This window comes from Colletotrichum spaethianum (genome assembly GCF_022836535.1).
Source record: "Colletotrichum spaethianum MAFF 239500 DNA, contig54, whole genome shotgun sequence".
In the NCBI taxonomy this organism is placed as follows: Eukaryota; Fungi; Ascomycota; class Sordariomycetes; order Glomerellales; family Glomerellaceae; genus Colletotrichum; species Colletotrichum spaethianum.
Window position 1 is genome coordinate 537 of NW_026054824.1, and position 72,089 is coordinate 72,625.

General features: G+C 32.5%; 4 protein-coding genes across 4 annotated transcripts; 1 reads left to right on the forward strand and 3 right to left on the reverse strand.

The window, feature by feature from the left end:
* Positions 1-845: 845 nt before the first annotated feature.
* Positions 846-2,409, forward strand: ColSpa_11959 (high-affinity glucose transporter; the record flags this gene model as incomplete). The annotated part of the gene is made up of 2 exons (XM_049278171.1): positions 846-904; positions 981-2,409. 2 exons carry the CDS (start codon positions 846-848, stop codon positions 2,407-2,409), a joined length of 1,488 nt encoding a protein of 495 aa, XP_049134128.1.
* Positions 2,410-26,921: 24,512 nt separating this feature from the next.
* Positions 26,922-27,917, reverse strand: ColSpa_11960 (uncharacterized protein; the record flags this gene model as incomplete). Its single annotated transcript, XM_049278172.1, has 1 exon — positions 26,922-27,917. One exon carries the CDS (start codon positions 27,915-27,917, stop codon positions 26,922-26,924), a length of 996 nt encoding a protein of 331 aa, XP_049134129.1.
* Positions 27,918-36,188: 8,271 nt separating this feature from the next.
* On the reverse strand, positions 36,189-37,855 carry ColSpa_11961 (putative transporter; the record flags this gene model as incomplete). Its single annotated transcript, XM_049278173.1, has 3 exons — positions 36,189-37,370; positions 37,459-37,559; positions 37,621-37,855. The coding sequence occupies 3 exons, from the start codon at positions 37,853-37,855 to the stop codon at positions 36,189-36,191; spliced, it is 1,518 nt and encodes a 505-aa protein (XP_049134130.1).
* A 2,512-nt stretch (positions 37,856-40,367) lies between these two features.
* ColSpa_11962 (maltose permease MAL31) lies at positions 40,368-42,148 on the reverse strand (the record flags this gene model as incomplete). The annotated part of the gene is made up of 2 exons (XM_049278174.1): positions 40,368-40,465; positions 40,564-42,148. 2 exons carry the CDS (start codon positions 42,146-42,148, stop codon positions 40,368-40,370), a joined length of 1,683 nt encoding a protein of 560 aa, XP_049134131.1.
* Positions 42,149-72,089: the final 29,941 nt, after the last annotated feature.

The following is a 72,089-nucleotide window of genomic DNA, read 5'->3' on the forward strand; positions in this document are numbered from 1 at the left end:
GTCATACCTCTGCATTAACTTGGATAATTAATACTATGCCCGATGGTATAACCACACTCTGTCTGTTCCCCTTAGAATACCTTGAGGGTCAAGCGCTCACTGGCTGATCACCGTTTCCGAGTTGAATCTATATGTCTGATTTGATTCTCATCAAGGCAGGTCGTTCGACGATATCCAGAGATGGCAATTGATCCACATTGGTCTGTATGGTTAGACGCTGGAAATCAAAACATGCAGTCGGCAGTATTTCTTAAGCTTACTCAAGTGTCGATGAGACTTTCAGCGAGATTTCGGCCTTTCCACGTTAGTGTTGAAGGTAGGTAGCGCAGGATTGTTAGAGCCAAGTAACGCTTCCATCTGGAAATTTTGCCGACCATGCAATCACCTCAAACTGGGTCCTGATTGGCTTCTGATGCTAATTTGATCGACTAAGCCGGATTGGGCAACCCCGACATGTGGAGCTTATTCACTCATTTATGGAGCGGCTCTGGATATGGTAACTTAGCCGATCAGCCATCACTCGCATGGCCCAATATGGAATGAGGCTGAACAAAAACTCCAACGCATCACCCTCTGAGTGTGGTTTCCGTGGTTTTTGTGGAACGTGATCGGATTTCCCTCTTGCGGATGGCCGTTCACCTGTGTACCTCATGAGCTGGGGAACGCAAGCCTAATTACTCGATTTGCAGTGCCACTACAAACACTGGGCTAAGATTGCAGAAGTCTAGCATGCTTTAAATATCCCCATCTGCGCACGACAATTTCCGACTGTGCCTCTGGTCGCATAATTTTGCGAATTAATCAGACACTGAAAAACAGTGAGCCACTATAATACGACCTTCAGAATGCCGCCGGTTTATGTGGAGGCTTGCATCGCTACTGGTGCTGTTGTGTCACTTTGGGGGTAAGCCTTCTAGTGCAAATCTACTGCATTCCAAAGTTAGAGAATAACGTAATATTAACTTGTTGTCTATTTGCAGCCTCGACACCGGTAGCATCGGGTCAATCACGGCCATGGCGACGTTCAAAGAATCTTTTGGCGAGTTTTCATCGACCGTTCACGGTGCTATTGTGTCGACACTATTGATAACCGGGGCTATGAGCGCCTTGCTTGCGGGCGCTTTGGCAGACCAACACGGACGAGTTGTCATAATATCGACTGGTGCTGCAGTATTTGGAATCGGCGCAGCTATCGAGTGCGGATCTGTACATCTTGCCATGTTCATCACTGGTCGAGCCGTAAAGGGTCTCGGGACGGGACTATTCGCCAGCACTGTTGCTGTCCAAATCTGCGAAATAACACCAGCAAAGGTACGCGGCTTCTGGGTTGCTTTCTCGCAATTCATGATCACCGTTGGTCTCGCAACGGGTTATTTCACATGCTATGGCACAGGGCGCATCGCGAAATCCTCGGCGTCTTGGCGTGTTCCTCTGGCTATTCAATCGATTTTTGCCTTCGGCCTTGCTGCAACAACAACATTCGTCCCGCAGTCTCCCCGCTGGCTGGTTGCAAAGGGCCAGTTCAACAAAGCTCATTTGGTGGTCTCTCAACTTGGCATCAGCAACGAAGAGCAACAAGAGATGCTGGCACAAACAGGGCAAGCTCCTGTGCACTGCTCAAATATAAGGATGCGCGACAATATTCTAGAGACGTTCAAAGACTTCAGGAGAGCTTTTTCATCTCCATTCTGTTCTCGGACCGCTTTTGGATGTTTTCTCATGGCCTCACAACAACTCTCTGGTATTGATGGCGTGTTGTACTATGCCCCGTTGTTATTTCGGCAGGCTGGCGTTGCCTCGGAAGAAGCTACGTTCTTGGCGTCCGGAGTCTCCGCGTTAGTTATCATGGCTGTAACCGTCCCGGCTACCATATTTGCGGACAGCTGGGGTCGTCGAACCGCTACATTGATTGGCGGCGCTGGAATCATCTTTATAATGTTTCTGATTGGATCTATGTACGCCGCTAACCAGGTACATCCGGACACAGGGGCTGGACGATGGGTTGTGATCGTCTCCATCTATATTTTCACTGTCATTTTCAACATGACGTGGGCTATATGCATCAAGGCGTTCTTGGTGGAAAGCCTGCCCCGCGAAGTGAGATCTAGCGGTGCCGCACTAGGGCAGAGCGCCAACTGGATAACCAATTTTGTTGTGGCCTTAACAACACCTCCCTTCCTGGACGCGTCCACTTACGGTCCGTACTTTTTCTTCGGTAGCTGCACGTTGATTTCTGTTTTGGTCGGCGTGGTTTGTATGTCCGAAACGAGGAACCAGAGTCTCGAAGCCATTGAGACAGCCTTTCTCGAAGGGAAAGCGAGACAGACGACCATTGGCTTAAAGTGGTTGACGGCACTGAAGGGTTCGAATGTCTCCGAGGACAGAGCAGTTATTCAACAAATCAATTAGAGCATATTATCCAAGTAAGTCAAGTCATCCCCTTCTGGGCACCCTACCCTTGTGTGCACCCCTTTCACACCAAAACTACTCTTTTTCACCATAGCTTTATCTTAAGTCAGCTTATTAACTAAAAGTCTAAGAAAATTATAGCGTATATAAAATGACTTATATTTTATATATATAGTCTCTACATCTAGGTGTTATGCTATGTTACTCTAAAATTAGAGCTTAAACCTAAAAGTTTAGAACTGTTAAGGTTTACACGTATTTTACTGTTACGGTCAGATATCTGACAGTGGTGTTTTCTGCTAATAGATAGCTAAGGTCGATACTTAGTAACAGTAAGTGTGGTTTATGGGTAATCTGGCTAGGTCGTAGGCGTTATTACGACCTAAATCCGGTTGGTGACTAGTGCAGCCTGAAGCGAACCCCTGGAGGGGCCAACAGGGTAGCCAGACATTCAAGTATGCAGGCCAACGGCACGAACTGGGCTTAGAACGGAAGAACTAGGGAAGGTTATGTGACGGATCAGTTGGATCACTAGTAATCTAATGTGATCCTCTAGTAAGGATTACTAACTAGTAAGACTAATCCTTTACCTAGGATTATAAGTAGTAAAAATAATTTAAAAAAGAGAGTTAAGATATAAGGATATTTATTTTAAGAAGATAAAAACCTTTTATAACTCTTTAGTAATTAACTTTATAATTTACTCTTTTATAAATAACTCTTAGATTATTTTTTTGTTATAAAGCTATAAGCTACTTACACTTAGATATACTTAACTAATTACTAGATATTAATAGACTAGTAAGATTATTAATAAGACTTACTTTACTGTTATTAAGTATTAACTTTAGTTACCTATTAGTAAAAAACACTACTGTTAAATATTTAACTATAATAGGTATTTAGTAATTAATTAGGTATATAAGGTATAAGTAGGTTATATAGCTTTATAATAGAAGAATAATCTAAGAGTTACTTATAGTAAAGTAAATTATAAAGTTAATTATTAAAAAGCTATAAAACTTTGTTTTAAAGCTTATCTAAGCTATTTTATATATAAGTCTAGTTTTATATAACTACTATTATTTTGATTTTATTAACTTATTAGTAGTAATTATTTACTTAGATTTATTAATTAATTACTAGTAACATACTTATATAGTAAGTAAGCTAACACAATAAGTAAACTACTTTTCTTTACCCTTTTATCTTTTATATAAGTTAATTAAACTATAATATATAAAATTAATTAAAACAACTTCTTATTTTTTATTATTACTATCCTAAATATTATGGTTAGATATTTAACAGTGGTGTTTTCTGCTAATAGGTAGCTAAGGTTAATACTTAGTAATAGTAAAGTAAGTCTTATTAGTAATCTTGCTGGTTTATTGGTGTCTAGTGATTAGTCAGGTATATCTAGGTATAGATAGCTTCATAGCTTTAGAATAGAAGGATAATCTAAGAGTTACTTATAAGAGAGTGAATTATAGAGTTAATTACTAAAGAGCTATAAAAGATATTTAGTTTAGTTAGAATAATTATTCTTATATCCTATTGTTGCTTTATTAGGATTAATCTCTTAAAGTTAGTCTTTAATAAAGACTAATCTTTAGTATATTAGTCTTAGGTTATAGATTACTTATTTATTATTAGTTTTTTTTATTTTTATATAATTTTTTTAGTTTTTTTATTTTAAAAAGAAAATTAATATATTTTTATATTATTTTATATATAACTTTATTTTATAACTATTAAGTACTTATAAGGTAACTTTAGTTATATTATACTTATTAAGTTATAATATTAGGTTTTTTCTTTAAAGGTTTTATTTTTAAGACTTTATAAATAAATTATTCTTTTTAAGTTAAGGAATTATTAAATTTATTTCTTTATTTATTTATAATACTAATATTATATTAAGTTATGTAAAAAAATTAAAACTAAAAATAAAATCTTAAAAAATAAAAATAAAAAATTATAAGCGTTTTATACTTTTAGAGTTTATTAAAGCTTATTTTATTATTACTAATATACTTTATATTTATTATTTTTATATAAAAGCTATTTATTATTTTAATAAAAGTTTTATTATTATTAAAGTTATATTAAAGCTAAAAAGCTTTATAATAGTATTTTAATAGCTTTTATTTATATATATCTTTTAATTAGGTATAATCTTTTTTATTTAACTTTTATTTATAGTATAAAAATTAAATATTTAATAAAAAAAGTAAAATAACAAAAAAGAGGTAATAAGTAAAAAGCTTTTAAGGCTTTATAAAAAGCTTACTTAATTATAGTCTTTAATAACTATTATAACTAGCTACTTATTTAAAATTTAGAAAACTTAGAAACTTATTTATAAGTATTAAGCTAAAACTTTTTATTATAATATATAAGAAATTAATAAGTTTAATGCCTTAAAGTTAACTTTAGATACTTATAAATAAGGAATAATAAAAAAGTTATAGTTTATATAGGTACTTAATAATATAAACTAGTTCTTATATAAGCTTAGTAATAAGTTCTTAGACTTAAGGCTATTAGTATAAGCGTCTAGTTCTAAAGTATCTATAAGTTATAATAGTTTTAAAGTAGCTATTAAGAGTATTAAAGGTTCTTAATTAGTTCTTATAAGTTATTCTTATATTTATATCTTTTTTATTTAATAAAATACTATATTTTTTTATTTTTTATTTATTTACTAGTAATTAATTTAATTTTATATTTTAGTTTATTTAGTTTTATAATAATATAGTTATACTAAGAATTAAGAAGTAAAATTCTTATAACTCTTATATATAAATCTCTTTATAACTCTATAACTAAAAGTCTTATAAATACATAGTTATTTTTTCTAGATTCTTCTTAAAAAATAACCTATAAAAGTATATATTACTATATATAACTATACTAATACACACTACTGTAAACTAATTTAGTCTACTATATATAAACGTATATACTTCTAAGCATTATATATACCGGCGCTTATACCTATCTATAGGCATATATAAGCATATATATACATACATAAGAAACATATAAGTACCTCTTAGCGCTTAGATATACGCTTAGATATACGCTTAGATACTATACGTATCTAAGGGAATTAAACTTAGTAGACTTATAGCTATTATAGCTATTAAGGATTAAGAGCTACTTAATACCCTTTATATAAGACTTTATGTATTTTTTAAAATACTATAACTAATCTAGGCTAATCTTATTTATAGTTTATTTATTTTTACTAAAGTGGACATGCTATTAAGGTAAGAATTAGCTATTAGTATACTAAGAGAAGAGGTAATATTTGCCTTTAATAATAATATACAAAGGTAACACCTAGTTATCTATATATATGCCCTGAATAATAGAAACCTATTTGTAATTACTAGGCTACTTTATATAAGGCCTTTTCTTATAGTTAGAAGTTGTAACAACTTTTGTGTATAATAGTATTCCTATTAAGAAGCCTGTCTTATTAAAATTATAAATATTATTATTATAGATTTTATACTTTATAATTATATTTTATATAAAAGTAAACTAGGCTTATATAATTATAAGATCCTTAGCTAATACCCTTTAATAGTTAATTTTATATTAAAAATATGTCTTAAGTTATAGTTAGCGTTATATAAAGTTCTTTACTTATTAGGGTCTAATACATATTATGTTGCGTTTATTAAAGAGGTAATTAGCTATATCTTATATATTATTAAGTTATAGTAGAAATCTTTAATTAATTAAATTAATAACTTATTTAAGAATCACTATTTCTTCTAGCTTAGTTATCTTTATTAATTTTAATTATGTTTCTTGTTATAGTAGTTATCTAATGCGTTAATTGTAAAGTATTATTTTTAGGACGTTATAGATAAAAGTAGTCTTTTATATCGATAATTTTAGGTCTTTTTTAATAGCTTAGAGCAAAAAGAGAATATGGCTTTTATTTAAAGTAAAACTCATTATTGTATATAGAGTAAAGCTAAGAGGAAAAGGGAAGGTGTAGAAGGAAGGGGAAGTAGGTAACTTACTATGATAGGCGACTCACTATGTATGTACGTTATAATATATATATAAAAAAAGAATTTAGTCTATATAAACTATATAAATAATTATAACTACTACTAGTACTACTAGAAGCCTAGTACTTAATCTCTTTAAACTTTATTATTAAACTCTCTAAGTTAAAAAAACTACTTATAAAAACCTATTATAATAATATATTAGTTATTATTAATTAACTTATAAAATATATATACTTTATCTTATACTTAAAGTTAAATATAATAAAAGACTTAATATATACGTTTTTAAAATATATTATTAATAACTATAGATTACTTAAAGAAATTATATCTAATAAAAACAAACTATTTATATCTAAGTTTTAAAAATCTCTGATTTTATAACTAAAAGCTAATTATAAGCTATTAACTACTTTTTACCTATAAACTAACAAATAAACTAAAAAAATTAACCAAATACTTAAGTGTTACGACCCAACAAGCATAACATAACCAGGGTTACCCCACAGGCACCTAGCGGTTATAAGACAAGGTTATATATAGAATAACACAGGAACACATTAATCTCCCCTTAGAACAAAAGAACTAAGGAAAGTTATATAAAGATAAGAAGGACTAACAATAGATAAGCAGTTTATAACCTAGGACTAATATACTAAGGATTAGTCCTCATCAAGGACTAACTTCAGGAGATCAGTCCTAACAAGGCAATAATAGGATATAAAGACAATTATTCTAACTAGACTAGATACCTTCTATAGCTCTTTAGTAATCAACTTCATAATTCACTCTCTTATAAGTAACTCTTAGATTATTTTTCTGTTATAAAGCTATAAAGCTATCTACGCCTAGACGTACCTAACTAATTACTAGACACTAATAGACCAACAAGATTACTAACAAGACTTACTTTACTGTTACTAAGTATTAACCTTAGCTACCTATTAGCAAAAAACACTACTATTAGATATCTAACTATAATACTTTAATTACTCTTGTTTAGTAAATTAACCTTAATACTTACTAAACAGTAATAATATCCTCTAAGGCTACCTTAACTTTATCTTCTAGTAAATCTAAAAAAAAGGTAATTATACCCCTTAAACCTATAAGTTTAAACTAAAAAATAAAGAGCACTAAATCCTCTAGTAATAAGAATAATAATACTAAAATAACTAAATAACTCAAGAAGGCCTATAAGGATATTATAGATATATAATAGATGTTTAATAATAATATAGTACTTCTTAATTAACTTCAGGCTAAGGTCTAGTAAACTAATAACCTTAGAGAAGAAGTTTATACTCTTTAAGCTACTACTAACATTATCTTAACCTTAGTAAATAAAAAAGAGAAACTTAAGCTTAACTCTCTTATTACCTATAACAAAACCCTTAAAACGCTTAAAGGATTCTTAATATAAGTTAAGACCTACTAGACGTTTTACTCTAGTAACTTCTATACAGAGACAAAGAGAATTATCTATATAGGTACCTTCTTCAAAGAACAAGTCCTCTCTTAGTTTAAACCTTACCTAAAAGACTACTTAGATAGTAAGACGCTAAAACACTATAACCTAGAGACCTAGTAAATCTTTAGGAGTTTTATAGAATTTAAGTATACCTTAAAATCCTTGTTCTAAGATCTAGATAAAAAGTAATAAGCTAAATAAGATTTATTAAACCTTAAATAAACTAAGTTAATTACTAATTATGTTATAGAATTTTAAAGAATCTATATATAACTTAACTATACTAATAATACTAAGATATTTATGTTTTATTAAGGACTTAAGAAAGACGTGAAGGATAAGCTATTTAAGCTTAACTAACTTAATAATTTCTTATAATATATAGAAATTATAGTTAGAATTAATACTAGATTATATAAATAATAGAAAGAAAAAGGAGAAATATGCTGCTTTTAGCTAAATACTAGTAAGAAGTATATACTATAAGGACTTAGGAATTTATAGCTTAACTTATACTAGTAAAATAACTAATAACATAGTAAGCTAAGTACCTCTTATAAGTAACATAATAGACTTATAGACGTTAGTGTTATAACTAGGAAGCCTTACTAGAACCACTAGGATCTAAAGGACTTTAAATACTATAACTATAAGAAGCTTAGCTATATAGCTAAGAACTATAAATAGCCTAAACGACTTTAGAACTAACTTATACTTAAAGGCATTAAAAAAGTTAATATAATAAAAAAAAAAGCTTTTTATAAATAAAGGAACTAGATTACTTACTTTAATAATAACTGTTTAGTTTATTAAGAACAAAAAGAATAAGCAAAATAGTACTTATAATAGCCTAAACATAGAACTATAGTAATCTCTTAATAAACCTAGAAAAGAGGCTACCTAGAATAAACTATAGTTTAATAACTAGAGTAACAAAACTAATAGCTAATTACTAAGCTTATTTAAGCTAAGAAAGCTATATAAAGTAAAGAAGATAACCCCTGTATACTTAATACCTTGAAAGTTATTAAGGAATAACTTTAACTATATATATAAGCCTAAAAGAACTTCCAGAAATAATAGGTACTTAAGGAGGACTTTAAGAACACTTTTAAGGAAAAAAGAAGTATTAAACCTAGGAAGCCTACTAAGATAGTAGCTATAGAATAGAAATAACTATAATAACCTAGATTTTCTCTTTTAAGACTTAGGTTTAAAGAACTTATACCTTAGGAATTAATTAAAGTACTTAGTAAAAAAATAAGCTCTAAAGAAGAATATAAGGAATTACTTAATAAGTTTAAACCCTTAAGTAAGCTTAGAAAAAAGGCTACTAAGTAACTTATAGATCTTAAAAGATTAAGCTAAACCTCTATATAATTAATATCTTATAAAGATATTAAAAAAAAAACTAAAATAATTATATTTATATTATTCTTAGAAAAAAAAGAATCCTTTAATAAATTAAACACTAGATAAAAAGTCTTTTATAAAAAAGAAATATAGCTTTATAAAGCTAACTAAAGCTTAACTTATTATAACCTAAATAAACTAATAGTTATATAAATAAATATTAACTTTAGTAATAACTTAATAGTTAAAAAGGCTTAGCTTACTAAGAAGAATTACTTTAAGTACTAACTATAATATAAAAAGGATAAGGATAATTAAGAAGTCTAGTTTTATAGAATAAATGATACTGGAATTAATAAGAAACTAGTAGTATTTATCCTAGAGGAACCTATATTTAGAGACTACAAGTACCTTAACTAAAAATATATACACTACACTAAAGTGTTTTAGGCTAACTATATTTATAATAAATACTAGTTCTACCTCTAGAATAAAGAACTTAATAACTTTTTTCCTTAACAAAGGAAGTAGTAGCTAATCCCTATAATCTACCTTTATTACTAACTTAGCATATAGATAGTCAAGGAATTTAAAGTAAACTAATTATATATATAACTTAGTCTAGAACACCTAGTTTTATACTATAATAGACTAATTAGACATTAGTCTAAATGTATATATAACGAATATATAATGTATTATATAGGTAAAGTAAAGGCCTAGAGAACCTAAATCAGAGAATAAATACCCCTTGAGATAAAACTAGTAGACATAAAGGGAAAGTAAGCCTATTAATACTACTTAAAAAACTAGGGACGCTAATTATATAGAGACAGTAGAAGGTAATACTAAGGAAGTCTTTATACCTTGCTATAACAACAGACGCCTTACACCTTGTCCTAAGCGTCTATATTAAAGGATAGCCTACTTAGGTTATAATTAATAGTGGAGTATAAGCAAACTTGATGTTACTTTAACTAGTGAATTAATAAAGAATCACATAGAGATTCAAGAAGAATCTCTATACCTTATAAAACGTAGAAGAAGAAACAGTTAAGTATAGTAGAGGCACTATTAATAGAGAAACCACGTAACTCTCTATAATTACCTATGACTATTAAGAACATCTAATCTTTAATATAATATAAATTAGAGATATAGATATTATTCTTAGAATCCTATAGTTATAATAATATAACCTAAGTATAGATTAGAGAATAAGCTAACTCTAATAGAGAGATTTAACTATAAGGTAGCGTTATAAGCTATAACCCCTAAGTGAATTAAAGTAACATAGATATGTTATATATATTAAAAGAATTAAACCTATAAAAAATAAATAATTTAAATAATTTATTAATAATTAATAAGAAAAGAAATGCTTCTCTCTAATCCTAGAATAATACTATAAGTACACTAAACTTTTTACTAAAGAATTAGAGACTAGCTTACTTAAACATAGCTTATATAATCAAAAGATCCCGCTTAAAGAAAGAGTATACCTGAAATTTCATAAAATCTATAGACTTAATAAAACAAAACATAAAATACTTAATAAATACCTTAAAGAAAACTTATATAAAGGTTATATTTAACTATTAATATCCCTTACAAAATATCTAATATTATTTATACTAAAAAAAAATAATAAACTATAACTCTATATAAATTACTAATAACTTAATAACATTATAATTAAGAACTATTACCTATTACCTCTTATCTTAGAATTATAAGACCAGCTATACCACACAAAATAGTTTATAACTATTAACCTTAAAGGAGCCTATAACCTAATCAAGATAAAGAAAAACAAGGAATAGAAGACGTATTTCTACACTAAGAAAAGCAACTTTAAGTACTTAGTTATACCTTTTAGACTCACTAATATACCTACTACCTTCTAAACAATAATTAACTATGTCCTAAGAGAGTTTCTAGATATATTTATTATTATTTACCTAAATAATATACTTATTTATTCTTATATCCTTAAGGAACACAAAAAGCATATTTATACTATACTTTAATAACTATAAAAAGCTAAATTACTAGTTAAACCTAAAAAGAGCATATTTTATAGTTAATAAGTTAACTTCTTAGGATTTATTATTACACTAAAAGAGATCTAAATAAAAAATAGAAAAATCATAGCCATTAAGGACTAGCCTTAACCTTAAAATATTAAAAACATTTAATCCTTTTTAGGATTTATTAACTTTTATTAATAATTCCTTAAAAAATATTCTAGTAAAATTAACCCCCTTATTAAGCTTATTAAAAAGGATATACCCTTTAAATAGACTAAAGAACAAAAAAAAGCCTTTAAAAAAGTTAAGTAATAAGTTTATTTTAAACTAGTTCTGGTTATCCTAGACTTAAGAAAACCTTTTAAACTAGAAACTAATACTTTAAATTATACTATTAGTAGACAACTTAATTAACGCAATAACAAAGGAAAGCTATACCTTTACGCTTTCTTTTCTTAGAAGCTTAGTAAAACTAAGCTTAATTACTAAATCTATAACAAAAAACTTATAGTAATTATTAAAGCTTTCTAAGAATAAAAACCTTAGTTATTTAGAACTAAACATAAAGTCAAGGTCTACACTAACTATAAGAACCTTATTTACTTTACTACCTCTAAAGTCTTTAATAAATAATAAATTAAATAATTTAAATTCTTATTAGAATTTAACTTTAAGATTATTTACGTTAAAGGATCTAAAAACAGAAAAGCTAATACCTTAAGCTAAAGACTAGACTATAAAACCCTAGTACTAGAAGAAATTTAAGTTATCCTTAAAAAGAATAATAATAATAACCTTATTTTAGTACAAAAACTTATTATAATTAGTACCTATATTAATATTAGTATAACTAGTAAAATAACACTTAAACAAATCATAGAGATTTATAGTACTAAGGCCTATAAACACTAAGAAGTTACTAAGACATTTAAATAAATTTAATAATATTATAATACCTAAGTTACTTAAACAAAAGTAGCTTTAGCTATTAAGAATTATAATATATATAAAAAAATAAAAATAGTCTATATAAACTATATAAACAATTATAACTATTACCAGTACTACTAGAAGCCTAGCACTTAATCTCTTTAGACTTTATTATTAAACTCCTTAAGTTAAGAGAATTATTTATAAAAACCTACTATAATAGTATATTAGTTATTATTAATTAACTTACAAAATACATATACTTTATCTTATACTTAGAGTTAAGTATAATAGAAGACCTAGTGTATACGTTTTTAAAATATATTATTAGTAACTATAGATTACCTAAGGAAATCGTATCTAATAAAGATAAACTATTTATATCTAAGTTTTAAAAATCCCTGATTTTGTAACTAGGAGCTAATTATAAGCTATTAACCGCTTTTTACCTACAAACTAATAAACAAACTAAACAAATTAACTAAATACTAGAATAGTATTTATAATATTATATTAACTATAACTAAGATAATTAGGTACTATTACTACTAATAACCTAATTCGCTTACAACAGCGCTATAAAAGAAAGTATACTAAACTCCTTATTCTACCTGAATTACAGATTTAAACCTATAGTATATAAAGAACCTTAATAAGGACTATAAGCACTAAAAGCTATAATAAATTACAACAAATTACAAGAAATCCAAGAGAATATTACTAAAGATCTTAAATTTATTAAAGTATAAATAAAGAAATACGTTAACATATTAAGGGTTAAGGGACTAACCTTTAAAAAGAGAAATAGTATATATCTTTTATAACGTAATATTAAAACAAAATAACTAAGTAATAAATTAGACTATAAAAAACTTAGATTTTTTAAAATTATTCAGAAAATCTTAAATGTTAACTTTAAATTTAATTTACTAAATATAATAAAGATCTATTTAGTTTTTTATATTATACTACTTAAACTAGTACTATAAGAATTAAATACTAATAATTATATTATTATAGAACTAAATAAACTAGAATATAAAGTCAAATAAATTATTAATAAATAAAAAGAAAATAAAAAAGTATAATATCTTATTAAATAGAAAAGGTATAAATATAAGAACAACTTATAAGAACCAATTAAGAACCTCTAGCACTCTTAACAGCTACTCTAGGACTATTATAACTTACAGACACTTTAGAACCAGACGCCTATACTAATAGCCTTAAGTCCAAGAACTTATCACTAAGCTTATACAAGAACTAGTCCACGTCATTAGGCATCTACATAAATTACAACTCCTCTACTATTCCTTGTTCATAAGCATCTAATACTAACTCCAAGGCATTAGACTCATTAATTTCTTATATATTATAATAAAAGGTTTTAGCTTAACGCTCACAAACAAGTTTCTGAGTTTTCTAAATCCTAGACAAATAGCTAGCTATAGTAATTATTAAAAACTATAATTAAGTAAGCTCTTTATAAAGCCTTAAAAGCTCTTTACTTACTACCTCCTTTTTCTTATTCTACTTTTTTTATTAAGTATTTAATTTTTATACTATAAACAAAAGTTAAATAAAAAGAACTATATTTAATTAAAAGATACTTATAAGTAAAAGCTACTAAAATACTATTACAAGGCTTCTTAGCCTTAATATAGCTTTAATAATAAAAAGAACCTTTACTAAAACAATAAATAGTCTTTATATAAAAACAATAAGTATAAAGTATATTAGTAATAATAAAATAAGCTTTAATAAACTCTAAAAGCATAAGATACAGTAAGAATAACAGGGGGTTATTCATAAATAGTTACAAGGAAAAGTAGAGAAGAATAAAGGTAGACAGAAAAGGTATATATATATATTAACCGTTAAGGTATCGTTTTTTCTCGTTGTTATTAAAAACTGTCTAAGTAGAGGGGATATCTCTTAGTTATATAGAAAGTCCCTTAGATACGTATAGTATCTAAGTGTATATCTAAGCGTATATCTAAGTGCCGAGAGGTACTTATAGTTTCTTGTATATGTATATATATGCCTGTATATGCCCGTAGATAAGCATAAGCGCCGGCATATGTAATGCTTAGAAGTATATGCGTTTATATGCAGTAGACTGCATTAGTTTGCAGTAGTTTGTATTAGTATAGTTATATATAGTAATATATACTTTTATAGGTTATTTTTCAAGAAGAATCTAGAAAAAATAACTATATATTTATAGGACTTTTAGTTATAAAGTTATAAAGAGATTTATATATAAGAATTATAAGAATTTTACTTCTTAATTCTTAGTTTTCTCCTTAAGTTATATCTAAGTTATAGATATAACTTATTTTATATAAAAACTTATAAAAACCTTATATAAGGAAAATTTTAAGAAAAATAGTTATAGTTATAGTTATAGTTAAAAACCCTTAAAGGAAAAAAAAAAAAATTTATAAAGGGGAAACCTTAGTATTTAAGCTGTATTACTTTCTTTTTAGAAAGTATTTCTTTATTATCTATAGTTTCTTTAGGTAAAAACCCCTTTTTATTAAGATTTATAGTCTCTATAAAGTATTTAAATACTTCTTTATTAACAGATTTAGTAAATATATCTGCTATATTATTTTTTGTATAGATATGGTATAAAGAGACTTGATTATTATAGATAGCTTGTCTAGAAAAGTGATATTTTATATCTATATGTTTAGATTTCTTATTAAGCTCTGGGTTTTCTGTTATACGTTGTGTTGCCTCATTATCTATTAAAATAATAGGCTTATTTAACGTTATATTTAACCTTAAGTTATTATATATATAGGAAAAAGAGTTATATAGGTATATAGATTCCTTTATAGCTTTACATAAAGCCATATATTTAGCTTTACAAGTAGATAAAGTAATAGTCTTCTGTTTTATACTATTTTAGCTTATTATATTATAGTACCCTAGGGTACTTATATATCCAGTAGTAGACATTCTATCGTCTAAGTCTCTAGCCTAATTAGAGTCTGAAAATATAACTAACTGTAAATTAATATTATAGTTATATATTAATCTTAGATTAGGATATTTATTTATATATCCCTATATTCTATTAAGCGCAATAAAATACTCTTTAGATGGGTTACTTATATAACAAGCATATATATTAACTAGATATGTTATATCTGGCCTAGTCTTAAGACTTAAGAAGAGTAGAGATCCTATCTCTTGTTGATATTGAGTTATTTCTTCTTTTGTTGCTTGCCCTGTATTTTTCCTAAGCTTAATAGCAGGATTTATAGGCGTATTATAAGGATAAGTATCCTTTTTATTATACTTTTCTAGTATTTTATTTGTATATTTGGTTTGATGGATATATAAGATCTTATTTGCTTTATCTATATATATTTCGTTCCCTAAAAACGTATGTGGAATTCCTAAGTCTTGTATCTGTAAATCTTTATTTATATTATTATAGAAATATTCTATATCTTTATTTATAGGAGCTACTATTATTATATCGTCTATGTAACAGGCTATTATAGCTCTTATATTATTATTATTAGCTATAAAGATACCTTTATTATAAGGGGATTCTTTAAAGCCTAGTTTTATAATTATAGATCTTAACTACTTATATGTTACGGTCAGATATCCGACAGTGGTGTTTTCTGCTAATAGGCAGCTGAGGTCGATACTCGGTAACAGTAAGGTAAGTCTTGTTGGTAATCTTGCTGGTCTGTTGGTGTCTGGTGATCAGTCAGGCACGTCTAGGCGTAGATAGCTTTATAGCTTCACAACAGAAGGATAATCTAAGAGTCACTTATGAGAGAGTGAATCACGAAGTTGATTGCTGAAGAGCTATGGAAGGTATCTAGTCTGGTTGGAACGATTGTCCTTATATCCTATTGTTGCCCTGTCGGGACCGATCTCCTGAAGTCGGTCCTCGATGAGGACCGATCCTTGGCATGTCGGTCCTGGGTCATGGACCGCTTATCTGTTGTCGGTCCTTCTTATCTTCACGTGACCTTCCTTAGTTCTTCTGTTCCGAGAGGGGATTGACGTGTTCCCGTGCCATCCCGCATATAACCTTGTCTCGTAACCGCTAGGCGCCCGTGGGGCGACCCTGGTTATGTTATGCTTGTTGGGTCGTAACATTATACTAGAGTCTAGGGCTCTGTTTTAGACCATATAGGGCCTTTTTAAGCTTATAATATAAAGCTTTTTCTGTTAGATTATCTGTATATTCTAGGGTATTTGTTTTATAGTTATAAGAGAAACCTGTAGGTAATTTTACCTATATTTCTTTATCTATATCAGCATAGCAAAAGGCATTAGAGATATCAAATTGCCTAAAAAAACCAGCCTAGCTTTATTCCTATTATAAATATAGCTCTATAATTCTCAGGTTTATAGGTAGTACTAAAGGTTTCTAGATAATCAATACCTATATATTGATTAAAACCCTGTACTACCTACCTAGCTTTATATTTTAACGGATTATTATTTATATCCGTTTTTAATTTATATACCTATCTTCTTTCTAAGGGCTTAATTCCTTTAGGTAGAGGAAGTATTATCTAAGTATGTATATTATGTAAGTTATTAACCTCTAAAACCATTGCTTGAATCTATTTATCTCTAGAAGTAGAGATTATAGCCTTTTTATAGGTAGTAGGGTCTTTATCTGTTGTTATAGTAAGGATATATATAGCTTTATTAAACCTATTTATTTTGTTATTTTGATTATTTATAGTGGAAAGTATTAGTTTAATTATAGGGTAGTCTTTTATAGTATATAAAGCGCTTTCTTGGTCTGCTACCTATTTATAGTCTTTAAGCTTATTATTATTTTGCTTAGGAATTTCTACTATTATCTTGGATTTATTATTATTATTATAATTATTACAATTATGATTATTACAATTATTACAATTGTAATTATTATAATTATTATTATTTGTTATATTATTATTATTTATTGGCTTTATATTTATACCTCTAGGATTTAAGTCTTCCCTTTTACTTTTATAGTCACGTAGAGATATCTTATTATTACTACTATTTTCTTTATTATTTATATTTATATTATTATTTATATTTATATTATTATTATTAATAGTAGGAGGTATAAACTGATTTTCTAGAATAACTATATCTTTAGTCTAAAAGGAAGTTTTCTTTTGAAAATTATATACTTTATATATATTATTTTTATAGTTAAGTATTATAGCTTTTATAGCCTTATTATTTAGCTTTTTTATCTTAGGATCCTTATTCTTATAGTAATATATAGATTTAAAAGTTACTATATTATTAATATTAGGCTTTATATTATTATTACTTATTTCATAAGGGGTCTTATAGTTAAGAGCTTTATAAGGGGTTATATTATATAGATCTACTGCTGTTAAAGCAGCTTCTCCCTATAAATATAAAGGTAAATTTGCCTATAAAAGCATAGCTCTTATTTTATTAGTTATAGTCCTTATTACTCTTTTTATTATACTGTTAGGCTTGTGAGTATAAGGTACTTTTATATTATGATTTATCCCTTTAATTATATAGGTATAATTTATAGTATTATTATTAAATTCTAGACCGTTATCTGTATTGAAGTCTTTTATTTTATTCTTATTTATATTATTCTTATTTATATATTCTAGAATAGCAGTATTAACTTCTTTTGCTTCTTTAGTTCTAAGTAGTTTTATAGATATAAGTCTAGATTTTCTTTTTAAGAAGATAATAAATTATTGATATTTATTATAGGTAGAAGGTGTTATAGGTCTATAGAGATCAAAAGAGACTTTTTCTATATATTTATAATCCTTATTATAGTTATTAGAATACTTATTAACTTTAGTAGTAAAGTTTGCTTTTATATAGGTATTATAGGTATAGTCTTCTTCTATTATATTATTAGTTATATTTGTATTATCTTTAAGTTGTATTAAGACTTTTCTATTTATGTGTCCTAGTCTATTATGCTACTTTTTATAATTATTAATTTCTTTATTATATATAACTTTTTTATATTTATAAGGTTTTCTTTTTATATTTATAGTATTTATATATTCTTTATAGTTATTAAGATCTTTTTTATTTAAAACTTTTATATTTAGGTAATATAGATTATCTTTTATTTCCTTTTTATAAAAAGTTCTTTTATTATTTATATTTATTAAAGATACTTTTATATCCTAGAAAAGGGAGGCTATTTTAAGTCTTTTTAGTCTATTTTGACTTAGAAGATTAATACCTATTTTAGGCATATAATAACAGTCTTTAAGGATATATATATTATTATTATCAGAAAAAGAAATTACTATATTTCCTTGTAGAGAGACTTTCTTTCTTTTTGTATCTCTTTAGTTAATATACCTGTTTATATAGGTAGTCTTTATAAATAAGGATTTATTACTTATAATATTAATAGTAGTAGCAGTATCTAGGCAGAACGTAATATATTTATTATTCCTAGTTATATATATAGGTTTATTTATATTACCTATTTTATTATTAGTTATAGTTGTTATAAAGGAGGTTATATAACTTATATCTTTAAAATCTAAGTCTATTTTACTCTTTTTCTTTTGTTAAAAGTTATCTATAACTATATTGCCTATAACTGTAATATGCGCATTTTCTGCGTCTGATTTATCTGATTCTTCCGAATCTTCTTCCTTTATTATAGCTTTTTTAGCTATTAAGGCCTTTTAGGCCCTATAGAGCTTATTTCTCTTTATATTAGTCCTTTGTTGCCTTAGGACTTCTTCCTTAGTATTATCCTTATTTTTCTAGCCTTTAGGGGCCTTAATAGGATGTAGGAAGTTACAGTCTTTAACCATATGGTTTTTTAACTTGTAGTATGTACAGTAAATACCCTTTGTCTTTTTCTAAGGCTTTTTAATTCCTTTTTTAAAGGTAGAAGTATATAATACTATAAAAGAACCTTTTCTTTTTGCTTTATCTATAAGATTTGCAAAAAGGGATTTTATAGTATAGGAATTTGTATCCTTTCTAAGGGCTTAGGTTATGTTAGTTATAAAACCTTTATAACTATTATCTAGACTATTTAATACCTAAGCTATAATAACTTGTTTTGGTAAAGCTATATCTTTAGAAGATAAGTTGTCTGTAAGCTCTTTTACCTTATTAAGGTATTTTTCTATAGATCTAAAGGATTCTAAGGAGGTATTAAAGAACTCTTTATAAGTAAGATATTTATTAGTAAAACTAGTAGATTTATATAGATCCTTTAGTTTCTTCTAGGCTTTATATCCTGTTATAAAGTCTTTTATAACCCTTAAAGGGGAATCCTTATAAAATAGCTTTATAAAAGCTAATACTTTTGTATTACTTTTCTGTTGAGAAGGTGTAGTTAGAGGGGTTATAAGACTAGAGTTGATATCTTTACTAATAAGTAAAGCCTTAAATCTAGTTACCTAAACATTATAGTTAAGGCTGTTAGAAAGGCGTGGTATATAGATTTTTTTTATAGTATTGATTAGGTTTGAATTTGATTGGAATATAAGGATTTTAGTTGATTTTGGCTGATTGGAGAGAGATATTGGTATTCTGATAGTATTGTTGAATTTGTCTTGAAAAATGGGCCTTAAAAGTGGTTGGGTTGTTATTAATAGTATGGTGTTGTGTGGTTGCCTTGGGTTATAGATATATATGGGCCTTTAATTGAAGAAGCTTTCACCAGACGGCAGAGTAGTTAGTCTAGTGGTTTAGCTATCCTCTAGATTAACTAATTGAATTGGCAACTTAATTAGAGCTCTTGGGTTTAATTCCAGCTTGAGGTATATAGTCTTTGTTGGATATAGACTAGAAATAACCTTTAACTGGTAGGGTAGGATTGTGATTTGCTTAGAGCTGTAGTGGCGTAAAATATAGCGATAGGTGTAGTGCTTGCCTGGTAAGCCGGTCCCTCTATTCTGCTGAATATGGACTGCTGGGTGTGAGGTGTAGCTGCCTTAGAGCTGTATTCCTTAAAATTCCCTTAGCTAATGTGGTATGTCCTTTGGCAAGGTTGAATTTTTGTTGTATAAAATAAGGGTATAAGTATAAAGGAAGTTAAAGGTATAAAGGAAGGTAAAGGTATAAAGGTTGCCTTTTCTACTGAGCTGGGCTTATAACTAGTAAGAATAATAGGGGGTTATTTATAAATAGTTATAAGGAAAAGTAGAGAAGAATAAAGGTAGACAGAAAAGGTATATATATATATTAACCGTTAAGGTATTGTTTTTTCTTGTTGTTATTAAAAACTGTTTAAGTAGAGGGGATATCTCTTAGTTATATAGAAAGTCCCTTAGATATATATAGTATCTAAGTGTATATCTAAGCGTATATCTAAGCGCTAAGAGGTACTTATAGTTTCTTATATATATATATATATGCCTGTATATACTTATAGATAAGTATAAGTGCTAGTATATGTAATACTTAGAAGTATATGTGTTTATATACAGTAGACTGCATTAGTTTATAGTAGTTTGTATTAGTATAGTTATATATAGTAATATATACTTTTATAGGTTATTTTTCAAGAAGAATCTAGAAAAAATAACTATATATTTATAGGACTTTTAGTTATAAAGTTATAAAGAGATTTATATATAAGAATTATAAGAATTTTACTTCTTAATTCTTAGTAATACTTATAATCTTTTATCTTTATCTTCTAAGATTTTACTTTTAGTTTTAATTTTTCTATATAACTTAATATAGTATTAGTATTATAAATAAACAAGAAAGCAAATTTAATAACTCCTTAACCTAAGAGGAATAACCTACTTATAAGGTCTTAAGAGCAAGACCTTTAGAGAAGAGACCTAATGTTATAACCCAACAAGCATAACATAACCAGGGTTACCCTATAGGCGCCTAGCAGTTACAAGACAAGGTTATATACAGAATAACATAAGAACACGTTAATTCCCCCTTAGAATAGAAGAACTAAGGAAAATTACATAAAAATAAGAAGGACTAACAATAGATAAGCAGTCCATGACCTAGGACTAACATACCAAGGATTAGTCCTTATCAAGGACTAACTTCAGGAGATCAGTCCTAATAAGGCAATAATAAGATATAAGAACAATCGTTCCAACTAGACTAGATACCTTCCATAGCTCTTTAGCAATCAACTTTATAATTCACTCTCTTATAAGTAACTCTTAGATTATTTTTCTGTTATAAAGCTATAAAGCTATCTATGCCTAGACGTGCCTAACTAATTACCAGATACTAATAGACTAGCAAGATTACCAACAAGACTTACCTTACTATTACCAAGTATTAACCTTAGCTGCTTATTAGCAGAAAACACTACTGTTAGATATCTGACTGTAACATTAAGTAATATCTATAATATTATATTAACTATAACTAAAATAATTAAATACTACTATTACTAATAGCCTAATTTACTTATAATAATACTATAAAAGAAAACACACTAAACTTCTTATTCTGCTTAAATTATAGATTTAAGCCTATAGTATATAAAGAACCTTAATAAAAACTATAAGTACTAAAGGCTATAGTAAATTATAATAAATTATAATAAATCTAAGAGAATACTACTAAAGATCTTGAATTTATTAAAGTATAAATAAAGAAATATACTAATATATTAAAAGTTAAAAGACTAACTTTTAAAGAGAAAGATAATATATATTTTCTATAATATAACATTAAAATAAAATAACTAAGTAATAAATTAAACTATAAAAAACTTAAACCTTTTAAAATTATTAAAAAAATCTTAAATGTTAACTTTAAACTTAATTTACTAGATATAATAAAGATCTATTTAGTTTTTTATATTATACTACTTAAACTAATACTATAAGAGTTAAATACTAATAACTATATTATTATAAAACTAAATAAACTAAAATATAAAATTAAATAAATTATTAATAAAAAAATAAAAAAATAAAAAAATATAATATCTTATTAAATAAAAAGGGTATAAATATAAAAATAACTTATAAGAACTAATTAAAAACCTCTAGTACTCCTAATAGCTACTCTAAGACTATTATAACTTATAAATACTTTAGAACTAAACGCCTATACTAATAGCTCTAAGTCTAAGAACTTATTACTAAGCTTATATAAAAACTAGTCTATATTATTAAGCACTTATATAAACTATAACTCTTTTACTATTTCTTATTTATAAGTATCTAATATTAACTTTAAAGCATTAAACTTATTAAATTTTTATATATTATAATAAAAAGTTTTAGCTTAACTAATACTTATAAATAAGCTTTTAAGTTTTTTAAATTTTAGATAAGTAGTTAACTATAATAGCTATTAAAGATTATAATTAAATAAACTCTTTATAAAGCCTTAAAAGCTTCTTATTTATTACTTTTTTTTTCTTATTTTACTTTTTTTACTAAGTATTTAATTTTTATACTATAAATAAAAGTTAAATAAAAAAAAACTATACTTAATTAAAAGATATTTATAAGTAGAAGCTATTAAAATACTATTATAAGGCTTTTTAGTCTTAATATAGCTTTAATAATAATAAAAGCTTTTACTAAAATAATAAATAGTCTTTATATAAAAATAATAACTATAAAGTATACTAGTAATAATAAAATAAGCTTTAATAAACTTTAAAAATATAAAATACTTATAATAATTTTATTTTTATTTTTTAAGATTTTACTTTTAGTTTTAATTTTTTTATATAACTTAATATAATATTAGTATTATAAATAAATAAATAAAATAAGTTTAATAACTCTTTAACTTAAAAAAAATAATTTATTTATAAAGTCTTAAAAGTAAAACCTTTAAAAAAGAAACCTAATATTATAACTTAATAAGTATAATATAACTAAGGTTATTTTATAAGTACTTAGTAGTTATAAAATAAAGTTATATATAAAATAATATAAGAATATATTAATCTCTTTTTAAAATAAAAGAACTAAAGAAAATTATATAAAAATAAAAAAACTAATAATAAATAAGTAGTCTATAACCTAGGACTAATATACTAAAGATTAGTCTTTATTAAAGACTAACTTTAAGAAATTAATTTTAATAAAGTAATAATAAAATATAAAGATAATTATTTTAACTAGACTAAATACTTTCTATAGCTCTTTAGTAATTAACTTTATAATTCACTCTCTTATAAGTAACTCTTAGATTATTCTTCTATTATAAAGCTATAAAGCTATCTATACCTAGATATACCTAACTAATCACTAGACACCAACAGACCAGCAAGATTACCAACAAGACTTACCTTACTATTACTAAGTATCAACCTTAGTTACCTATTAGCAGAAAAACACCACTGTTAGATATCTAACTGTAACAATACACCTATAGACTAACGATTCCTAGAAAATCTAATAGTTAAGTCTTTGCTGATAAATATATAAATACCTCTTTAGGTTAGAAAAAAAAGTCAATCCTAAAACTACTTATATAAGCGCTAGAATTCATCTATACATTCAACAGTTCTTAGTGCTACTATAATATCTGCATAATTCCTGGGATCGGTAAGTTACTAACCAATCACACTTTTTGCCTTAGTCTGTATTTCTAACATAAACCAGTAGGCATGCAGTTAAATCACTACATTAGCCATATAGCAATCACCTTTGCGAGTTTTCGTGGTGTTGCTGCGGGCGATTGTGTATGGACCGATCATGGAATTGGCAACAATCCATTGAATTGCCCATCATATCCAGCTCCTACTCACAACGGACAAACCGTTGTGAGTAAGTATAGCGTTCTGAGCGTCCAACAGAAGGCTGAAAATTGGTACACACTTCAAAATGCAGGAGGTGTAACGCATTATGCCATTCAATTTTGGGAACCGTTTTCTAAAGTAAATTACTGGATTGCGGGTATACTACAAGCAGGCGAAGTTTGCGACTGGAAATTACCCGGGCAGATGGAAAATTTCAAGCTTACGTGCTAACTATGGCCCGTATTATAACAATGTGCACTGGGAGGCATCGCTAGATATTACTAAATACTCTCAGAGGTTAGTAAGAATAAAGTCATTTTATATATGCCTAGTTAGGCCCTCTAACCCTGCCTCCTAATGGCTTATCTTTAAGGACTGGGATTTGTAGCAGCAGCAGACATCTTGCCTAATAACCCGGCATTGGTTACTAAAGCAGGGAGCTGTGACTTTAGGTAATGCCTCAATGGTCAGAAACGGTCGATGGATGCGAGTGAAGAGGGATTTGGCTCGGCTGGGTGATGAAAATTACAGTGAGAGAATGGAGAGCTAGGTTTTGATCACGTCCTGTTTGGGCAGCCAGTCGGTCGATTTTGGGACCATCAATCCTAAGATTGTTCACCTATAAGAGGATATCTATCCTCTTCTACTACGTCAAGTCACTTTGCCTGTCTCACCCTTCCAGGCACCTGCATTAGACTCGCCCTTCATAAGGTCAAACATCACCATTTTGCGTAGTGTCGGGTCCACAAAACCCAGAGAAGCTTGATGCGACCTCATAAGATCGTTCAGTTAAAGGCGCTGCCTACTCTATGAAGCCAATAGTGCTTACATTGGCACAAGTCACAACAATGGTGGTACAAGCCGGGAAATAGTCCTTGCTGTGAATTATGGTCGGGTTTATCGCGACCAGATAGTCGGAGGTAGTACCAAAGTCCGCTGCAATAGAGAACCCGATGCGGGCTGTAAGAGCAAAGATGACAACTGAGTGTATTATGAAATATTTATAATTCTTAGGTTATGGAATAGATAATTTGACAAGCGATGCACTATAGTTGATAATCGAAATGGTTGACCGTAATGACTTAACAGTGATGCTTAAAACGTGCCTGTAAAGTACCACCCACATGCAACTGTAATGGTTAGTAGGCCACCGGCAAACCCGGGTTCTGTAATGAGGCCATTACCGGGTCCAAAGCGCTTGCAGATGAACGCAGCAACGTTGCTGCGGATCCAATACCACTCCTTGCCCGGCCCAACGTTGGATTGTCTGCCCGAGTTTCGGTTCTCGTTCTCAGTCTAGTGGAAAGCGCCGTCGCAGTTAATGCTATTCAAGTGGTGGCCGCATCCACAACAAACAGTGGCCCCTTGCCCAAAAGCTCTGCAGCCCACGAGGAATGCCGCATTCAGGAGATGCCCGGCTTAGGCTACATGAAAGCCGTTAGTTGCGCCTTCCGGGGGCTTTGAACGCTGCTAAGGAGGCGGAAAGAGCAGAAAGAAGGTAGAGGGGGACGCATTGCAATACATGTGCTAAAATGCTTTGCACTAGGTTGTTTGTTATTAGATGGAGAAGAACTGAGTGTGAGTGAAGTCCTGTACAAGTGGATGATGAGCCCTCTGTCTGTTCGAAACTTGGTGTCTCGTCGTGTACTTACGTATTGACCTAATAATAAAAAGTAATAACTAAGTAGTTTTAATCAATTTTATATATTATAGTATAATTAACTTAACTATATAAAAGGTATTAAGGTAAAATAATAACTATATATTACTTACTATAATATGTTACCTACTTTATAGGTATATTACACCTTTTTAGTAATTAACTTCGTAATTTAATTTAATTTATGTAACTCTTAGATTATCCCTTTATTATAAAGCTATAAGCTACCTATGCCTAGAGACGCCTAACTAATTACTAGACGCCAACAGACCAGCAAGATTACTAATAAGATTTATGCTACTGTTATTAAGTATTAACCTTAGCTATCTATTAGTAGAAAATACTACTGTCGGATATCTGAGCGTAACAAAGGATACCCTTCTAGACCTTAGATGTCTAGTCAGGCCTAAGAAAACAAAACAACAGTTACTTATTACACGTCTTGTTTCAATATCAAAGTGAGGAATTCGTCTGTGTCTGTCTAAGTGCCTGTCTAAAGATATCAAGCTTGTCTGTCTTCTTAATGATAGAATGCCGTTGCCTCCCTTCTGTGATAGTATGTGACTAGAGTCCCCCTTTTGTACTTAGAAGGGTCCTGCTTAGTCACGTCTGATCAGGCCTGTGAATGTGTCTGTAAGCTGATAAAAGAAAAAATGAAAACGCGAAACCCTGCCCCTTTCCAGTATCTGAATAGGAAACTTGTATAGTCAGTGTACGCTCCGTTTTAACCAATGAAAACCAGATCCTGACCCGGATCTCCGGTCCTAACGTTAGAATCCTAATAGTTAGGCATTACAGTTATCACGATGTTATTCAAACGATAATAGTTAATGATCTACATGTTTAGACTACACGTTAAGAGCCCGCAAGAAACAAGGCAAGTCCTGGCAAAAGAGTCAAAAGGAGCGAGTCGGGAAGGCTCACGAATCCTTCCCACGATCAGCGTCAGCGATCATTGTAGCTGCATGCTTGAGTCTGTGATGAGCCGAGCTGATTCTCATGGTTGTTGCGTATGTTGTGCCTCTGATGCAAGAGGTTTCGTATCTCACCCAAAGTCAGCTCCCGAGGATCTGTGATGCAACGTTCGACTTGAACAGTGTCAAACCAGCAAAAGCAAGCACTAGCGATCGGTGTTCATGCCAAATTGCTGCTTCGTTGGGCAGATTGGCAAGATCAGAAAAAAGTAATTATATTTAGGCGGCCAAGTATCTCTCAATGACCGAGACAATAGCAAATAACTATCGCAAGCTACCCCTGCTAGCATTTTGGTAAACTCGACGAGAAGATAGATTTCCCACCCTCAAACACTTCGCTCTTAGAGCCACATCACCAATCCTAAACCAAGTGAAAAAGCCAGTGCCATAACTCCATTGTGTAGTCGGCCGTGGGCGCCGCTCTCGAACGGACCCTCGCGAAATTCTCCATCTCGTTGAAGAGTCTTCATACAGGAAAACTGAATCCCTCGGTCTTGGGTAGTGTCCTCCGGAAATACCACAGTGACGACTGGCGTGAACCCGGCGCGGCCTCCGAACAAGTCACTATAGAAGTCCGATCCCGAATCGGGAGCGTCCGCAAAAGTGAAAGATCGCATCTCAGCAACCTTATACATCCGATACGACTGTGGAAGGACAGGCCTGCACTCCTCATCACCGAGCCTGTCATTGCTGGCAATCTCCGAGCTTCCAGAGGGCAAACCACCCCCTGTCACATTGAAGAAGTTGGCGATCCATGTTCCCTCGCCACCACACGTCCCCGGGTTATCCTGCAGCTTCGAGCTTACATGCTGCGTCAAAATTTTGCATCGGTCTGTTTCGCCATCGTAGGCGTTGAAACTCTGAATCATCTCTACGATGGCCGACTGACAAAAGATATCAATGACGCCGTCGCACGAGGTCGTATTCTGGCTGCTCTCTGATCTCACTCCTTCCTCAGGGAGCGCCTCAAGCGGGAAGGTCTGTCCTTGATACTGCATCATCAGGACGCAGCCTGAAGGGTAGTCTTCTTCGTTCAGACTCGGGTCTACCCCGACGAACAGTTGTTGATCCGAGAACTCATGTGCATCGCTCCCGATACCGGTAAAGCCATTTTCACTCAGGCCGTCGATAAGGGTGAGGGATAAGTTGGTGGGAAGGGTGATGACAACTTCAGCGGCGATACCAACACCCGCCTCAGGTCCAGGCGAGATCTCCGTTGAGCAGATGCTGCCGTTGCGGGAGCTGCACGAGAGGGCTTGGCACGATGAGATGTTGACGGCGGGATTGAAAGCCTGAACCAGGTCTTGCTGTGAAGCGACTGCAGTCGCAAAGGCCATAATGCTGAGTCGTTGGCTTGTACTGAGTATGTTCGCCTGTTGCAAGAGTTTGGGCCTGGGGGATGTTGATTTAGAAAGGCAACGATAGCCAACTTTGATGGAATCGATACGGAATAAATGCGTCGTCTCCTGTCTGCTTTGGTGGTATCTACTTGCCAGTGGGGAAATGCTTATGCATCAGACAGACATACAGTATTATATGTATTTATCTTGTCAGAAGGCCTTCGGAGACAGGATCTCATCAAACACAAACGAACAGCTTGATGGACACCGATGCTACCTCAAATGGCTCCCTCTCGGCCGATATGTCTGGCTTGGCGCCTTTTTCGGCGGCCTCGAATTTTCACGGCGCACGTCATCCGCCGTTGGCTGCTCTGACATGCTAACATTTTAGGCGCGGGATCGACATTAGCCAAGACCTACACCACCGCCAATATTACTTCCCGGTCCTTTGCGGTTGCGGGTCACGCCAACCACCGCCTTCGCCGTGCCGGTGCCGGTGACGGTGACGGTGACGGTGACGGTAACGGTGACGAACCGCACTTCCGCCCGATCGGTATGAGTTCAGCCAAGTGTAGGGTTTCCAAAGTCCCTCGTTATTCAACGGTCCCACATATCTGTTGACGCGGTATTTACCGTAAGAGGAAGCCAGTGGAGAAAGAATCATCAGGGAGGCATGTTCCATGCCAACTCCGATTTTGTTGCATTCAATGACCTCTTGGCGGTTGCAAATGTCAGAAGCCAGTTCCTTGTTATTTTGTCCTCCCAGTCTGCTGAATTCGGGCTTTGTCGGATCGTATCGGCCTTTACCATGGGTTGCTCAACGACAGAAGACACAGCTGTCACACGATTATTTACGGAGCTTGGCACATACTTGGGGTTTCTTCTATTCTGTATTCAATCAACGGAATCGACCCTTGTCAGATTCCACCCCCTGCTTTCTCTACCATCCGGCAAACAACCTTGCTGACGCCTTTGGCCAGTGCCAGAAGTGCAGCGTCACAAACCGTGCAATCTGATTAACGTTCACGTCAGGCAGGTAGGCAGGACCGGCCCCGCTTTTCCCCAACACTGGTCCGCCCGACAAGGCCCCTGCTCCCCTAATTACAGGCCGCAAGAACTAATCGTCTTTGGTAGGTTGTATTCCTCTAATAAAAAGAAAGGAAGGGTTGTTACGGTCAGATATTCGACAGTGGTGTTTCCTGTTAATAGATAGCTGAGGTCGATATTCAATAACAGTAAGTCAGGTCTTGTTGGTAATCTTGCTGGTTTGTTGGCGGCTGGTGATCAGTCAGGCGTCTCAAGGCGTAGGTAGCTCGTATAGCTTCACAACGGAAGGATAATCTAAAAGTCACTTACAGTACAGTGAATCTCGAAGTTGATCGCTGAAGAGCTATGGAGAGTCCTTGAGCCCCAGGCTCATGTCCTGTCTCTGGTTTCACTTCATAGTGATGTTGATGATGGTGATCAACTAAAGTGGGTCCGGGGTGATCTGCTCACTTGTGATCACCTTATCTTGATTACTTTCTTATCAGCACGTGACCTTCCATAGTTCTTTCTTTCCGACCCTTGCCCGTCAGCGCTGTGATCATGCATACATGAGCCTGATTATCCCCTGATCCTCCCATGGGTTCGTTCCATGTGGTTGTGTTAACCAACGTTTTCTTGGGTCGTAACAGTTATAGGTTTTTGAAAAAGGACGATTTGTGGAAAGCAGGCGATATAGGGTTTTAGATGTCGTTGATTTGTAAACAGTGGAAAATACACGATTTAAAAAGCGTTCTTTTTCTATAAAAACGCAAAAGATTCTGTGGGACTTACGTTTCTATATATACGTAAGAAAGACTATATAGTTATATAGATCTTATTTCTATATTTTATATATATAATTAAAGATGTTCTAGCGTTATGTTTTATAGTAGATTAACTTACCTACTAGGGTCTTAGTGCCGACTTTACTTTGAAAACTTATAAATCGTAACCTAACATAACCTATATAATAGTATGGAAGGAAGTTAAGAGCTATGAGGGATTGGGAGCCTGAATTATCGTATCCCAGCCAACGTGTTCCCAAGACGCGGAGACAGCACGACTTCGCTAAAGAGCTCCTCCAGCATGTCAGGCGCCCAGAGGGGGGGCACCGGCTCGGCACAAGTGGGGTCGTTGGCGAGGTAGCTGGGGCCGCACCGGCACATAGTTAAGGGAGTATAAAGGGATTCTAGCTAAGCGTCCAACGCAGACTCCGACGACAAAGGCTAGTCATTGAGACCAACGTTAGAGAAAGGCGATAGCACAACGCCGCTGGATTAGTGCCTATAGCCAGGGGAGCTGGGCTTGGCCAAGGAAGGGGAGCCTGGGAGGCATATAGGGAGCAGCTGCGGCGGACCTAGGAGAAAGGCAGATTGGAATAACAGTCAACACCCACCCCTACCTGTGCTCATCGTCGACCTCGTTACTCTGTATGACCCCAGCCTCTGACACAGATCATCAGCAGCAACAAGGGAGGAAACATCGTCTCCTCCAGGGACACAACATGGCTGCCTAAGCCGCATCTTTCAAGTGCTATAAGGACAGGGCAAATGGCGACATTAAGCCTACCCAGTATGTGAGCTTAATAACAAGCTATCCCCTCACAGGGGAGTCCAAGCAGGTTCCCAAATTAATCCAGGGCAAGATGATGTTCAGGAGCTTCGTCTGACTGCACAGCAAAGAAGGCAGGGAGTTGGCGTTGTTAGGGCTATCTACATCGTTGCGTCCCGCGACATAGAAGGACAAATTAAATCACATGAGGGCGCTTGAGCAGAAGGTACGCATATCTACTTCAGGTGTACCTTCGCGTTCAAGGCTGTGCCAGAGCTGCTCTGCTAAGGTTTCAAGCAAGGAAAGACAGGGTTCTACCACTAGGGCGCCGTCGAGGTCCTAGCCCCTACTAGCTCGTAGTAAACTGCTTAAATAAGAACACTAGTAAGCTACTGTGCCACCAAATAACGATGCTTGTTTTGACAACGTTCTTACTGCCCAAGACGCTGCAGGTCAAGCCATAATTAGTTTTAGGTATTCAGCGTATCGCCCAAGTGAAAGGAGGTTAAGCAGCTTGTGCTTATTATGGCGTCAAGGATAATAAAATTCTTCTGTGTAACGTTGGTCCTAGCGTCCAATGGCTCAGGCAAAACGACGTACAATGTAGTCAAGATACGAGACTCCTAGTAAGTCAGGTTATCCATATTGACTAGTAAGGATCAAAGAGGCTAATCAGATGACAGAATACGAAGAGTGCAGCAACCGGACGCTACGCAAGTTCGCCTTAACTACAGGCAACTTTAACACTCAACGCAACACGGACCTTCGGTTGCAATCGCGGGAGGTCTTGCTTAACAAGCTCAAGTGATCAAAGCAGCCTTGGAGAGGCTCAAAGACTTCATCGGCATAGTGTTCCGAGGCCGTAACAGGCTATAGATATAGCGCTATAAGAGCATCATAAAGAATCAAGCGATGGTAGAAAGACGTAAAGCATTCTAACAAGACTAAGCGTATGATTGAGGTATAGAGCAATACAATAGCTATACTCTCTTGTCTCCCGGTCCCACGGTAGACGGCACATATCAGAGATAATTAAGACGGCTCTGCAAGCTCTTGTGAATCCATATAATTACAGAAGCATCAGTGCGGAGAGGCACACGGAAGGCTTTGTTAGAATTCGTACTGGAGCCTCAGCCACCTCTCGAAGCCTCTTGGAAGGATGCCAGACCCTAGGTCTAGGAAATTTAGACAAGAACTAATTCGGATGGACGTTGCACGTACCATCAGTAATACCCCACGACGAGGGAAGCAATAGCAGTACCGCCAGAAATAATGAGACACTAGCTTGAACAGTGCAGGTTTCGGCGAGAAAACACGCATAAGCAGCTTCCCGAATGTGCTTCAGATATTTTGAAGATGGTTCTCTATAGACCTTTCTCGATATGGAAACAAAAAAGCCGCAGTCTTCATATTCATCATCCGTAGGGTTGCTTCATGGCCGCTTTACGAAGGATCTGTTTAATAAGCCGACATTCACTAGTACAAATAACACAGCAGATGGGGCGTTGAATATGATACATACAGCCCATAGAAGCCTGATGCAAGGCAGCAATTACATGCGGCTACTGCGCAGAAGACCCTACAGTTCAAGAGTACCCCGACAATCTAACAAGGTTACAGATCTGAAATACGCAGCATGTCGCGACAAGCACGAAGAATGCCACAGCCGTGCCCAATTTCAATGTTGGAGCTGGCCAAAAGCAAAGCAGCATACAAACAACGAGCAAGGCACTATCCAGAAGTCACTACTCGTATAAGCCAAGGTTATTAAGCATAGCCATACACCAGGGTCAGCTCATACTTATGGTTATTACCATAGGTTTAATTGATGAGAAGCTATAGAAGCTGTTCTAGAGGAAGCCTTCGGGTTATTCATTTACTTGATAGATAAATTCTTGCGATCAGCGAACCCAGTGGTTGCATCACCAAGTTGAGTTTGCGTCCTTAGTATTGGATCAGTCATAGCTTAAACTAACCATAATCGGTTTATTCCGTGACCTAGATTCCGTGTCCGTAAACCCATAAGTAGTCTGATAAATCCCGCCCTCGTCTTCAGCATGTTGCCTCAAGTCTTCTCCCTGGTTTTTCCTGCACTAATACCGCTGAGCCAACCTTAAGTCTTAACATACCAAAAAGGCCGTGACAAGTATCCAGAGCCCCATCTCTCAGCAAGTGATTGTCCAGCAACTATTCGCGTCACAGCAGAGGTTGACATTCTGATAACAGGTACCGCAGTCGCGTTTGCCAATACTTCGAAAGTTACCTGGGTCATCTTGGTAAGAGGCTTTTGGGTATGGTGTAGCAGCTACTGCTGCCACAAATGCTATAAGTCTTAAAACTCTCATTTTTCGATTGCTAGAGAGGTGATTTTGTTAGCGTTGCTTCAGTTATTGTTATTGATGTGTGTGGATTGCACTACCTGGGTCGGAGCGAATAATGAAAAAGTAAGCGGTATATAGTTAAAGCCAGCTTTGGTCTACAAGATGAACGAGGAGACTATTAGCAGCAGGTACGGTAGGTCAGTGATAATTTATTTATACACAACTCCAGACTGACGAGCGAGACGCTAGAATAGCGGCACATGTTCCGACTGCCTTTGTGAGGCTGATACTAATTGGTACGGGTCTAGTGGGGTTTACGGAAGGACCGGATACAATGTGGGTTGAAAACCCATTTCTATTTTCAACCAGCTTGGATTCCGAGCCTGACCCATCCAAACATGGGGCACACACCACATGATTCCTCTTACATTGAACTTTCCGAAGCATTGTACTATGTATACGACAGAAGTCGCTCGAAAAAAAAAACCCCCCCGGCTTCCTAGCTAAGGGAAAAAGCAAGAATACTTATGGCTCTGCTTAAACACTTGCGCCTTAATACGTTGAACAAAGACGTATTACTCGCCCATCGATTAATTGGCAATTATGGCAAGTATCTCAGTTCTTTCTACAGGAGACATGAGGGTATTCGTTCTTACGCGTGTAATTTTAAATCCTTCCATTCTATTTCCATTCTATTTGTGTTGATACACCTCAATGGCCTGCCTCATGTAGCCCCTTGAGCAGAAGCCAGGCACGACCTGCAAACACATTTGAGGCGGGAATAAATACAAAGGTGTGCGACCTCGCATACTATCATAATAAGTGTCCTTCTGATGCTTGTGAGTTCAGGGATGTTTCTAAACCTAACCTTGTGGGTCATCATGTTAGTCTGAGAAGTATCCCACCGGGTGCCAACGGACCTCATTTTTGCTAAGGATGGGATAGACTGGTTAATTCCATTGACTGGAAGTTTCAAGCCAGTCGATACTTGCAAAATGACAGATCTGGAGTAAAACAGGTTACTGGAGTGGAAGATTCAGGTCTTGATAACGCTGGTGTCCATTGGCACTCGCTGGGATATGGTAAGTAATGGTCGGCGCAAGGCATAGATAGCTTGTTTAGGCTAAATTGATTCAACTAAAACTCTGGGTACTCGATATCGTACGACACACTACAGTTTAGAACTAAACGACATGCTCTCGTAAACTTCGAGGTCAGAACAGGGAGCTCTCGTTTTCTTCCAACCTAACTCCTCGTTGCGCTCGCCACCTCTCAAAATCTCTTCGCTCTTCCATCCCCAAGATACGTCTTTTTCTGCCCCATTACTCTTACCTTTCAGCACGTTGCAAATGTATTTGCCTACAATTGGCATTGACCTATGTTTCAATTGTTAGTTTCGATGTTCTTCGAATCTCTGCGACGGGACTTGTAATACTTGTAGCTGCTGAAATTACCACCGACGGCTAGGTACAGATTCTGCAACTGCGGATGTGGATGTTTACACAGAAGCCAGTCACTAGTCGGCGTTTTCGTGTCCCAACAAATACGCCATCGTGTTGGCTGCTGCTGCTTGACAAAATTTGGTATTGTCTTGCGTAAAAGCTTCTCTGTCTCAGCTTTAAGCTTATCGGGGACCTCCTCTTGAAGTCGATTCGACGGGACGGATATCTGGTGTCCGGATTCTGTAGTAACCATATTGACCAACTCCGTACTTAGGTCATTGATTTTCAGCGTTCGATTCTCGCGCGAGGGGGGCGTCAGTACGGCCCTCTGTCGGTAAACAATGATGGGCATATCGCTTTCGCACATCCGATTCGTTGCTTCTGCGGAGAGTGTATAATATACCGACAGCCTGCCTACGGCCTGCATCTGGCGTTCGATACGGTTCTGCGCTTGAACATGCAGCGTGTCTTCGATGGACGTTAGAATACTGCTTGTCCATGCCCCTGCTGCAAGAACGAGCTGATCTGCTGTGAAGCTGCGGCCATCGGTAGTACGGGCGCCCACCAACTTCTGACACCCGAGGTCAAATACCAAGTTTTTAACCTCGCCAGTCACTCTCCTAACACCCCTTCCCTCGGCGACATTCATGAACCTCGCAGTCGCAAGCGCGGCATCAGCCCAGCCAGCTTCTGGATTGAAGTATGAATTCCCTATACCGTTCAATTCCATTCCTCGTAGTAACTCCCATCGTTTTGCAGGATACAAGGTATCAATGTCTTTTGTGTAGTCAGATCCGCGCTGCTGAAGAGTATTTCGAACGCCTTTAGCAAAGCCGCTATTCTGATCATCAAGCATAATCAAACCCGTTTTATGGAAAAAATGGCCGAGATCCAGGCTCCAGAACCATGGATGAATGGCTTCGTTCGCGAGGTTGCAGTACAACGGGCTGACATAGTCAGTGTATATGATGCGGTTAATGTCTATGGCGGATGCAGCTTCTGATGGAGATGAGGGGGCCCATTTGTCAATGACGGTTACTCGACTGGGATCTTTGTAGGTCTGCGCAAGATGGTATGCAGTAGATGTGCCAAAAGTTCCCGCGCCGATAATGAGCACGGTGGGTTCGGCCATCTCTTGTAATGAAGATTCCTGCTGCTGGTGACGGGTTGTCAACGAATCGTGTCTACTTTTGCATGTCGCTGTTTTTGACAAGAATGATACCCATTTGCGTCTCGTTTCGTAAAACTGGGGTCCCGTTTATGATGCACAGCTCGGAAGGTGCGGGCTTCGGCGTTTCTGCTGGTTTCTTGGCACTGCATCGGAGTGTAGGGCATCCACAATATCTGGGGGCCCCGCATTCCCCGCGTTTAGTGTAGGTATGGTCCAACAGACGAGCGGATGCCGTGGGGACGTGGGAAGCGGGGATTTCCCAAAAGGCTGTGACGTTGAAAGTTGGACTCCGCATGTGCAACGCATGGAAGGACACTTTCGAGAAAGAGCAGTTGTCGTATGGACCCTCACGTGATTGTCAAGCTTTTCTTTGGGTCCCTAGGGAGTACATACTATCTCCTATGATCAACTATTTGAGATGCTGCCATGTCTCCAATCGAGTTCGATATACTCGCAATTCCTACCGACCATACTTCTACAACTATCCTATATCTGTAGTGTTATGCGTCGGATGTATCTTTTTGTACATAATCTACGACATGGACACTGTTTTCCAAGTCATCACTAGAATCTCGAAAAACCACATCTTCTTTTCAAGTGCATAAATTATTCTGGCCCGCGTTGTTTTAATGGAATACGAATTGTAGACCCACTGAAATCCTCATTTTGATGTTAGTTACTGAGATGAGGTGCAATTGGAACGCTGGGGAAGCTTTAGAGCTTCCAATGCCTCCTTGCTGACTCTTCAAAGCTGGCACTATGTAGCAAAGCGGAACCTGGGACTTCTCTCTCCCATGGCCTCGATCTCTTCTTCTGTCTTGCCCTCCATGAGGTGATCAAACTTGCCTTCATCGCGAAGTCTGTTCTGTCTCTTGAAATGCAGATGGAGTAGTATGTTAAGACACAAAGAAAACCCTAACATTCCTATACTAGCAGCGTATCCCGGAACGAATGAGCCTTTGAAGAGGAAAGGGGATGCAACGCCGGATGAGTTGCCGATAGTCAGATGCAAGCCGGTAGAGATGGCTCGCTTGCCATAACGCGGGTTGTTGGTTGGGACCCAGGCAAAAGAGATGCCCGCTGAAACAAAAATGCCAATCGAGACGAAGAATGTGCCGGCATAGGATACAGCAGACCCTTTCTCTGCAATCAACATGCCATATCCAGCCATGGATGACACAATTGATCCCATGATGAAGTATCCCCGACGCTGGGTTAGATCGCTCAAACGGGCGCAGGTGATGTAAACAATGGCGCCAACTGCGTAGACCGGAACAGTCATGGCCTGTACCTCGGTAGCGGTCCACGTTCCGAGGCCGTGAATGATGGTCGGGAGGAAAACCACGAATGAGTAGAGCATCGTGAGCATTGGGAACAGTGCAAAACAATATGCCCATGTGGTCCAATCCCTGAGACCATCCTTGACGTCAGGCCACTCCATCTCGCGTAGGTTCCTGGCACTCCCGACTTGCGATTCGTGAATGCGCAATAGGTTGAGCTTGTCCTCCTCGGTAAGAAATTTGGCGGTTTCGGGGCTGTTAGGCAGGACGAAGGGGATTACAAAGCCTGTAACAATAGTCGGGAGGCCGTTGATGAGAATAATCCACCTCCATGCGCGCCATCCATGGTCCCCGTCCATAAAGCTAATACCATAGGCTACCAGTCCGCCAGCAACTCCAGAAGCTGCGGCTGTGCCGTAAAAGTAGGCAATACGTAAGGCCAGACTGCGACGGCTGTAGAACATAGAAAGATACAGAACAACGCCGGGGAAGAAACCGGCCTCGAAAAGGCCAAGTAACAGGCGACAGGCGACAAGGGCTGCGAAGTTGTTCACGAAGGCACTGAATGTCGCAACGAAGCCCCAGGCAATTGTCAGTCCGGCGAGGTACCGTGCAGGTCGGAGTCTCTTGATTATCATGTTGGATGGGGCCTCGAATAACTGTGTAACACAAACTGTCAGCAATGGACCATTGTATATAGAAGAGTAAGTCATGTTCAAGAACGACATCGTGAAAACCACAACTCACACAATAAGTGACAAATAGAACTGACACCGCAAGCTGGAATTGACCGTCTCCTAGGTTCAAATCGTCCTCTAGACCAAACAAGCGGGCGTTGCCAATGTTCACTGTGCCAACAAGTTAGTATGAGTTTGCGTTGGCATTTCATCTGGGATTTGGAAATCTCACCGCGATCCATCATGTTCATGAGATACACCCACATCACCATAGGAACTATACGGTAATCCAACTTTCTCAAGACGGCCCGCTCAGTCGCTTTGTCAACAGTTATGCGGCCAGAAGGCAACGCATCCTCCACCGTCTCGATTCTGCCGGACGAGGAATCTGAGTTTTGAGGCCAAGGAGTCTTTTCTCCGGATGGTGTCACTTCTTTGAGATACGAGGCATTGTTCCCAGACGACATGACAGTTGATTAGGACGGTAAGCCTTGAAAATGTGAACTATTGTGTAGTGATTTGTGTCGCGTTTTCAAGATGTCAGGAGAACAAGGGCTTTTCTCTCGAAAATAACGTTTTTATGAGGAGCTTATTATGTTAGGTTTCCAGAGATGATGTTGATAAGACTGAAAGTTCATAGTAGAGTTATGATCAGAAGGGCTTCCGAGCAACATTATATGAAGCCACGGTAGTTTGCTAAATAAAGGGGGGAGTGAGGCGAGAGAGCGGCACCCAAGCGCATGGATGGCCAAGTTCTCAGGATCAATTACGTGTCAATTGTACTAAATCAAACACCCAGAGAACAACAGACCAAGACTCTGAGAAATCTTGACTTCTTTGGCAGTATGACTGTCCGTATCGCCGCCACTTACAGAGGCTGATTGCTAAATGGCAGTGGAAGCGAGACGATTATACGGACAAGCATTGGCATGCGGGGAAATTCCTTGGGCTGGTGGGTCAACCTTGGAAGACCGCTTGGATTGTTAAAAAGACTGGACCAACCGAGATGAAGCCAGTGTTTGACCCAAGACTGCCATGGCAAACTGTCCAGGGCTTCGACCCTTTAGTACTGCGACGATGACAGAGCGGCACCATCCAAATGGATCTTGGCATCAGCAACAAGGCGTTTTCGCTTTCAAGTAGCTCAAACTGGCATTGTAACTTCCCGGTCGAACGGAAGTCCTGACATGGCGCGGCAGATAATTAGCGAATCAGCTCCTGAAGAACATTCACACCAAATGTATCCATCATCAAAGCGTTCAAGATGACCGCATCAATGGAACCGTCAATTTCCCCGCCCGTGGGATGTCTTGGTCATTGGTCTGCAGCCATGGCAATTAGCCAAGACATTCCTTGGAAAATCTTGGGGATGGGAAAGGTAGATGCAAGAAGGCACTATCTTGACTCTGCTTTCCTTATCACGTGTCAAGTGATAAGGCCCCTGGAGTATCTGGCTTCAGCATTTAGGGACTTCTTGAACACCTGATTAAGGTCAGAGAATTTGAAATTTTCCAACAGGCAATCAACATAATTTAAGACCCAAATGTGCAGCCCTCTGTCAACTAGTTGTAGTGGATCTGACTGGAATACTCTATGGTAATGTACCACAAGCGTGGGACTAATTGTCAAGCAATTGTTTACCTTTATTAATGTAACACTTTGTCAACTCTCCAATGGAAGGCAGATGTCATATTGGGTTCAACTACAACTTTAAAGACAGATGATGTCGCTTCTCCGGACTACGGTTAATTTGACCTAATACGATCATGAAACCTTTTTCCCGTTCTTTCTTGTAAAGCAATCAGCTTCAGAGGCAAGTTTGATCAAAACGTAACTTCTAGCTGAACTCGATGCTGAAACCCTCAAATTCTCTATCAAGTAAGTAATTCTGCCGAGCACTATGGATATACAGAACAGGGTGGCAGCCGCATCGATGGTTGATACAATAGGCTTGCTTAGGAGAACATGTTCAGAGCGAGATAGCACTACTGGCTTATTACGAAAAGTGCATTATAAAGGCGATATGCCTAACCTAAGCAACTATGAAAACCATGCATCCTCCGAGTAGGGATTCGCTTTTTGCCGTGGTCTTTGGCAATCAAATACTAATCTAATGTGTGGCATATCTTCGTATCTTTCTGTATAAGAACATGCGATGTAGAAGTCAATTCTATCAATAGTAAGTTGACCCATCTGATACCATTGACTTCCAGGTTTGTTGCCTCAGCGTTTGTCCTTGCGTCATTATGAGTGGTATATCTCCTGTGAACAGGTGTTAGCGTGACAGAGGCCTATGAAAGCCTAGCAGTCACCGGCTGTAAGCTCAATCATGTGCAAAACTCTGCTTGATACAACCGTTTTGATATAATCGTCAACAACGTACTCAAACATGTCTTGCCTTTCAATAATTTGGCCAAAAGTTGTTCTAACGACGACAGCCTCCCGTACGCAGTAAGATTTTCAGGTTCAAAGTGGCTTATATTATCTAAGTATAATCTAACGCGAAGCCGCTTATAAGTTTGACATTACTGACAAAGCCACGTAGAAGGTAAAAGTGGTCTGTCTAAGCAGAATCGGCTTACACCACGAGGGTATTGTGACATGATCCCCGTCGCGAATAACTGTTCGTTGGTCAACTGTTTCCCCTTTCGCCAACGTACCATGGTCTTTCAACGGAGAACAGGAAAAGAGCTTCAAGCATGAGGCGTTTGTACTGGATGTTCCTATGTCATAAACCTCGGTCTTTGGTTTAAACATTAGTTTTTTCGACCACATGACGGACACACAATACAACACAAATTAGCAGATGTTTTAGTTGTTTCTATTTTGCACACGCGCTGAATGATCTAGTACATCTTTGTAGGATAAGATGAGTTCACTTCACTGCGGTAACCATCTTCTCAGTCGGGCCAAGATAATCATGTTGCCTCTGCTGCTAGCTATATTCTGCTTCTGCCGGTTTTAAGGCTGAAACACCAGTTATACACGTCTTTCCTCCCGGATCTCGCTGACATTCTTCTCGAGATGATCATCATCGAGCTTCTTGGTGTTACCACTGCCGCCAGTAAGCTCAAAAACTGGATTGTAGCCATCGTCAGTATAATTCCTAAATATTTGATTACACAGTCCGATAGGGAGTTCTCATGTGGTGTGATCATGACGTAGATAAACTTACGATCAACAGGATAGGTCGCGAACTGGCGCGCAGGAACTTTCTTCTGGAACAGGTAGTCCAGTTCAGCAAAGCTGCGATTCATGGTCTCGGGCAGGAAGAAAAAGATCCATACTGCCCAGATACAGCAAAACCCAAAGTATAAGAAACCAGCTTTTGCACCCCAGTTCCACGCGTCACCGCCACTTTTAAGCATACGCGGATTGAGCTGTTGAATGACGATCTGACCTATGACATAGACTGCACGACCGAGAACGATGGTCTGAGCTCGGACACGGCTAGAGGAGGTCTCACCCACGATGGTATAAGTCGTTGGACCAAGTGACATCTTGAAGGTAAGGTTGGTGATGATCAAGACAATGGCCACACCGAGGGCGACGTTAGATGCTGAAACGTTGACAGATCCGAGAATACCAACAACTAGCATGAGGCCACCGATGATAGAGGATCCGAAGAAGAAGAAGATGCGACGCCCGATCCTGCCCATCAGGACAATGGCAATGGCTGTGCCGAAAATGTTTACTGATTGAATACCCATATTGTAGTTGAAAGATTGCGTCGTGGGCATACCAGCTGATTGCAAGAAAATAGTGGCGTAAGAGCAGATGGATTGGCCGTTGAGAATTTGGATGATCCAGGCCATACATACAACACCTGTTCGACGGAGGTTGGTTCCATGGAAACAATCCTTGTAAGTGGCGCCTGCCGCTTCGATCTTCTCCATCTCGTTGGTGTGCTTCATGAGAGCCAAAGTCTCGGCCATGGACTGCTCTGTGTAGTGATTCTTTCGCGCGAGACGGCGGAGAGACTTCTCAGCCTCCTCAATGCGACCTTTGCGGACAAGGTACCAGGGACTTTCAGGGGACAGAAACCCTACGATAAACAGAGGAATGATCCAAACCCATTGCAATGCATAGGGGACCTTCCACCCAAGGTCTCCCTCAAGGTCGATGGAGCCGCGAAGAACACCAGTGGCCAAGAAGGAACCAGCCCCCCAGCACATGGATACCCACGCCGTAAGGTATCCGCGCATGGCAGCAGGGCAAATTTCGGCAGCGTAGGCGGTAGTGAGTGTTTGAAAGACACCCCATGGGATACCACATAGAATGTTGGCAGCAAAGAGCATCTGGACATTGACGGCAAAGAACAGGGCGAAGATGGTTGCGCCCATGACAGCCATCGCTCCCATATACACCCTGCGAGAACCGTAACGGGACTGCAGCCAGCCGTTCAGCAAGAGACCAATGATGCTACCCAAATTGTTGCCGTTACCAATAGCCGCCTGCCACGAAGCCGAGATGTGTTGCTTGCCGTTAGCATCGGGCCAACCGAATTTATTTATGTAGGCAGGGTGTCCGAAGAAATTGTTGATGAGGCCGACGTCCATGCCCTCCATGACAAGAGCTAAGCTGAGGAGCATACTGAATGTGGCGGCTGGCCAGTACCGCGAAAAGAGTTCCTTTCGGGGAAGGTTGCCCTCCTCTTCGCTTGCGGCGGCGGCAGCTTCGATGAGGGCAACATCGGGTGCATATGTCCCATATTCGGCATGGTCGACAAACTTGGTTTGCGTCTTTTCGTCATCAGCCATGGTGTCCGTACTGAGATTATGATTGTACTAAAAGATGGTGGGGAGAGAAAACGTCGGTAAGATAAAAGAAAAGAAAACAAGCATAGCAGGAATGGGGGCGCGCAGTACATAAATACGTTGCGTTGCTGTATCTCTTGGTCCCGATGGTCTGGTATTCGCCATTGCCAAGTCGCCAAAGCTGTGCCAAGATGCTGCCCTTTCAATCACTTTGCCAACTCTGCCTAGATAACTCACCCGGTTCAACCACAAGTTTGAAGTTGTATGAACTTGTTGACTCCCCGCATTTCCCCATGGGGTCCACGAATCAGTTTCTCCCCAACTTCAACAAGCTCGAGCCCATCCCCCCCACAAATACCACAAATTGTGCCATGTGATACCGACTCGTATCCATTGTCCTGTGCAATGGGTTCAGGGTCCACAGTTTAACATCTTCTGACCGAGGACGAGTTGACGATACCGGGGTAGAGGCGCCACTGGGGTATCTTTGTGCCGAAATCGCGGGGGAGCAGGCGGGGAAATGCATCCTCCACGCCATTGATGAGTTTGAAGGAAGTGCTGTGCCTCAAGGACCAGTACACAAAGGGCTTGCTAGTCCGACTGCTGGGGTCCATAGCTGGGTGCCAATCTAACTAGCTCAGCCGGGGTGCTCTGTTTGTATATATTACTTGTTACTGATAGGACGATTGCAGGTCTCCCAGATAGGTTGCATTTGCCAAGCGGCTCCCTATCTTTATGCCATTAGTTACTGCATACCGACTGACAATCTAGCTGTCAGGGAGATTCTCAAATGATCAATGAAGCATGGACGGTTGCATTTCTTTTTTCTCTTCTTTCATGTTTCATTGCTCACCTTGCGATATTGAGTAGCGGTGTCTTGTAGCAGTATTCTATGTGTTGCTTGTTGGGACTAAACCCTCATGGACAATATGCCACTCTTCAACGTCTAACTAGATCTGTTCTAGGCCTGAAGCCCGATATACTGTGAATTCGCATCTCATCTATGCAAACCGCAAGATCTTTATTTTCTACCTCTGAGAACCCTAACCGCCCAGCGCACTACCCTGTCTTGGCCTCTTGGCCTTAACGCGTCTCTGGAGCTTCTGCAATCTTATGTCGGCTAATGCACTTGAAGTGGCCTATGGTCCAGAAAGCCAAACAAAAAACTCGGCTGTCGACGTACAATTCCAGCGAAGAAGAGCAGCAATTTGGTGTTTTGTGTGTAGTAGAATCAAACTTGAAATTCTGGACGCCAAATGTGGAGAGCGAGCAGCCGTAGCAGGCGCCCACATTCGATGCAAAGGGTAAAGGATATGGCGGGGATCTCTGCACAATCAATTGGCCTGATGCACTGGGGGACATTGGGGCTTTTTCTGGGTCCTGCGGGGTGGAGGTGAGAATCCCGCCAGTCTGGATCCTCTTCGCTCATTTTTGTGTTAGAACATCAATCTCTCGAAATTAGGTGCAACAATCCGACAGTTTTGCATGTGGTATGTTATTTGCGCAAAGCGCCTGGAAGCTTCATGCGTCAAAAGAGGCAACCAGGTGGAGGGGAGCTCTGAGAAACTCGGAATGACACTTTTGTCCAGCCAGGTATGCTAGCATCGTGCACGAGTAACTGACACTTTGCCATGGCGCCAAAACTTGGCGAAGTCTGGGCGCTCAGTAATTTGTCGCGCATGTAGAGCCGTTGTCACGAGTCGTCAACTGTTTTGTTTTCAGCAAGCACACACACTTCGGTCCTATTCGCCCGAGGCCAAGACAACGGACTTGCTGCCCAGGCTTGGTAGTCCAGAGGGATGATCATTCCACCATTCATAGCTCGCAAGAGCCAAACGCCACTCGAGCAATTTGATTCAAAAAGAGAAGCCATTCCCGGCCCCCAGCTCGGGTCACTCCCCGAATGCAGATACGAAAGATTGGCAAAGAGTGGTTGCCAAGACCAATGTAATTTACGGTACACATGGAATTAGGTCTCCGGAAACACGATGAATAGTTGCATGCAGTCTCTCCTGAGACCACGCGACGACGGAAGCTCTTGAATATTGCGGATTTGTTCTGGTGGGTTCGGCCTATGGGTCCTTTGAGTTAGTTAACAATTCGCGCTGCACATCCATTTCACTACCTCGTGGTGTGCGTCCCTTTTTACTCTGTTTCCAGTGCATCAAGTACCTTTCGAAGTCATACGATCAGTAACGTAGTTCTTCCCTCGCATAGCTCCCATTTGTGGTGATCTTTTCCGGAGCAGCCTATCAGCAGGCCGAATGGGCTCAGCTTGCTTTGCTTACCGGCACAGTCCGCCTGTCGCTAGTCTCTTCAGTAGATTGAAGCTATACTGCTCTTCGACTCGATAGTGGTTGTCCCCTACTTGTCCTTTAGGTGAGACTATAAACAATGCCAGCGCGCTCATGTGAGAAATTAAGCCTCAGCATTCGCAACGTGAAAGGTCAAAGCTTATAGCTTGCAAGAGGTTCAGATGTTCCTCGGATTAGTTGAACCGGGACACCTTCCGCAAGAATGGAACCATCAAATATTTTTGATACAAGTACCAAAATACGCTGCTTGTCAGTTCGTTAATGCAAATAAACCTAACTCCGTAGATAGATCAGAGTTTCCTGTCGGGTTTCGCTCTAATCAGTCATACGCAGAAAGTCCAATTAATTGTTCATATGATATAACTTATCAAGGCCGCCATTAACTAGGACCATTTACAGAAGGAAGTAAGTCATTTCTAATAAATTGATAGTGTTCAGCCAGTCAACCCGCATACATATCCACAACACCGCGATAATCACCCACTGACTTCCCAGTTTGGTCAACGTTCCAGCCAAAATCAATGACTTCTAAATCCCGTGGAAATGATATGGTTGTTGACACTCGTTTCTTACACAAAGAGCTTGGCAATCCTGCGGTTGTTCTATTCCCATGCAGTGACATCATCGTAATGTCATGTGCTGAATTCTCCCACACAGAGCAGAGATGCATGGCGGTTTGGTTTGATACAGTACGTAATGGAGTATTTCTCATAGACTCCACAACGTCACCGGTATTCACGGCAGTAGGTTATGCGAATTGGTGGGCAAGCGGCATGGAACGTATCATTTGTCAGGCGCTAAAGGGAGTCGACGGTATTTAGGATAATATCTGTGGGCGCAGTCGAGTCCCATATAGTGGAAGCCCCCAGAACTAGTCTGTGCCCCAACTTGCAGTTCTCCAATTGAATCCTCTAACAGCAAAATGATTGTCTTAAAGTCAGTGTGTTCAGCGATGCGGGTAGCAGTGTCGTCGGCCAACTCAGCGGTATGAATGGCAGGTTAGTGCAGGAGGCGAAATTCGTTCTCGAGACGGCTGTAGAGGATTTTAGTGCGGTGCTCTGATACGCCTAAAGCAATTGGCAGTGCTGAGAAAACTTGAAGCTCGGTCTTGAAAGCCTTTTCGTTGAAAGACTCCATGAACTTGCAAAACCCGGAGTGCATTTCCTCACGCACTCACATATTGTCTACTAATTCATCGTGGACACTTCCCATGTCCAACGTTTCCTAGTGGCTTGTTGTACTGATGAGATATTTCAGATGTCTTGTTTTACCCACTTCGATATATCGAGTCTTCCCAGGTCCTGGTCACTTCTCATATCCGCTGATGTTTGCAACATTCTCTTGGCCTACAAAGCTATATCCTCGGTTCGGGCTTGTATGAGGAGGGTGCTTAGCCGTTGTTCTTTCACCAATAGGCAAAGAGAAAAGGCTTTAGCCCCTTTGACTTGATAAACGCATAGCCTCAACATTTGTGCAATTTTGAGAAACTTTCCATGTCGAACAATCATCTGATATCCTGAGAAGGAATGTCGCGGTTTTGAATCTTGACGCCACCTCGAAACTTAAGTACACGTAGCAGTTCGCAGCCAAAGTGTTTCTTTTGCTACTCCGTTCTGAAGAACAGAAGACATGTTGAGAGTAAAACCTTGATCAGTCATGTTGGACTTGGCGGTTTCCGTAAAACATTGGCTGGGAGATGTTATGAATAGTTAAAGAGAAGGTGTAATCCCGCTCAGTCATCTGTAAGAAATGCTTGTTATTTTTGATCGTATGAGGTCTTTATTCGGTATCATCGCATTCTATATAATGCTCCTATTTGAGTCAGAATCTCTCTTTTTTGGTTTGCATATTACTACTGACACTTGGTTATGAGACATTGAAAATCCTACTTCTTTGGAAGTAGATAAGCCATAAGATCTCTAATAGGAAGGAGGTGGATGATTGAAGACTTGAATAAACGCTAGTTGTCCCTTTTCATTTGTTAGGTACGTCTTACTTATTTTTTTGTACGCCGGGCCAACAGGTTGTTTACTCAAGATGATCCAACCGCGAAGGTGAACCGGAATGAACTGCACCGGCTAGTATGACTGGGGAAGCACTGACATTTAGATACTGGTCAGCGTGTCACAGACGTCACCATTAGGGTGTGTGGGCCAGTGCGGTAAAAATCAACAAGCGAGGTAGGAGAACCCGGGCCTCGCAGCTATTCCCGAAACTTGTGCTCTTTTTCTTCAATAAACGACAGAGATAATTGAGGCCGTGGAACAACGCAGGAAAGTGATACTGGGATGGCTCTCTGATTACTTATCGGTGCTTGCCTGTTAGCACCCTTGATAACGAGGGCTGGAAAGAAACCGAAACTGAAGACTCATGCGCCAGATGGGCCTCCACCAAATTGCTTGCCAGGGCCCTCGTCTGTCTCTGCTTCCTCATCTTCACAGGATATTATGGAAGATCACTCTAGCCAGTATGATCGTATTCTAACCAGACGCGTACAGGCCCCAATCGGAGGTTTGTTTGCTATCTCCTGCTTTCCAAGTTGACACACGTGCTGATAACCCGGAGAATGTCTTGGTCAATGACTTCTCAAGTCGTTACCAGAATGATGGCACCATTGGCAGCGTTGGACTCCACATCACCGCTCTCGATTTTGACGATGCCTATAACTTGTATTGCGGAAAGACGGGAGATGTCATCATTAGTGAAAAGCATGCTTGCGAGGATAGCAAGTATAGCTTTGCACTCGTGGAAAAAGTGTCTCTGAGACCTGGGGCGTCCGCATCTTCCAACGCTGGGGGGTTGCGTGAGGCCCTCTTCCGTTTCGGCTTAAGTCTATTCGAGGCATATAATTAATATATTGAATGTAGGAGTGGCTCTTGGGGATGTGTTGACGTTCCTATTTGCACTTCTCAAGAACACATCAGCTTCTACCTCGAAGCTACGCCTGAGACCTGGTAATGACACAAATACACTCCGGTCCTGTTGGGGACGTTCTATGTTGCTCTAGGAAGGGTTTCTGTTTCCGGCGTCATGGATTCAATTATCTAGACTACCCAGTTGAGGCGCAATCTCGCTCAGACGAGGACCACTTACACCTTTTCAGTCCTGTATATATATGTTAATACATTACAGGTAATATCAACGGAAAGCATTTGGATTCATGCTGTTTGATCTGTGCATTTGAAGTCGTGATAGATTTTTATGCTTGCGATGCTACTGAGGGGATGTGACACAAAACTTTAAACATGTCAAGACGTTGCTCAGTCGATCTTTGTAATGACCACCTAAACCTTACTCTAATGCCATATGTATTGTGGATCTCTCTAAAGTCGCGACCTTGTGGGATTTGAATTCAGTCGAAAGCATTATGATGCTAGATTAGATTTGATCTCTCCATGAGTGTCCATGAAATGCGAACACAAATATTGGTAACTATGTCATTTCGGCAGTCGGATATATTTGGTTATGAAGAATTATCTGTCATGCTAGTCATGCTTTAGCACAACACCATCATTCACTTTAGTGCTTCGGGACGAGTCAGTCGTAGTAACTAGTTCGCGGGTGCGTGTTATAAACGTAGTCTACTACCTCCTCTGCCCAGAACATACAAGTTTCTGACTCTTAAGTCATCTCGAATTCTAAATGATTCTTCTTTTCTCTCCCAAAACAATACTGTGAATTAGGTTCGCGCCGTTAGGGGGCTTCATTCAATGACTAACTTTTTGATACTTAGTATTTAATGGATGCGTTTATTCGTCTGACAGAAGCAAACGACCATCATTGTAATAAGCTGTAAGACCCCTAGACGCATTTTCGACTCACAAAAATCCGACTATGAGTAGTAGAGACTGATTGAATTACAGTAGTACAGACGGATTCTGATTTTGCATCCTTTTCCTGTGCTCAATGCTTCTGCTTATGATAGGGTGGGATCAACCACCACCTCAATTCAACAAATGGTAAGTCAAGTCACCCCTTTCCGGGCACCCCACCCTTGTAGGCACCCCTTTTACACCAAAACTGCTCTTTTTCACTATAGCGTTATCTTAAGTCAGCTTACTAATTAAAAATCCAAGAGAATTACAACTTATATAGAATTACTAAAATTTAACTATATATAGGTTTTTAGATACCTAAAACTAAGAATTAAGAAGTAAGATTCTTTAAATTCTTATATATAAATCTCTTTATAACTCTATAACTAAAAGTCCTATAAATATACAGTTATTTTTTCTAGATTCTTCTTGAGAAATAACTTATAAAAGTATATATTACTATATATAACTATACTAATGTAAACTACTGTAGACTACTACACGTAAACGTATATACCTCTAAGCATGATATATACCTACGCTTAGACCTACCTATAGGCATATATAAGCATATATATATATATATATAAGAAACATCTAAGTACCTCTTAGCGCTTAGATATATACTTAGATACTATACGTATCTAAGAGATGTTCCCTCTACTTAGATAGTTTTCAAGGATAACGAAGATACAACGATACCTTAACGGTTAATATATATATATACCTTCTCTGTCTACCTTTATTCTTCTCTACTTTTCCTTGTGACTATTTTCAAATAACCTCCTGGCTACTATTCCGGGTGGTATTCGAGCCGAATACCGGGGTTGTGCGCACCACGCATGGAGTGGTTGGCCTGTGCGTTTCTGTCGGATACTATTTTGGTTGATTACCGTAGAGGGTTCGTTCTCCTCTCCCCTTCCCCTTTACCTCCTAACCTTAACTAACTTAACCTTAACTTACTATATTTTATTTTATTTTATTTTTTTTCCTCTTCTTGTGCCTTATCTATTTACTTAAACCTACCTTAAGAAGCCTACCTAAATAAAGCCTAACTAATAAAGCCCTAAAAGCTGTTAGAAGGTAATATAGGCTATAGCCGTAACGGATAAAAGGGGGGCAGGTAAGGGCATAGAAGGGGGAAAGGCTAGCGGCTAACAACTAAACCAGGTCCAGACCACTACACCACTAGACTTACTGGCCTAGCTACTAAGTGTCTCTTCTGATGTGTTCTCCTTAGGTCCCCCTTACTAAATAAATAATAGAAGAGTAGTAGTATACTATATAGGCTTTATGTGTTAAAGGTAACTATTTGTCTATAGGGTTCTTAGTAGTTAATATTGAAACTGCATGGGATAAAGGAAGCTAGTAAGTAGGTAGTTAACACACAAACTACACTAAACACTAAGGTCTTAGTATTATTATAAGTGTACCTAGAGTGACCGATTACCTTAGGTGACTACTTTAACGCCTAGACTATAAGATACTACTTTTTCTAAGTCCTCTTTAGCCTGATTAGGGCTATAAGTAAACTAGAAAAAGTGTATTCTTCACGTTTTATAGTTTATTTAGATTTGCTTTTATTACTAAGTAGTATATAACGTATATACATAGTAAGCAGGCTAACATAGTGAGCGGGCTACATTTCCTACCCTTTAACGATTTTTATAAGTTAATTAAGTAGTATTATATAAAATCAAATAAAACTACTTATTATCCTCTTCTTTAGAGGTCTCTTAAACTACCTGATATGTTTATATGTTATGTCTAGTCTTTTTGTAATTGCTGTATTATTGCCTATACATTTTACCCCCCTCTATATAAGCCTTCTCTTAACGTATATTTTTGCCTCTAGCATTAATAACCCTTTTCTTTACCTAGATTACCTTTACTTTAGCTATATTAAGTGACCCTTTAAGACATAGTTAGGTTTTTTTAGCCTTTTAGTGTTTACTTAGTATCTTGTTTGTTATATAAAGTCTATAGTACTTAGCTTTAATAAGAGCTAGTTTATATATTAATTTACTAATACTTTTAGCTTATAAATTAATTACTTTATATAAGTATATTAATAAACTATATTAATAACTATGAATCCTTTTTTTAAGTAATGTAAAGCTTTATATAGTATTGTATATTATAGTTAGTGTCTTTAGGTCCTAAGAGCCTTAGCTACTTAGACGTAAATTAGATAGTGTTAACGTCTTTAGCTTAAAATTTAAGTAAGAAATAACTACTTTTAAGTTAAAAGGTATAAAGTTAGCTTATTTAAAACTAGCTTATATATTATTTTTTCTTATTAAAGTAAAAAAGGTTACTTTAAAAGTAAAAAAAAGTTATTTTTAGTAATATATATAATTTATATTTATATTATTTTTTTAATCTTTTTATTATATAATAACTTGTTTAAGAATTACTATTTCTTTTAGATTAGTTATTTTTATTAATTCTAATTACGTTTCTTGTTATAGTAGTTATTTAATACGTTAGTATTAAAGTATTATTTATAGGATATTATAGATTAAGGCTACTTTTTATATAGAAAGCTTTAGGTCTTTTTTATAGCTTAAAGTGTAAGGATTATATAGTTTTTATTTAAAAAAGAACTTATTATTATACGTAAAGAAAAGTTAGTTTAAAGGTAAAAAGAGTAGAAAAGAGGAAATATAATCTACTTACTATATTAACCTGCTTACTATATATATACGTTATAATAATATAGTAATTATAAAAAGTTTAGATATAACATATAAACCTGTAAAGTAGTTTAGGATAGTAATAAGAAAAAAGGTAATAAGTAGTTTTAATTAATTTTATATATTATAATGTTAGAATAATAGCACCAGCTAGTTATATAACATACACAACTCAAGGACACACATTATAGCAAAGAGCACAGACTAGATATTTGGCTCTTAGTTATCTATTAAGAGAATCAAAAGTATATTTATACTAAACTAACTTAAGGACATATAAGATCATATATCTTATATATAAAAGCTAAGTCTTATAGTTAAAAAGATAATCATAGAAAATACATCTTTGGTTTACCTTAACTTTAACCTAAGTATAATCATACAAACAGGTTCTCTTAGAAAGAGAGAATCTATTTAACATATAGTTTAATTAACTTATAAAAAGAGTAGAAAGGTAAAGGAAGGTAAGCGACTTACTATAATAGGTAACTCGTTATACGTGTACGTTATATATAGTAATATATACTTTTATAGGTTATTTTTCAAGACGAATCTAGAAAAAATAACTTTATACTTATAAGACTTTTAGTTATAGAGTTATAAAGAGATTTATATATAAGAATTATAAGAATTTTACTTTTTAATTCTTAGTAAATAATTAACTATTAATGATACTTATAACAGTTTAAGGCAAGGTGTATTATAACTAGCTATAGTAACTATATATAAGTATTCTTAGATAAGGATTAAAAGAGAAAAAACAGTATATTTTTACTTTACTACTAGTTTAATTAAGGCTATACTATATTAATTATTAGATCGTTAGTATTATAGGTTTTATAATAGGCTTAATTAGAGGTAGCTTATAGCTAAGATATTTAGTAAGGCCTTATATAGGCCTAGCCTATTATAATACTCTTCTTCTTTTTCTTCTTTATAAAGTAAAAGCTTTCCTGTACTAAAATTTAGCTTATACTATAGTATCTTTCAGGTTATTTAATAGTTCTTATATAGGTTTAGTATAGCTAGTCTATTTTACTAAAACTTACTATCTTTTACTTTTATACTTTATTCTTAGTATCTCTTAGACCTTATACTTCTAATTAAGTCTAGCTCTTAGTATAGTAAGCTATTTATTATCTTACTATTATAATAAAAAAAGGTTATTTCTTATATGCTTTAAGAGAAATATATAAAAGACGTTATATATTCTTAGTAGTATATCTAGCTAGTAGAAGTAAGAATTAATATTCTCTAAGACTATATACTTAGTATAGGTCTAAGTAAGCTTTTTAAATAGTTAATTTGTTTTAACGTTAGTTAATTATAACTATACTTTATCTCTAAGCTTAAACTAATTAAATAGCTAGTAATTAGTATTTATATAATACTTTTGTTTCTCTTATACTATAGCTATAGTAGCTTATACCTAGTCTATAGTATTCTTAATCTTCTATACTAGCCTCTTAGCTCTTATAATAAAAGTGTTATTATCTATCTAAAAAGTCTCTTTTACTTTAATTAGGTTTATATTATATTTATAACTAAAAAAGAATAGGCTAATTTCTATAGATATAGCTAAATAATTATTAATTACTATTATAGCTATAGGTAATAACTTGTCCTAGTTATTTTATATATAAGTACAGAACGCTTATAAGGATATTTTAACTACCTAGTTAATTTTCTTAATAGCTCTGTTTATTTCTAGGTAGTATACTATTAAGAGCCTCTACTTAATACTATAAAGTTAGTAGAAGTACTTCTAGGTTTAGCTTATAAACTAGGTCTCTTAGTCTAAAATAATAGCTTTTAGTAGTCTATAGTGTTTAATTAGGTTAGTAATTAAAGTAGTTATTATTGTTTCTAATATAATCTCTTTTATAAGCTCTAAGATTATACTTTTTAATAAGTAGTTTATAATAACTAAGAGATTTATTAGGTTTTTAATCTATATTAGTAGTAAGTCTATTATAAAGTCTAGTAATATCTTAGCCTAGATTTATTATAGTATTAGTAGTAGCTTTAAGAGTTTTTGTTTCTTATCTCTCTAAATATTAATTTTACTATATACGTTATAATTTTTAATAAACCTTTATATATCTTATAATAACCTTAGCTAATAAAAGGTATAACTAATTAAGGCCTTTAGCGTATTTTTTCCTAGGTACCTTAATAGTATAGAGTTATATATAGTTTAAATAATTTAGGTCTTAAAAGGTTTATAGTATAGGACTTATATCTTATCCTTTTAGTATAAGCGCTAGTTATTATTTAGTAAATATTTTAATAGTATAACTAGTAAACCTTATACTAAAAGCAATTACTTTACTTCTTTTTTTATTACTTCTTTAATTAGGTAGTAACAAGTATTATTTTATAGTCTTATGTCCTATAAACTTTATAGTAGGTCTTCTTTAAATAGGTTAATTAAAGGCTTTTTTCTTTTTAGTATTTTGTCTTTTTTTTTGTTTATGTTTTTATTACTTATAAATCTAGCTTTTATTATTATAGTAACTTAATTAGGTCTTAGTAGTCCTATTCTGTTAATTTAGAGAGCTTTTTTAGTACCTTAAAGGAGTTAAATTTTATGTCCTTTTAATCTATTATCTTTTATGTCTACTAGTATATCCTGTTCTCTCTTAGAAAAAGTATCTAGAATAACAGCTAGCTTATCTAGATAGTACCTTATCTTAAAGTTATACCTTAAGAGTATTTCTACTTATTATATTTAATGTTTACTTAGCTTCTACTTCTTAGTAAAGTACTTAAGGTTAAGGTAATTAGTTATTATAATAAACTCTTTTATACTTTAAAGCTTTATATATTATTACTTAAGGTATTATATTATAGCTAATAACTTTATATTATATATAGAATAGTTATACTTAGCTAGAAGGTTCTTCTTTAAGAAGAACACTATAGAATATAATAGTACTAAGAATTAAGAAGTAAAATTCTTATAACTCTTATATATAAATCTCTTTATAACTCTATAACTAAAAGTCCTATAAATACATAGTTATTTTTTCTAGATTCTTCTTAAAAAATAACCTATAAAAGTATATATTACTATATATAACTATACTAATATAAACTACTATAAACTAATATAGTCTACTATATATAAACGTATATACTTCTAGGTATTATATATACTAGCGCTTATACTTATCTATAGGTATATATAAGTATATATATACATATATAAAAAACATATAAGTACCTCTTAGTACTTAGATATACGCTTAGATATATACTTAGATACTATATATATCTAAAGGACTTTCTATATAACTAAGAGATATTCCTTTTACTTGAACAATTTTTAAAATAATAAAAAAGTATAATAAAACCTTAATAGTTAATATATATATATACCTTTTTTATTTACCTTTATTCTTTTCTACTTTTTCTTATAACTATTATAAATAACCTCTTATTATTCTTACTAGTTATAAGCCTAGCTTAATAAAGAAAATAACTCTTATATCTTTACCTTACCTTATACTTATACCTCTATTTTATACAACAGAAATTCAACCATATTAAAAAATAAACTATATTAGCTAAAGGAATTTTAAGGAATATAGCTTTAAAGTAACTATACCTTATACCTAGTAGTCTCTATTCAGCAGAATAAAGGAACTAGCTTACTAGGCAAGTACTATACTTATCGCTATATTTTATGTTACTATAGCTCTAAGCAAATTATAATTTAATTCTACTTTACTAGTTAAAGGTTATTTCTAGTCTATATCTAATTAAGACTATATATTTTAAGCTAGAATTAAACCTAAGAGTTCTAATTAAGTTACTAATTTAATTAGTTAATCTAAAGAATAACTAAACTACTAGACTAACTACTTTATTATCTAGTAAAAGCTTCTTTAATTAAAGGCCTATATATATCTTTAACCTAAGGTAACTACGTAACACTATACTATTAATAATAACATTATAATAACCTAACTACTTTCAAGGCCTATTTTTTAAAACAAATTCAACAGTACTATCAGAACACTAATACCTCCCTTTAACCAGCTAAAATCAACCTATAATAGAAAAAATCTATATATTACACCTTTCTAATAGCCTTAACTATAATATTTAGGTAACTAGATTTAAGGCTTTACTTATTAATAAAGATATTAACTCTAGTCTTATAACTTTTTTAATTATACCTTCTTAATAAAAGAGTAATATAAAAGTATTAGCTTTTATAAAGCTATTTTATAAGAATTCCCCTTTAAAGGTTATAAAAGACTATATAATAAGATATAAGGCCTAAAAGAAACTAAAGGATCTATATAAACCTACTAGTTTTATTAATAAATATCTTATTTATAAAAAGTTCTTTAATATCTCCTTAGAATCCTTTAGATTTATAAAAGAATACCTTAATAAGGTAAAAGAGCTTATAAACAACTTATCTTTTAAAGATATAGCTGTTACGCAATGGTCGCGAGCGGAGGCGGTGAATCCACGGAGAAAGGTTTCCCCGCACAGGTGGAGACGGCCTCAGGAAATCCCCGGGAAATCACGGTGGATCCACCACGCTGTGGCAGCGGGTCCACCCACGCAGTGGCGGTGCATCCGCCAGGAATTCGCCACGAATTCCCGGTGGGACCCACTTTTGCAACCACGGGGAATCCACCAGGAAATCCCCAGCGGATTCCCAGTGATTTCCCTACGCTTCAGACGGCTCCAGACAGGAACCCCTCAGTATTTCATCACTAATTCCTAGCTAGCCAAGAAAAATAGGAATTATCGATCTTCATACTTATCTTATCTGCACTAAAGTGCAACAATAGCTTTACTAAAACAAGTTATTATAGCTTAGGTATTAAGTAGTCTAGATAATAGTTATAAAGGTTTTATAACTAATATAACCTAAGCTTTTAAAAAGAATATAAATTCCTATACTATAAAATGCTTTTTTATAAATCTTATAAAAAAAAAAAAAAGAAAAGGTTCTTTAATAGTATTATATACTACTTCTACTTTTAGAAAAAGAATTAAAAAGCCTTAAAAAAGACGAAAAGTGTTTACTATATATACTATAAGTTAAAAAACTATATAGTTAAAGACTATAACTTTTTATATTTTATTAAGGCCTTTAAAGGCTAGAAAAATAAGGATAATACTAAGAAAGAAGTCTTAAGGCAACAAAGGACTAATATAAAGAGAAATAAACTCTATAGGACTTAAAAGGCCTTAATAGCTAAAAAGGCTATAATAAAAAAAGAAGATTCTAAAGAATCAGATGGATTAAACGTAGAAGATACGTATATTATAGTTATAAATAATATAGTTATAAATAACCTTTAATAAAAGAAAGAGAGTAAAATAGACTTAGATTTTAAAGATATAAGTTATATAACCTCTTTTATAATAACTATAACTAATAATAAAATAGGTAATAATATAAATAAACCTATATATATAATATTGAAAAAATAAATAAATTACGTTCTATTTAAATACTACTACTATTAATAATATTATAAGTAATAAATCCTTATTTATAAAGACTACCTATATAAATAAGTATGTTAACTAAAAAAGATATAAGAAGAAAGAATATCTTTCTATAAGAAGATATAGCAATTTCTTTTTCTAATAATAATAATATATATATCCTTAAAGACTATTATTATATACTTAAAATAGGTATTAATCTTCTAAGTTAAAATAGACTAAGAAGACTTAAGATAGCTTCTCTTTTTTAAGATACAAAGGTATCTTTAATAAATATAAATAATAAAAGAACTTTTTATAAAGGAAAAATAAAAGATAATTTATATTACTTAAATATAAAGGTTTTAAATAAAAAGGATCTTAATAAATATAAAGAATATATAAATACTATAAACATAAAAAGAAAACCTTATAAATATAAAAAGGTTATATATAATAAAGAGATTAATAACTATAAAAAGTAGTATAATAGACTAAGATATATAAATAGAAAAGTCTTAATGTAACTTAAAGATAATATAAGTATTACTAATAATATAATAGAAGAAGACTATACCTATAATACCTATATAAAAGTAAACTTTACTAATAAAAGTTAATAAGTATTCTAATAACTATAATAAGAATTATAAATATATAGAAAAAGTCTCTTTTAATCTTTATAGACCTATAATACCTTTTACTTATAATAAATATTAGTGGTTTATTATCTTCTTAAAAAGAAAATCTAGACTTATATTTATAAAACTACTTAAAACTAAAGAAGTAAAAGAAGTTAATACTACTATTCTAAAATACAAAAATAAGAATAATATAAATAAGAATAAGATAAAAGACTTTAATATAAGTAGTAGTCTAGAATTTAATAATAATATTATAAATTATACTTATATAATTAAAGGGATAAATCATAATATAAAAGTACTTTATACTTATAAGCTTAATAGAATAATAGAAAGAGTAATAAGAACTATAACTAATAAAATAAAAGCTATACTTTTATAGGTAAATTTACCTTTATATCTAAAAAGAGAAGCTGCTTTAATAGTAGTAGATCTATATAATATAACCCTTTATAAAGCTCTTAACTATAAGACCCTTTATAAAATAAGTAATAATATAAAGCCTAATATTAATAATATAGTAACTTTTAGATCTATATATTACTATAAGAATAAGGATCCTAAGATAAAAAAGCTATATAATAAAGCTATAAAAGCTATAGTACTTAACTATAAAAATAATATATATAAAGTATATGATTTATAAAAGAAAACTTTCTTTTAAACTAGAGATATGGTTATTCTAGAAAATCAGTTTATACCTTTTACTATTAATAATAATAATACAAATATAAATAATAAAGAAAATAGTAGTAATAATAAGATATCTTTATATAACTATAAAAGTAGAAAGAAAGACTTAAATTCTAGAGGTATAAATATAAAGCTAATAAATAATTATAATATAATAAATAATAATAATTGTAAAAATTATAATTATAATTATTGTAATAATTATAATTGTAATAATTATAATTGTAATAATTATAATTGTAATAATTATAATAATAACAATAATAATAAATCTAAGATAATAGTAGAAATTCCTAAGTAGAATAATAATAAGCTTAAAAATTATAAGTAGGTAGTAAACTAAGAAAGCGCTTTATGTGCTATAAAAGACTACCTTATAATTAAACCAATACTTTCCACTATAAATAATTAAAATAATAAGATAAATAGGTTTAATAAAGCTATATATATCCTTACTATAAAAATAGATAAAGACCTTACTACTTATAAAAAGGCTATAATCTCTACTTCTAAAGATAAATAGATTTAAGTAATGGTTTTAGAGGTTAATAACTTATATAATATATATACTTAGATAATACTTCTTTTACCTAAAGGAATTAAGCCCTTAAGAGAAAGATAAGTATATAAATTAAAAACAGATATAAATAATAACCTATTAAAATATAAAGCTAGGTAAGTAGTATAAAGTTTTAATTAATACATAAATATTAATTATCTAGAAACCTTTAGTATTACCTATAAACTTAAGAATTATAAAGCTATATTTATAATAAGAATAAAGCTAAGCTAGTTTTTTAAGCAATTTAATATTTCTAATACCTTTTACTATACTAATATAAATAAAGAAATATAAGTAAAATTACCTATAGGTTTCTTTTATAACTATAAAACAAATACCCTAGAATATATAAATAATATAACAAAAAAAGCTTTATATTATAAGCTTAAAAAGGCCTTATATAGTTTAAAACAGAGCCTTAGACTTTAGTATAAGTAGTTAAGATCTATAATTATAAAACTAGGCTTTAAAGAATCCTCTTATAATAAAGGTATCTTTATAGCTAATAATAATAATATAAGAGCTATAATAGCTTGTTATATAGATAATATAATAGTAGTAGCTTCTACAAATAAAGATATAGAATATTTCTATAATAATATAAATAAAGATTTATAGATACAAGACTTAGGAATTCTATATACGTTTTTAAGGAACAAGATATATATAAATAAAGTAAATAAGATCTTATATATTTATTAAACTAAATATATAAATAAAATACTAGAAAAGTATAATAAAAAGGATACTTATTCTTATAATACGCTTATAAATCCTGCTATTAAGCTTAAGAAAAATACAAAGCAAGTAACAAAAAAAGAATTAAATTAATATTAATAAGAGATAAGATCTTTACTCTTCTTAAGTCTTAAGACTAGGCTAAATATAACATATCTAGTAAATATATATACTTATTATATAAGTAACCTAACTAAAGAGTATTTTATTATACTTAATAAGATATAAGGATATATAAATAAATATCTTAATCTAGGATTAATATATAACTATAATATTAATTTATTGTTAATTATATTTTCAGACTTTAATTAGGCTAGAGACTTAGACAATAGAATATCTACTACTAGATATATAAGTACCTTAAGGTACTATAATATAATAAGCTAAAATAGTATAAAACAAAAGACTATTACTTTATTTACTTATAAAGCTAAATATATAGCTTTATATAAAGTTATAAAGGAATCTATATACCTATATAACTCTTTTTTCTATATATATAATAACTTAGGGTTAAATATAACATTAAATAAGCCTATTATTTTAATAAATAATAAGGTAATATAATATATAACAGAAAACCTAGAGCTTTATAAGAAATCTAAACATATAGATATAAAATATTACTTTTCTAAACAAGCTATCTATAATAATTAAGTCTTTTTTTACTATATCTATATAAAGAATAATATAGTAGATATACTTACTAAATATATTAATAAAAAAGTATTTAAATACTTTATAGAGACTATAAATCTTAATAAAAAAAGGTTTTTACTTAAAGGAACTATAAATAATAAAGAAATACTTTCTAAAAAGAAAGTAATATAGCTTAAATACTAAGGTTTTTCTTTTATAAATTTTTTTTCCCTTTAAAGGTTTTTAACTATAACTATAACTAACTATTTTTCTTATAATTTTTTTATATAAGGTTTTTATAAGTTCTTATATAAAGTAAGCTATATTTATAACTTAGATATAACTTAAGAAAAAAACTGAGAATTAAGAAGTAAAATTCTTATAATTCTTACATATAAATCTCTTTATAACTTTATAACTAAAAGTCCTATAAATATATAGTTATTTTTTCTAGATTCTTCTTAAAAAATAACCTATAAAAGTATATATTGCTATATATAACTATACTAATATAAACTACTATAAACTAATATAGTCTACTATATATAAACGTATATACTTCTAGGTATTATATATATATAAAAAATATATAAGTATCTTTTAACGCTTAGATATATACTTAGATATACACTTAGATACTATATATATTTAAAGGACTTTCTATATAACTAACTAAGAGATATTTCTTTTACTTAAACAGTTTTTAAAACAATAAAAAAGTATAATAAAACCTTAACAGTTAATATATATATATACCTTTTCTGTTTATCTTTATTCTTCCTTACTTATAACAGGCTAGGCCTGTGTAAGGCCTTGCTGGATATCTCGGCTATAAGCTACCCCTGATCAGGCCTACCACAGAACCCATAATGCCGACGATCCGATGGTTAGTGCAGCATGGCCCTGATTAGACCAGCGGTAAGGCAGAGATGTACTGTTTTTTCTCTTCTGATCCTCATCTAAGGATACTTGTATATAGTCACTATAGCTGGTTATAATATACTTTGCCTTAGACTATTATATTATCTTTAGATCATAAGAACACTAAGGTCTTCTATACTAAATAGTTAGTTTGTTTAGTAAGGATAGCTAGATCTGCGCGATTAAGGACATTAGGGCCTTTTTTTAGAAGAAGTAATCTGATAGAGGCTGAAGGATAGAGCCTTGTAGCTTAGTTAAAAAAGGGATTGTTAACTAGAATAGTTATAAAACCTAGGAACTTAATTAGAGTAAGACTAATCAGTAGTGCTTTGCCTAGTCTTAATAGAACCATGTTATAGTTATAAGATATAGTAAGAGATAAGAAGGACCCTTAAAGGACATATTGTGCTTAAGGAGTTAAGAAGTAATAAAGGGTAATATACTAACTCTTATAATCCTGTAAGTAAAGAGGTATTAGTAAGTGATTAGTTAACTAGCTGCTTAACTACAAGAACTATAAACTACTTAAGTAAATAATCAGGAAGCCTAGTAAGAATAAATCTGTCTACTATAATAAGCCTTTATTAACTTAAGGTAATTAATACCTTTAATAACTATAAAGTTACCCTTAATAAAAATAGTGGTAGCTTAACTTAATCAGGTTACTAGACTACTTATAGTATAAGTAAGACATTAACTCCCTGACCCTTTTAAGTTTAATAGTACCTATAAGAAGTTTTAATAATAGTACCTTAAGATTAATAGTAAGATATTAGTAAATAAAAAGGCTTTTAGTTCTAAGGGTACTATGTTTATATATGTTTATTTATAGCTAGAAAATATAGCCTAGTCTATAGTAAGTGCTTATTATACGTAAAGAGAGGCTAATAGCTAGTATAACCTTGATTAGTTCTTAAGGTATTTAAAGAGCTATTATAAGGACCTAAATGCTAAAGCCTAAGCTCTAGACTAACTATATACTATACAACAAAAGTATAATAAGAGCTTTATACACTTTTTTTTTAAGTTTAAGAAGGAATTAGCTAAAGTAAAAGAAGAGTATTAGCTAAATAATAATAAGATTAGTTATCTAAAAAGGGCCTTAAACCTAGTAATAAGAACGCCTCTAATCAGTATAATTAATAAACTAACTAAGTATACTTAGTATACCTAAATACTTCTAATAATTAGCTTTAACTTAGATAATAAGAAGTTCTAAGCTAAATAAGAACACTAATACTAAAGATCTTTTATACCTAATTAAACTAAAAAGAAGCTACTAGTAATTAAAGAAGATAAGATAAACTAGGAACCTATAAAAGTTATAAAGGCTTAATTATTAGAAAAATATAAAGGCTAAGAATATTACTAAAGGCATAAGGATATTAAATATTATAGTTATAATAAGAAAAAGTATATAAGAAGGGATTATATAGAAAAGTAGAGACCTTTAATAGTTAAGAAGTTAAAGGCTAAGGAATTAAGGGTTAAGAAATTAAAACCTTTGTTAAGACTAGATAGTAACATTAGCTCTAAAAAATTAACTAAATCTAAGTCTAATTAGACCTTTAATAAGTTAAGAAAAGAGTAGCTTTTAGTAAAAAGTGTAGTTAAGAGAAAAAAGTAAGAAAAGAGTAGTGACTTATTAAAAAGACTATAGATAATAACCCCTTTTTTGTTAATATAAGAATTAATAATACTTCTTATACTTATATATTAGTTGACTTAAAGTGTTTTACTTATACTATTATAAGTTAAGCTTATACTAAGAAACTTTATTTACTATATATTAAAATTAAGCCTAGAGCGCTTAAGACTATAAATAAAGTAATCTTAGATATAATTATTACTATTACTTATACTAGAATTAACCTTAATAGTTATAAAAGAAGTAAACTATTCTTTTATATTGTCCTTGATTAAACTAAGGATATAATCCTAGGTAAGACATAGATAGTAAAAGATAATGTTATTATTTAACCTGCTAAGAACTCTTTATATATAAAAGTAGTTAACTATACTATTAATAGAAAAAACCTTAAAAAGAAAAAAGATTATACTTATATACGCTAATAAATAGCTTTAGTTTTTATAGCTTTAATTAAGTAAAAAAGGAAATAAAAAAACCTCTTAGACTACTAGGTTATATAAATCTTCTCTATTAGCTTAGTAGATATTAAAAAGGCTTTAGTACTAAAAAAAAGAACTAATATTAAAGCTTTACTTTTTAAAGAATACTATAAGTTTTTAAACGTTTTTAACTTTAATTAAGCTATTAAATTACTTTTGTACTAAAAAGGTATTAACTATAAGATACTTCTAGAAAAAGATAATAGTAATAGAACCCTTAAAGTATTATAAGGGCTACTATATAAAATATTAAAGAAGAAGCTTATAGTACTCCAAAAGACCCTTATAGAATACTTAGATAAAGGATTTATTAAAGTAAACAGCTCCTTAGCCTTAGCCTCTATACTATTTATAAAAAAACCTAAAGGTAAACTAAGGTTCTATGTAGATTATTAAGGCCTTAATATTATTATAAAGAAGAACAAATATTCTTTACTTTTAATTAGTAAAACACTAAGGGCTATAGCCTAAGCAAGGTAGTTAATAAAGTTAAATGTAATTACTACTTTTTATAAGATCAGGATTAAGGCTAGAGAGGAATAGAAAACAGCCTTTTAAACAAGATATAAACTATTTAAATAGCTAGTTATTCCTTTTAAGCTAATTAGAGCACTAGTTACCTTTTAACAATATATTAACTATACCTTATATAGATACCTTAATAAGTTCTATTTAGCTTATATTAATAATATACTTATTTATTCTAGTAGATTACTAGTAGACTACTATAATAAGGTTAAGAAGGTCCTAATTAGATTAAGAGAAGTAGGCTTATATGTTAATATTAATAAATATAACTTTAAGGCTAAGAGTATTAAGTATTTTAGATTTATTATTAAAGTAGGCTAAGGGATTAAAGTTAACTTTAAAAAGGTTAAAGCTATATAACTATAAGAGATACTTAAGACTATTAAAGGAATATAATCCTTTATAGGGTTTATTAACTACTACTAGTAGTTTATATTATAGTTCTTAGCCTTAGTAAGGCTACTTATAAAACTAATAAAGAAAAATATTACTTTTATATAGAGTAAGGAGTACTAAGAGGCGTTTAGAGACCTTAAAGCATGTCTAATTAGTGTGCTAGTACTTATACATTAGGACCTAGAGCAGAAAACAGTCCTAGAGATAGATTTGTCTAGATATATAGTAAAAGGTACTTTATTATAGTTTAGTAATAATAGACTATTATATCTTATAGTATTTTTCTTAAAGAAGAACCTTTTAGCTAAATATAATTATTTTATATATAATAAAGAGTTACTAGCTATAGTATAATGCCTTAAGTAATAGGATATAAAGCTTTAGAGTGTAAAAGAGTTTACTATAGTAACTAATTACCTTAACCTTAAGTACTTTACTAAGAAGCAGAAGCTAAGTAAACGTTAAATATAATAAGTAAAAATACTTTTAAGGTATAACTTTAAGATAAAGTATTGTTTAAGTAAGCTAGCTATTATTCTAGATACCTTTTCTAGGAGAGAGTAGGATATACTAGTAGACGTAAAAGATAATAGATTAAAGGGATATAAAATTTAACTCCTTTAAAGTACTAAAAGAGCCCTCTAAATTAATAGAATAAGACTACTAGGACTTAATTAGGTTACTATAATAATAAAAGCTAGATTTATAAGTAATATAAACATAAATAAAAAAGAAGATAAAATACTAGAAAAAAAAGAGCCTTTAATTAACTTGTTTAAAAAAAACCTATTATAAAGTTTATAAAACATAAAACTATAAAACAATATTTATTATTACCTAATTAGAAAGGTAGTAAAAGAAGAAGTAAAGTAGTTGTCTTTAGTATAAGGTTTACTAGTTATACTATTAAAATGTTTGTTAAATAATGATTAGTGCTTATACTAAAAGAATAAGATATAGGTCCTATACTATAAACCTCTTAAGACCTAAATTATCTAGACTATATATAACTTTATATTATTAGGGTACCCAAGAAAAAATATACTTAAAGCCTTAATTAGTTATACCTTTTATTAGTTAAGGTTATTATAAGATATATAAAGGTTTATTAAGAATTATAATATATATAGTAGAATTAATATCTAGAGAGATAAGAAATAAGGACTTTTAAAGCTATTACTAATACTATAATAAATCTAAGCTAAGATATTACTAGACTTTATAATAGACTTACTGTTAATATAAATTAAGAACTTAACAAATCTCTTAGTTATTATAGACTACTTATTAAAAGGCATAATCTTAGAGCCTATAAAGGAGATTACATCAGAAACAATAATAGTTACTTTAATTACTAGCCTAATTAGACACTATAGATTACTAAGGGCTATCGTTTTAGACCAAGGGACCTAGTTTGTAAGCTAGACCTAGAAGTGCCTCTGTTAACTCTGTGGTATTAAGTAGAGGCTTTTAACAGTATACTACCTGGAAATAGATAGAGCTATTAAAAGGGCTAACCAGGTAGTTAAGATATACTTATAGGTATTCTATACTTATGTATAGGATAACTAGAATAAGTTATTACTTATAGCTATAATAGTAATTGATAATTGTTTAGTTATATTTATAAGGATTAGCTTATTCTTTTTTAGTTATAAATATAATATAAACTTAATTAGAGTAAAAGAGACTCTTTAGACAGAAGATAATATTCTTGTTATAAAAGCTAAGAGGCTAGTATAAAAGATTAAGGACGCTATAGGCTAGGTATAAGCTGCTATAGCTATAGTATAAGAGAAACAGGAGTATTATATAAACGCTTATTACTAACTATTTAATTAGTTTAAGCTTAGAGATAAAGTATAATTATAATTAATTAATATTAAAATAAATTAACTATCTAAGAAGCTTAACTAGACTTATACTAAGTATATAGTCTTAGAGAATATTAGTTCTTACTTCTACTAGCTAGATATACTACTAAGGATATATAACGTCTTCTATGTATTTCTCTTAAAGTATATAAGAAATAACCTTTTTTTATCATAATAGTAAAATAATAAATAGCTTATTACACTAGGAGCTAGACCTAATTAAAAGTAAAAGGTTTAGGGAATATTAAAGATAAAGCATAGAGGTAAAGGTTAGTAGGTTTTAGTAAAATAGACTAGTTATACTAAACTTATATAAAAACTGTTAAATAACCTGAAAGATACTATAGCATAAGCTGAATTTCAGTATAGGGAAGCTCTTGCCTTACAGAGAAAAGGAAAGAGAAGGGTATTATAATAGGCTAGGCCTATGTAAGGCCTTACTAAATATCTTAGCTATAAGCTACCTTTAATTAGGCCTACTATAGAACCTATAATACTAATAATCCGATGGTTAGTGTAGTATAGCCCTAATTAGACCAGTGGTAAGGCAGAGATATACTGTTTTTTCTCTTCTAATCCTTATCTAAGGATACTTGTATATAGTTACCATAGCTAGTTATAATACACCTTACCTTAGACTATTACACTTTTATTAAAGCTAAGTGTTATAGGCTTTATATAGTAAATAAAATACTAAGTAAACGTTAAAGGGCTAAAAAAACCTAATTACGTTTTAGAGGGTTCTTTAATATAGCTGAAGTAAAGGTAATCTAGGTAAAGAAAAGGTGTTATAGTTAGATATTTAACAGTGGTGTTTTCTGCTAATAGGTAGCTAAGATTAATACTTGGTAATAGTAAAGTAAGTCTTGTTAGTAATCTTGCTGGTCTGTTAGTATCTGGTAATTAGTTAGGCACGTCTAGGCGTAGATAGCTTTATAGCTTTATAATAGAAAGATAATCTAAGAGTTACTTATAAGAAAGTGAATTACGAAGTTGATTACTGAAGAGCTATAGAGAGTCTTTGAGCCCTAGGCTTAAGTCTTGTCTATATACTGATGTCTACTTATCGTAATGCTGTTAATAGTAATTAACTAGAGTGGGTCCGGGGTAAGCTACTTACTTGGTGATTACTCTCAGTAATCACCTTATCTCTTAATCATTTTTCTTATTATTATGTAACCTATCTATAGTTCTTCTGTTCTAACCTTTGCCTATAAGCGCTGTAATTATATATATATGAGTCTAAATATCCCTTAGTTCCTCGTAGGTTTGTTCTAGGTGGTTATATTAACCAACGCTTTCCTAGGTCGTAACATCAGGTCTCCCCTCCAAAGGTCTAGCCCCTTAGACCTATATAGGTAAGTGGGTTCCTGTTGTAGGCTATCCCTAGGTTTATCTCATTCTTATCTTTCTTTTACTATGTTGTTAGTGACTAATGCGGTAAAGTCAGATATTCTTAAATCTAGTAAGGCTTCTTTTACTAAGCGCTATCTTATGGATTCTTTAAGGATTTGTAAACATAGAATTGAAATTAAAATGCTGTGTAGTTAGTGTTGTTTTAAGGGGATTTATTATAAAATGTTTATAGGTTTTTAGAAGTATTAAGAGTATATTTGCTAAGGTTATTCTTATAATAGGGATAATAATGCGATTTGTAAATATAAGTGTTTTTTGTGGTTCTAAGGTGTATAGCTTTTTAATGATTATAGTAGATTATTTGTTGAATAAAGCTAATTATCTAGATAAGGCTGAAGAGCAGGAGGAAGAGTTGTTTTATTAAAAGGCGGAGTTATTATGAAAGCAAGCAGAACTGTTTCGTCTTGCGTAAATGGAGATAGATGCGTCTCTTGCCTAGCTTGATTGTTTATGTAAAGAGAAATGGATAATTTTTAAGAGGAGTTGTAAGGCTATTATTGAGTAGTCTGTAGATTTACCTATTAATCCAGTGGTTGAGGTGGTTCACGAGGTATAGGCTAGTGGTGGTTTTAGTGTAATTAACCTGTTCTTCTTTAAGTCTTTTAATCCTAGTGATTTGTCTTAGTAGTCCTTTAGTAAGCTACTTATTAAGGGTTTTATAGCTAAGGGTTCTAGGACTTATAATAGTCTTAAAGGAGTTACTGGGAGTATTAAAGGTTCTTAACTAGCTTCTATGAATTATTCTTATATTTATATTTTTTTTATTTAATAAGATATTATGTTTTTTTTTTTTTTTTTTTGCTTATTAATAATTTATTTGACTTTATACTTTAGTTTATTTAGTTTTATAATAATGTAGTTGTTAGTGTTTAATCCTTGTAGTATTAGTTTAAGTAGTATAATATAAAAAACTAGATAGATTTTTATTGTGTTTAATAAGTTAAGTTTAAAGTTAACGTTTAAGATTTTTTAAATGATTTTAAAAAGTCTAAGTTTTTTGTAGTTTAATTTGTTATTTAGTCTTTTTATTTTAATGTTATATTATAAAAGATATATGTTATTTTTTTTTTTAAAGGTTAGTCCCTTAACTTTTAATGTATTAATGTATTTTTTTATTTATACTTTAATAAATTTAAGGTCTTTAGTAGCGTTTTTTTAGATTTCTTATAATTTGTTATAATCTACTATAGCCTTTAGCGCTTATGGTTTTTGTTAAGGTTCTTTATATACTATAAGCTTAAATTTATAATTTAGGTAAAATAAGGAGTTTAGTGTGTTTTCTTTTATAGTACTGTTGTAAATAAATTAGGCTATTAGTAATAGTAGTACTTAATTATTTTAGTTATAGTTAATATAATATTATAGATATTGTTTTAGTATTTAGTTAATTTATTTAGTTTATTTATTAGTTTATAGGTAAAAAGCGGTTAATAGCTTGTAATTAGCTCTTAGTTATAAAATCAGGGATTTCTAAAATTTAGATATAAATAGTTTATTTTTATTAGATATAATTTCTTTAAGTAATCTGTGGTTACTAATAATATATTTTAAAAACGTGTATACTAAGTCTTTTATTATACTTAACTCTAAGTATAAGATAAAGTATATGTATTTTGTAAGTTAGTTAATAATAACTAATATGCTATTATAATAGGTTTTTATAAGTAGTTCTTTTGACTTAGGGAGTTTAATAATAAAGTCTAAAGAGATTAAGTGCTAGGTTTCTAGTAGTATTAGTAGTAGTTGTAATTATTTATATAGTTTATGTAGACTATTTTTGTTTTTCTTGTATATATTATAATCCTTAATTACTAAAGCTATTTTTGTTTAAGTGACTTATGTGTTATAATATTATTAAATTTATTTAAATGTCTTAATAACTCCTTAGTGTCTATAGGCCTTAGCACTATAAATCTCCATAATCTGTTCAGGTATTATTTTACTAGTTATACTAGTATTAATATAAGTACTAATTATAATAAGTTTTTATGTTAAAATAAGGTTATTATTATTATTCTTTTTAAGGATAACTTAAGTTTCTTCTAGTACTAAGGTTTTATAGTTTAGTCTTTAGCTTAAAGTATTAGCTTTTCTATTTTTAGATTTTTTAATATAAATAATCTTAAAGTTAAATTCTAATAAAAATTTAAACTATTTAATTTATTATTTATTAAGGACTTTAGAGGTAGTAAAGTAAATAAAGTTCTTATAGTTAGTATAAACCTTAACTTTATATTTAGTTTTAAATAACTAAGGTTTCTATTCTTAGAAAGCTTTAATAATTACTATAAGTTCTTTATTATAGATTTAGTAATTAAGCTTGGTTTTACTAAGCTTTTAAGAAAAGAAAGCATAGAAGTATAGTTTTCTTTTATTATTATATTAACTAAGTTATTTATTAATAGCGTAATTTAAAGTATTAGTTTCTAGTTTAAAAGGTTTTTTTTAGGTCTAAGATAATTAGAACTAGTTTAAAATAAACTTATTACTTAACTTCTTTAAAGGCCTTTTTTTGTTCTTTAGTTTATTTAAAAAGTATATTTTTTTTAGTAAGTTTAATAAAAGGGTTAATTTTACTAGAATATTTTTTAAGGAATTATTAGTAAAAGTTAATAAATCTTAAAAAGGATTAAATGTTTTTAATATTTTAAGGTTAAGGCTAGTCCTTAATAGCTATAATTTTTTTATTTTTTATTTAGATTTTTCTTAGTGTAATAGTAAATCTTAAGAAGTTAACTTATTAATTATAGAATATGTTCTTTTTAGGTTTAACTAGTAGTTTAGCTTTTTGTAGTTATTAGAGTATAGTGTAAATATGCTTCTTGTGTTTCTTAGAGGTATAAGAGTAAATAAGTATATTGTTTAGGTAGACAATAATAAACATATCTAAAAACTCTTTTAGGACATAGTTAATTATTGTCTGGAAGGTAGTAGGTATGTTGGTGAGTTTAAAAGGCATAACTAGATACTTAAAGTTATTTTTCTTAGTATAGAAACACGTCTTTTATTCCTTGTTTTTTTTTATTTTGATTAAGTTATAGGCTTTTTTAAGGTTAATAGCTATGAACTATTTAGCGTACTATAACTGGTTTTGTAACTCTAAGATAAAAGGTAATAGATAGTAGTTCTTAATTATAATATTATTAAGTTATTAGTAATCTATATAAAGTTATAGTTTATTATTTTTCTTTAGTATAAATAATATTAAGTATTTTATAAAGGATATTAATGGTTAAATATAACCTTTATGTAAGTTTTTTTTAAGGTATTTATTAAATACTTTGTGTTCTATTTTATTAAGTCTATAGATTTTGTGAAACTTTAAGTGTACCTTTTCTTTAAGCGGGATCTTGTGATTATACAAGCTATATTCAAGTAAACTGGTTTCTAATTCTTTAACAAAGAGTTTGGTGTACTTGTAGTATTATTCTGGGATTAGAGAAAGGTGTTCTTTTTTTTGTTGATTATTAATAAATTATTTAAATTGTTTATTTTTTATAGGCTTAATTCTTTTAATATATATAATATATTTATATTACTTTAATTTACTTAGGGGTTGTAGCTTATAATACTATTTTATAGTTAAATCTCTTTATTAGAGTTAACTTATTCTTTAATTTATGTTTAAGTTATATTGTTATAATTATAGGATTTTAAGGATAATATCTATATCTTTTATTTATGCTATATTAAAGATTAGATGTTCTTAATAGTCATAAATAACCATAGAGAGTTATATAGTTTTTCTGTTAATAGTGTTTCTATTATACTTAACTGTTTCTCTTTTTACGTTTTATAAAGTATAAGGATTCTTTTTAAATCTTTATATGATTCTTTGTTAATTTATTAGTTAAGGTAATATTAAGTTTACTTGTGTTTTACTATTAATTATAACTTGAGTAAGCTATCCTTTAATATAAACGCTTAGAATAAGGTGTGAGGCGTTTGTTGTTGTAGCTAAATATAGGGACTTTTTTAGTGTTGTTGCTTGTTGTCCTAGTATAGTTAGTGTTTTTAGTTTTTTAAGTAGTATTAGTAGTTTAATTTCCTTTTTGTATTTACTGATTTTATTTTAAAAGAGGTTTATTCTTTAATTTAGGTTCTTTAAGCCTTTACTTTACTTATATAATATATTATATATTTATTATATATATATTTAGATTAGTATTTAATTAGTTTATTATAGTATAGAACTAGGTGTTTTAGACTAGGTTATATATATAATTAGCTTATTTTAAATTCTTTAATTATTTATATACTAAGTTAGTAATAAAGGTAGATTATAGGAATTAGTTACTATTTTCTTTATTAAAAGAAAAAGTTATTAAGTTTTTTATTCTAGAGGTAGAACTGGTATTTGTTATAGATATAATTAGCTTAGAATACTTTGGTGTAGTATATATGTTTTTAGTTAAGGTATTTATAGTCTTTAAATATAGGTTCCTTTAGGATAAATACTACTGGTTTTTTGTTAATTTTAGTATTATTTGTTCTATAAAACTAGACTTCTTGATTGTTCTTATCCTTTTTATACTATAGTTAGTACTTAGGGTAGTCTTTCTTAGTAGGCTAAGCCTTTTTAACTATTAGGTTATTACTGAAGTTAATATTTGCTTGTGTGGCTATTAGTTTATTTAGGTTATAATAAGTTAGGCTTTAGTTAGCTTTATAGAGCTGTATTTCCTTTTTATGGAAGACTTTTTGTTTAGTGTCTGATTTATTAAAGGATTCTTTTTTTTTTAAGAATAATGTGAATATAATTGTTTTAGTTTTTTTTTTTAATATTTTTATAAGATATTGATTATATAGAAGTTTAGCTTGATTTTTTAAGATCTATAAGTTGTTTAGTAGCTTTTCTTTTAAGCTTACTTAAGGGTTTAAACTTATTAAGCGATTCCTTATATTCTTCTTTAAAGCTTATTTTTTTACTAAGTACTTTAATTAATTTTTAGGGTATAGGTTTCTTAAACTTAAATCTTAGAAAAAAAAATCTAAGTTATTATAATTACTTTTATTCTATAGCTATTATCTTAGTAGGCTTCTTAGGTTTAGTGCTCTTTTTTTTTTTAAGAGTATTTTTAAAGTTCTCCTTAAGTACTTATTATTTCTAGAAG